The sequence below is a fragment of the Trifolium pratense genome, linkage group LG6 (genome assembly GCF_020283565.1).
Source record: "Trifolium pratense cultivar HEN17-A07 linkage group LG6, ARS_RC_1.1, whole genome shotgun sequence".
In the NCBI taxonomy this organism is placed as follows: Eukaryota; Viridiplantae; Streptophyta; class Magnoliopsida; order Fabales; family Fabaceae; genus Trifolium; species Trifolium pratense.
Window position 1 is genome coordinate 28598585 of NC_060064.1, and position 72089 is coordinate 28670673.

Here is a 72089-nt window from a genome sequence, read left to right on the forward strand (position 1 = left end):
GCGGGATCTGAAACAAATTCAAAGTCTATCTTAATACTGTATGAGAAAAAAAGAAAGTTAAAATTCAAATATAGAAGAAGAAGAAGAGTAAAGCAAGAATATGAGTATAAGCACCTCATGCAGAGCTAATATAAAATTATGCAGAGAAAGAACTGAACTGCTTGAGCCTTGAAGGAATCCTCAGCATTAATGAATAAATAATCATATCAGGAAACTAGTAACTAAGAAACCTACGACCTCGGAAAAATAGTACAAACCAAATATGAATTATTACTCGAAAATATACAGAACCTAAATCAGAGATATAAAGAGATATGGATAGACGATAAAGGGTATCATGTGTAGCTCAAGATCAGATTTTGGAGGGAGATCTTACACTCTAAACATACATCAAGGAACTCATATTTGTTCTTTTTCTTCCCAACTAAGGTTCATCACTAATTCGGGCTAATAGAGATCTAAATTGGTTCAGATGTCTTACCAAGAGATACCATGATAAGAAGTCAACATTTTATGAAATAACTGAACAATTCTATTGTTTGTATTTCTGGGTTCAGTTCACAGTTTCAAATGTCCCAAGGAATGATTAGTGATCCTATAAAACACTGTGCATTTGCTAAAGATGTGAGTCAATAGAGATATTCTGACACATTAACTTTGTTCCTTTCTGCTTGTTCAAAAATAAATAAAAATTGTTCCTTTCCGTGTATGTCTGAGTTTTGTTCACAGTTCCTGACAATGCCATTTGTCATTTTGTTGAAAAATGTATGATTTGCGTTCTGGACACTAGCATAAGAGCAGACCATATCATGGACACGCCCTAGAAGCACACCCAAGCAGGTTCAGTGGTCAAATCAGGACCGTGTGATGAAAAAGAAAGCTGTCCATTTAGGGTTTTGAGGTCCTAAAACCCTAATCCTCTGTTATATAAGCTAACTTATGGTGCAGGTACACTATTTCAAACCCTAAAAACCACACCCACGGCGCTTAATTACTTGATCGTTGGAGTGTTTGCAGGTACGCCAGTAACGCCACCCCCTTTGTGGAGCTGCTGATCAGCATTCATCGTTTCAACCACTCAATCAAATCTCAGGCCTCGGATCATAGGTCCAGTAAGGATGAATTTGTTTCGAAACGCTGCCGTGAATGGGCACAACAAACCACCCTTGTTACTAAGAAAGATAAAAGCAGCCAAGAGAAAAGGAACTGGTCTTGCTTCTACCATTTGAGATACTGTTTGTTCACTTGTCCTTATTCACAATGTTCTTCAATAAGGAGTCACATTGAGATGTCCTAATTTATAACAAAATGAGTCTAAGGCCTTTAATTAATGCTTCAATTTACTGCTTCCAAACTAGGAAGTTCTTCTCTTCAAGTCGAAATGAGACTGCTACATGAAGATGATCACCGAATTCACCGGAGCTGCATGTTATACCAAGGAGTTCAGATGAGATTCTCCAGTTGTGACAAAATTCGCTGGCTACCATAAGAGAATTAGCAAGACAGAGACAGACAGTGAGTGAGATTTGAAACCTGGGAATCTAATTTCACTCTATTGTTTCTATTATGTTGAGGGTTTTATATAATTACCTAATAGGAAAGGTTCTGGAGTGTTCTAATTCTGAAACCTTAAAAAAAAAAACAGTAACATCTAACTATAAGTCTGAAACTGACCAAGACTCACACCGTGTCTGTTAGCAGACTCGGTAAAGCAGAGCTAGCAGTGCCACCTGCTCGACCTAACAGGCTGAACTAGTTATGCTATGACAACAGTACTTCAAATGCATAGTTACAAACACACATATATTAACAGGATACTGCAATAATATTGTGGTGCTAACAAACATGCAGCAAAAGATCAACATAAAACTAGGATATGTTATTTAATTTTAATATTTAGTAAATGAAACTACAAGTTAAGGTCAATAAAATCAGAAACAGAAAATATATACTGTATAAGCTTCTCCAAACAGAGTAAATACACCTTTTTTTTTTTATCAGAAATTTGAAGTGCAAAGGCATCATTATGGATTATGATCCACTTTGCCAAAGGGAATGAAAGAAAAGAAGAAAAAGTAGTTTCCTCATGTAACACGAATATCCACTAGTTCTTTCATTCTCGTGATCTGGTAATTTTACTAACATTAAGCATAGGAAGAAAATCATCATCTATAACAGTGGGAAGAATGACAGAGCCTCCACAAGCAGCATATTCTACTGCATCAATGTCGCAAGCAACAATGCTCTCTTGAAATTTCCTGTATTTTATGAGGATCAGTAAGTATTGTAAGGTTCTGAAAGATGACGTTATAACGGTACACTATAAAGTTGATATATTGATTATTTAATAAGTTACTAGGAGCAAGATACTCAATGAAAGTCATCAGATAAGATTGAGGATTTCCATGAATGTCTCATGTAAGGTAAAGTTTTTTATATGGCCAAATTTCAACAGAAATGCAATAGTGGGAGGATTTTCTCGCATATCATAACAACCACAAAGAACTTGTCCCATAAAAATGAACATATTCACAGTAAACAGACAAATTAAAAGACAAGCTAGTATAACGTTACTACTGTAACATACAAGACAGCATCACAATATAATCTAATTGCAAAATTAGTATTTCTCAAAATATAAATTTTTATGCTCTAAAACACCACCATTCACCAATATAATCAGAAACATTGATTCAGATTTCAGAAGGTAACAAAAAGAATAAAAGCCTTGTATACACTAACTATATAATATGATTTTCGAAAGCGAAAACTGCTATTTCATTTATGTGCCGAACAATGACTCAATTAGGAAGACTATGCATATTATTTTCTTGAACGAGACGAACCTTATTTTGGCATTCAGATCAAGCATGTTGCGGATGAATTGATCACTGCAAAAAGAAATGACAAAAAGTCTTAACAAACATGAAAGACTTGTTGTTTCCAAAATGAATGACGCGGGAAAGTTGCAAGGCATTACCGTAAAGTCGATTCTTCATTCTTTGGACATGAAAGCACAATTTACAGAAGATACATAATTGAATGAGACATTTGAAACTTAAATAGCATAACAATTGAAATTCCAAAAACAAGACAATGTAGTAATTTTCTTTTATGAGTGAATATTCACCTTGAGAGTTTCCAAATCAGATTCCACAACAGCCATATCATTCTGAATTAGAGACACCCTCGCCTGCATTCAATCCCATTTTCATGTTCAACGGATCCATAATTAAAGCAACAAACCGTAACAACTGAATGAGCATATGTTCTAAACGACATATTTGAACTTATCTACTTAAATAAACGCCTGTGGAACAGCTTATAAAAACAGCTTATATAGAAATTTGGCTTTATTTATATAAACTCAATGTATTTCTATAAACTCTTCCTAATAGCTTATAAAAACAGCTTATATAGAAAATTGGTTTTATTTATATTTTGTTATACAAATTAACTTATGAATTAGCAATTATGACACTTAATTAAGTTGTTTATCCAAACAAGACCTAGAAAATTATAACTAACAATTGAATTAACTAACCTCTAGGGTTTGAACCGAAGCTTCACTCAAAAACAAATGAAGTTCAAATCCTTTAAGTTCCTGTTCAACAAGTTCTTTACAGCGTTTGGATTTCTCAAGTTCCGCATTAGCATCGCTTAATTCTGATTTAAGTGTTTCGAATTGCTTTCTCAGAGTAACTACTCTTCGTTCTTCGCAATTTCAAGGAAAGAAATCAGAAACATTGTTTGAAATGCGAGAAAATTGAAGCAATTAGAAATTCACAGTTAATTTTTGTGAGAAACAAATTCTGAAGGAAACCTAACCGTACCTCCTTGAGATTTCTCGGTGGCGAAATTGCGGATTATGCTTAGAAGTTGTTTCTGCGGATCATTTCCAGTTCCCGCCATAGTTGTTCGTTTTCAACTATTATGGCTTTTTCAGCAAACTTAAAGCTTATTTATATACTTGGAGTTGGATTTTATTTATTTATTTATATAGAGCGAAAATCATTTACCATTTTTAATTTTATTTTTTATATATAGTAACGAAATTCATTTTTTATCTGTAATGTTATGTATTTATTACTTACATTACAAAGGCAAATTTAAAGTTTATTTTATTTTTACAATAGAGGGAAGAACACAAGGAACGAAAAATAACAAACAATCATTTTATTTTTTATTTTATTTCTCTTAGATGAAGTGGTAAATCCACTAAAAACTCACATAATTGTGAGATCTCGGATTCGTACCCGGGTTACGACGTTCGGCCTAAAAATTTTGGCATTTTTTGTCGGTTGAACTTAGTCTATGAACAGGTGAGATGTGTTTTGTCGCGATAACTTTTAAATTAAATGTAGGCTAAATTGCATTTGACTCTCTAACTTTCACAAACTTGTGATTTTGACCCGCTATTTTTAAATGTATTCTTAATGTCTCTTTTATGAGAGAGGATTTTCTCATGTTACTTTAGGTAAAAAAATAATTAAGCCATTGATTTAGATAGAGAGAAGAGAAAAAGTAGAAAAAGGTGAATTGAAATGTGAGGATTGAAAAAATGACTATAAATCCACACCTTTTTCATATGTTACCAAAATATTCATGTCTGCTACTTAAGCTGGGGTTTAAAATTTTGAAAGTTTCATGTTAGGTTTTATTTTTAATCAAATTTTTTATTTTCATAATGTTCGTTACTTAAGTTTTGTCCACTACTTAAGTAGTTGACGTTTAAAATCTTGAAATTTTCATGTTAGGGGTTTTTTTCTCTAAAATTTCTTATTTTTTATAACGTTACTTACATCTACTTAAATAGCCGATGTTTAAAATCTTGAATTTTATGGATGAGGTGTTTTTTCTTCAAATTTCTCATATTCATAATGTAAGTAGCGGAATGGTAAATTAGAAAACTAAAATGACACGCGCGATGTTTATAGAGTGCCGAAAAAAGCTTTCCCAAAATGATGGTTTGCCTATAGGAAAATTAAGCAACTACTATTAATTAGACTAGCCCACATTCGTGAACTAGAATAAACCGCTTGTATCAATCTTCTATATTTTTTTTGTTTTTTAATAGATCAGAAACATACCTTATACGATTATTTCTCTTTCCACTCCCAAATTTCTCTTTTTGTGCAGAAAATCGAAAGAAAAAAAAAATTATACTAAAAATAACTTCAAAAAACATTTTCTGAAATTTTCTGTGTGTTTTGCGCGAAAAGAGAAACTTGGGGGTGGGGAGAGAAGCCATCACCTTATACAAACACAAAGTTTTCTACTTAAATATATTTCGTTACATACTTTATAGAATCACTTTTTGAAATTGCTCTTTAAGCCCCCTATATGCTTACGGTCCCCCAAAAACCTGAAAATACCTCTAATTTTGATCCTAGTTACGTTTGTATTGTTCGTAAAAAAGTGATGATGTGGACCGATAGAAGGTAGTGTGTTAAAATGAGTGTCTTAATTGGTGTAACCATAGCATTACTCTTGTAGAGTATCTAAAGTCAAACCTTAAAGGAATACCAACCTTAAAAGTGAGAATTTTTCATTTCTCTCTCATTCTATCAACATCAAGATTGAATGTCATTATCCGTGATGTTGTATTTTTGTTTGGCTTTTTATGTTTAAATAACATTTCTTTTGTTTTTTATGTTGAAGTTGCCATCAAAGCAAAATATTTAAGCGTCACAATTTTTTTTGACACGTTATTGATATTCTTACTCCAAAATATTAATAGTTTTTTATTCAATCTTTATATCTAAAGTGAAAATAACTTTTTTAGTCAAATTACTTTCTTTTTTTTTACTAAAGCCAAAATTCATATATTGGATACATTTAATGAAAATGAAAACATTAATTACATTTTGGACAAAATTATTGTTGTTTATCAATTTTAAACATAATATATCTACTAAAATTGGATTATAAATAGAGTTTAATTGTTATGCACCGTCGGTGTAAATTTTTTTTGCACATACATCCAATGACGCGTTGCCACATCATTTAATGAATGTGACACATCATGTGTTTTTAATTACCATACATGATGTGTCGATATATTATTGGACGCATGTGCAAAATAACTTTAGACTGACGGTGCATATAAATTAAATTCTTATAAATATGTGTGTGTGGGCATTAGCCTCATAATGTACATTTGAATCAATCACTTCAAAATGTTAGTGAAATGCTATGTTGCCCTCTTCCTTTCTCTTGTGTTTGTTCAATTTTATGCCTCAATTGATGCAAAGCATCAAGAAAACCAAACCGTTAGTGATAAATTTGAATTTGAATTAGTTGACATTAATTTCCATAGTAAAATGCCTATAGATGCAAAATCTGTGTACTTTGATTGTGGAGGAGATAATGGAACCTTTGTATTAACATCACACCAAACTCATGTCATTACTGTTTACAACACAAAGGTTTTGTCATGTGATGTTTCTTGGAAACCTTTAAAGAGCACTATCCTTGCATTTAATCCCAAAAAGGACGCTGTATTTAGACAGACTGCTTATTGGGTCGTAAGTCCAGATGAACTTATTCAATATATTGATAATTTTCCTCACAGAAGGGCTAAATGGGAACCAGAAGAACAAAAATGATGTAAATTTCTAATAGTGATTATCTTAATCATATATGATATTTGTATTTTGATATTTGAATAAAATAATTGATTCTTGAGTAAAAAAAATAAAATAATAATTGATTCTCTTCTTAACCTACTATTTTTATCCTTTCTTCCTTTATTTTTTTTATATATAATATTCTCGATTTCATTTTTTTTATATATAATATACTCTTTAAGAGTTTTGTGATGTATGAGATGTTAGCTTATGTTTGGAGTGTAGGATATGAGACAGAATATATAATTCTATCATATTTTTTTGTCTCAATCTAATATTTGGTGAAATAATAAAATATGATAAGTTAATCTTAAAACTTATTATATTATGTCTCTCTAGTTAAAAAACTTATCCTAAATTTAAGTTGAGGTACTAGCAGAATAAAATAAGAAAATCCTGATTTATTCTATTGCTGAACAACTACACTAGCAAGGCTGAGAGTGATGTTCTTGGAGCCCAATTGTGGTCACAACCCTCAAATTACAATGCACACTGTGAGAGGGAATGGAAAAAAAAAAAATGTAATCTCCTCGTAACACAAGTATCGATTAGAAAAACATTTTTTAAAGTATCTTATCATTTCATCACTTAAATTGCTTAAAGAGAGTTTTTTTAAGGAGATTTTTTTTAAGGTAAAATAAGTTTTTTAGTTCCTAATAAAAAAATTAGTAATTTTTGGTCCTCAGATATCTTCTACCACTACTTTTGATCTACTCTTTAATAAACTCTTATGTACTTTCACATTTTAGAACGATTTTTTTTTTATTCATGTTTATAATATTATAAGAACCTCTTCTACAAATTTTTTTGAATTTTTTAACATAAAAGTAATGATTTATGAATTCATATTTGGCACAAGAACTATTGATAACTCCTCTATCTCAATTAACAATATAGATGAAATTAAACATAACCTACTTAGCAATAGCATATCTCAATTATGTGAAAACCTCTTTTTCTTGTTACTGATATTATTACTCCAAAATATTCATTTCACTATGTTAATACTCCAATATAATTTTAGTCAAAATTCATATATTGGATACGTTTAATGAAAATGAAAAAAATTACTTTTTTTAAAAAAATTATTGTTTTTAAGGGTTCGTTTGATCTGCAAAATATAGCTACTGGACAGAACAGTACAAGACATAACAACACAGAACAAAGTTTAAGGTGTTGAACAAATTTTGTCTTTGTACGATGTTTGGTGGACATAAAGTTATTTTTGTATTTTAGACAATTTGTGTAGAGGAAAAAAAGTTGTTTCGTTATTCAGTGGGGGACAAAAATTTAGGTTTTTGTCCAGTCCTTTGACCCTCAGTTTGTCCAGGAACAGTTTTGCTATCAAACATAGGACAACTGAAGTCGTCTCGTCAAATCCCTTATTTTTTAGCGAATCAAACGCACCCTAAGGATCATTTCCCATTCCCATATATAATGCAATGTTCCTACCAACTGAGTTAAACTTACGGAACCTCCATAGTTCGTTTCAAATATGGCTTCTTAGCAAACTTAAAGCTTATTTATATACTTGGAATTGGATTTTTTATTTATTTTTATATATAGCGAAATTCATTTACCTTAATTTTTTTTTTTTTATATAAAATGAAATGCATTTACCTTGTTTACTTTTTTACATGAAATGGATAGAACCATGATTCAGAGTAGAATCTATGTTAGAAATATTCTAAATAAAACACCATATGAGCTCTTCAAAAGAAGAAGACCAAGTATATCTTACTATCATCAATTTGGATGTACATATTATATCTTGAGTAACAAAGTCTATCTAAATAAATTTAATGCCAAACCTCAAAAGGATATTCTTAAGATTCTATGAACTCAAAGGTATACAAAAGTGTATAATTTTAAAATCAACATGATTGAATAATCTATACATGTCAAATTTGTGACAAAGAGCATGACAATACAATGTCAGAGCTAATTGGTAGTTTTTCAAAGTTTCAGATCTTAGAAGGAACTTTAGAATCTACGGAACTTTCAGAAGCTAATAATCCAGAAGTTGATGAGTCAGAAGCTAATGCACTTCCTGAAGCTCAATAAGACGAAGAAGTTTTTGAAGAAGATCATGATGGTTCTCAAGAAGCTCATGATGGTTCACAATAAGCTACACAATCCAAGAGAACATTCAAGTTCAAGTCATCACATCCAAAAGAACTAATCATTGGCAATAAACTGATAAAGATAGTCCTCTGAAGACAAGATCTGCATTTCAGAGAAGAAAATTCAAATGTAGGACTTATCTCAATGATTGAACCTACCTCTGTTGATGAAACACTATCAGAAGATGGATGGATTGTGGCAATGCAGAAGAGCTAAATCAGTTCCAAATAAATTATGTCTAAGATTTAGTACCTAAACTTATCTGAAGAACAATTCAGGGACTTCTTCAAGGAGGGATCTAGACATATAATAATGGTGTGGTCAAATATAGAAATTATACACTAAATTATATTGAAAAATAAGAAATACTATTGTAAAAAATAAAAATAAAAATAAATAATATTCGAATACATGATACTTCAATCATAAGCCACGCCATATTACCACTAAAACACATGAAATGTTGTGATCGAAAGAAACAGTAAGATGTACATATATTAAAAACGGAAATTCCACTGTGGCCAAGGCCACAGTAGGCCTCAACCTAGCTATGTCTTCCTCTGATTGGAACAAAATGTATTTTCAGAAACAAGCCCAATGAACATGGATAAGTGGTAAGGAATAAAGCTAGACTTTTATGTCCCTTATTTATTTTTTTTAATAGTTTAGGCATACATTATACATACAAAGTTTTCTACTTAAATTCATTTTGTTAGAAACATTTTTTGTTTATCAAAGCAAATTATTTAAAAAAGTCACAATTGAAAACCTCTTTTTTTTGTTACGATATTAGAGTAAAAAATGGGTCGGGCTGATGGGTTGGCCCATTAGCTCACTGTCTTGGGTGGGCTAGGCCTAAAAAACATAGCCCAAAATGCAATTGGGCTTTTTCGGGCCAAGCCCGTTTAGCCCATATGGACATTGGGCTGGACTGTGCTAGCCCACCGGGCTTTGGGCTGACCTAATAGCCCATCACTTAATTGATAAAAACACATTTATGTGATTTTTGTAAAAATATTATCAATGAAAAATTATCATTTAATTGATAAATTATTATAAAAAATCTATTTAAATGTGTAAGTTTAATAAAAAAGGGTGTATTTACCCAAAATTAGAGTTTAATTGATATTTAATGTTGATGTTAAAATTATTTACACTTGCATAAAATAATATGTCAATAAAATTAATAATTACGAAGAACTAATACATCAAAATGATATAAAAAATATTGAATAAAAAGAAAAAAAGTAAAATGAAATAGGCCAGGCTGGCCCATTAGCCCATAAGGCCAAGAAGGGCCGGACCGGACTTGATAATTGCTAGCCCAATAATAATCGGGTCGGATCACTCTACCCCATTTATTTTAATTGGCCCAGCGGACCGCGCTAGGCCGGGTCAGCCTATTTGACAGCTCTGAGTGATATTCTTACTCCAAAATATTCATTTCACTATGTTAATATTCCAAAATAATTTTAGTCAAAATTCATATTAATGAATACCTTATTAAAATAATTTTAGTCAAAATTCATAGTATTGGATACATTTAATGAAAATAAAAACGTTACTTTTGTGAAAAAAATATTGGAGAATTAATATGGATTATAAATATGTGTGTGTGGGCATTAGCCTCATAATGTACATTACCTCAAAATGTTAATCAAATGCTATGTTGCCCTCTTCCTTGCTCTTGTATTTGTTATGTTTTATGCCTCAATTGATGCCAAGCATCAAGAAAATTACCAAACCATTAATGATGAAGTTCTAGGAATTAAAATTACCTTCACGAATCAAATATATAGATCAGAAGCAGAAAAATCTGTGAACTTTGATTGTGGAGAAAGAGGAACATTTGTATTAGGATCACAACACCATGTCATTTGGGCTCCCGCCAACAAGGTTTTGATATGTCATGCATCTTGGAATCATTCAAAGGCTACTATCACTGCTCTTGATCCCCACAAGGACTTAGTATTTCGTCAGAATATCTATTGGCACATAGGACCAGATGCACTTATTCAAACTATTGACTTTTTTCCTCACAGAAGGGTTAGTTGGGAACCACAAGGACAAAAATGACGTTAATAGTGAAATTTTTAATCATATATGATATCAATATTTTAATATTCGAATAATAAAATTGATTCTCTTAACCTACATTTTTTTATCATTTCTTCATTTTATTTTTATTTTTTATGATATTCTCCATTTCATCTTTTAAATTGTAACGGACGGACACTTGCCATTGAATTTAATAATCTAATTAATGGCAATCAACATGTTAGTGAGGAGAAACGGCGCATTGTCGATAACTTCAATTTGAGTTTTGTGTGAAACAATTTATAGATCCAACTTTACTTATTTTTTATTGTCACCGTGTAAGAAAAGAAGCCAATGGTTTGAGATTAATATGTATTCATTGTCATGTTAATAAAAATCGACGCAAATTAAAGAGAGAAAAGTCAGCATGAATGAGAAATGGTTCATATATGAAATTGGCAAATTTGGAGTTAATTGAGACAGTTCACGTGAGATTTGGTTATGAGTACCATTCATTTGTTATATGGTATTTCTATTTAGAGAAGATTAAAGCCCCGTTTGTTTCATATTTTTTTATTTTATTTTTCAGATTTTTTTTTAAATTATTTTAATAAAAAAATCATTTTTACTTTCAAAATCTATTTGCAATCAAGATCATCTACGTTAGAGAATAACAAATTTGGAACCTAATAACAACCATTACAAGCGAAAGAGTACGTTGTGACTTTGAAGCAAGGTTTTACGATCACAAAGAATTAAACCATACTCATATTGACCCAATTTATGAGGAGTTCTACTTTTCGCCTCTGATTTTTCACTTTTATCTCCTTTACTGGTTAGGGTTAGGTAGCGAGTATGTAAAAATTGGTAAAAAAAAAAGTGTATGCTTGTTACACTACAAGCAGAATTCACATTTTAGGCATCAAACCTATCGGCAATAAAAAAAGTCTCTCATACAACCAAACTATGTTTGTAACACTCAAATTCATTACTGTCTTTATTTTGGCTATAAAATTTCCTTTTCAAAAATAACGCAGCAGATGAAATAAAATTCTAGACTTAAATCAATTAATTGATAAATTGTTGGTTCGAGATATTACACTCCTCTTTACAAAAATAATAATATAATTAATTAGTAAAACTCGTTTATACAAATTATTGAATCAAATAATGTATTCATTAACTATACAAAACAACCTAGATAAGTACACTCTATATATTGGTTAAAAAAAAAGAGTACACTCTATATACATATAAAATCCCTTTTCTCGTGTCACAATCAGAGCGGAGCTTCACCGATGACTCAACTTCGATAAACACATAATCTGTGAACCTGGACCCCCAAAGGTCCAGCACATAACACAAATTAGTACGAGAGTTAGAAAACATAATCAACATACTTAGTATGAGAAATATACTCACACTTCATCATTATTATCATGCATATTCTAACTCACAAATATAGATCATCACTCTCAACTAATAATAGATTGCAAGATAAGTCTAATCAAAACATCATTTATGATCAATAAAACATAACAAGCATAAGTTCTCATTCTTAGTTTAATCACAAGATTATGAGGCATCAACACATAGAAGTATCATTTAGAGTTAATAAACATCTAACACTTCAATCAAGTCTTAACACATATAGACAATTGATCAAGAAATCCAATTAATGTCACATATCAATTATCACACAATATGCACATCATCCTAATGCATCTAATGCCACAACTCATGCTATGTCACCCTATACATATCTAATGCATGCGGTACAATTCTTCTTTATTAGAGTATTTCACCTCTAATATTCTTCTTTATCGGATAAATATAATATGATATTCTTCTTTATTGGAATATCCAATATCCCTAATATAATTCATGAATGCATGTATGTTTTCATGAATACTCTCACACAATCATTTTAATTAATATTAAGCTCTTCCTTTACTAATGTGGAATACTATCCAACATTCACTAGTGCAAAAATGAGAATATAATTAAAGATATTACACGTGTTTTATTGAAAATGGATGTAAAAGAGTTATGTTGTAATATTAGACATCACGTTTAAAGAAAACAGATGTAATAGTGAAAATTAGTCGCATAAAATTTATAATACACTTGTTATATAAAAAAAGTGAGAAAAACTAGATGTAAAATAGTTATGTTGTAATATTAGACACCGTGTTTAAAGAACAGGTGTAATAGTGAAAGACAATTCACCTAAAATTGATAATACACTTGTTATATAAAAAAGGTGAGATAAACTAGACTTATATTTAATAATAACTTGCTTCAAAAGATTTTTAATTTTTGAATTAGCTTCAAAAGAAATTTAATCCTAGTAAGTTACACATTATTCCTAACAAATAGAAACAAACTTTTTTATATTTGGAATTATATCAAACAAACTTCTTATCTTTATTGAGAGGAAAAAAAAAATCTCTCTACCAACCCCTTCTATCTCACTCAAATTATAAACCCATCTATTCCACCACCATCTCCCTCCACCACACCTCCACCGGCGCCGCCGACTCTCTCCATCTGGTGTCATCCGTCCACATCCCCTCTTATATCTTTGTTTGCTACTCTAATACAAAGGTAAATCTCTTTATCTCTTCATCCTTGTATCTACAATAATCAAGATTCAAACTCAGTTTCTATATATAAAATATGATGTTCTTTTTAACTGAGTTAACCTTGTTTCTAACTCTGACCTTTAGTCATTAGTCAAAAAATAAAAAGTCATTGATCATCGATTAATAAATTTTAATAACTGTTAATTTTATTTTTCTTGTTAATTGTGTTTCTTTTAAACTTATTAATTTGTTAAAAGGATAAGAAGTTCTTTTTTTACGGAAAAAGGATAAGAAGTTAAAACCTTATTTATACGTCATGATAGTTTAACTCACAGAAGTCACCATAACCCTTTGTTCGACCATGAAAACACAGTTAAAAAAAGCTATAAGCAAGCTTATAGCTGATAAGCTAGCTTATAACTGATAGTTGGTAGTTTATAGCTGAAAAGCCAGTAGAATAAAATTAAAGTGTTTGACAAATTTAGCTGTTATAAGTACAAAATGACATAAAAGTACATGGTTAATGTTTTGATAAGTGTTAGTGGGTAGTTATTACATAATTTTTATAAATAAATAAATAAAACTAATAAGGGTAAATATGGAATAAAATGAAAAAGCTATAAGCTTTATATGCTCATACTCTACTTAAAATAACATATCAAACAAGCTTATAAACTAATCCAATAAGCTATAAGCTAGCTTATTGGACTTACCAAAAGAAACCTTATTTCAGTTGTTTGACCATAAAAAGTCATCACCGTTCGTGCTGGTCCTTCTCCCTTGTGCCATTTTCTCGCCGTCACGTCGTCGCGCCGTCGCCTCTTTTCTTGTACCATCGACTGTTGTTCTACTCCCTCTAGGTAAACTGTTCTATATCCCTTAATTATATTCTTGGCAAAAATTTGTTTTGTTTGCTTTGATTCTTTAAAAATTTGTATTTGCTTTGATTCTTTGATTCTTTGATTCATGTTAGGCTTTAATTCTTTACAAAAAAAAAGACAATTAAAAGGTTTAATTCTTTGATAGGAATAGATTAGAAATTGAAAAAGTTGGTATTAATATTTTGGATTTAAAGAAACCTTCAATTCAGGGTCATATGAAATATCCCCCTTATTGCTTCCATTCGAAGCAATAATCTTAAACTTTTGAAGCAATCATCTTAGGGGTTTGTTTAGCTTAAGGGAATTAGTTGTGCTCTAGGTTTATCGGAGAAAAGTTCTTGATTTTCAGTTTGATTCGGAGTATATATATATATACCCACTGACAATTTGACAACACAGTTTCAGAGGGTATTATTTACACAATTTTATAATTTTTGAGGAGGCTAATTGCTTCAATTGAAGAAGTATGCATCGAGGGGTTGGGTTTAAAACCTTTTTCTATTACTTTTATTTTATTGAAATTTAGTGTAATTAATATAAATTTCTCACCCGATATAATTAAAAACTAGTGTAATATAATCTTTTTAACACCTCTTTTATATCCGGTGTAAATTTCACATACATATCTCACCGGCTGGATTCACACCGAATCAAAACCGGTGTAATATCTCCAAAATAATGGGTGTAAAATCACCTTTTTGCACTAGTGATTACTTCTTTATTAAGATAACACTATACCTTAATATCCTTCTTTATTATAATAACATAATTTTGTTTTCAAAAAAAAAAAAAACATAATTCTAACATTCATCTTTATTAGGATTATAATACAATTCATAATATTCTTCTTTATTAAGTTGATTTACACCTTAATATTCTTCTTTGATATTTAAACAAACATCATCGACAATCATCAACAACAATATATATTCCGCAAATACAATCAACAATTCATCAACACATCATTATCACATATAATGCATTTATTCACATTTTAACACAATACTAATAATATAAGTCAATTGTATTAATCATGCATTATCTCACAAAACAAACTCCGGAATCGGAATCTATGCAAAAAAACTGAGTAAAATAGGTTTCCGGGTGCATAAATCGTCAAAAGGTCAAAGTCAACCAAAAATCAACGGTCAATGCAGAAATTTAACTGAGCTGCGCCTGGGCGCAGGAACCAGTAGATTTTCCATAAAATGTTGCGCCAGGCGCAGAAGGTGATGCGCCAGGCGCAGAGGGATCAGTCCAGATGCTGTCAAAACACAATTTTGAACGTAAAAACACTTATTTTGACACCAAAATCACCTATTTCAACTCCAGAAATCATACCACACATAGGTTATGTTTATACATGTTCAAAAACACTTAAAAAACAACTTATTAACATCAATAATCACTTATTTCATGGATTTGACACATTTATACACAAACTCATCAAACACAAAGTTCTTGACAAAACATCTACAAATTCCCATTTTAAACCCCACAAGTTCGTTCATAAATCTTGTTAATAATATATTAAACATGTTATGAACATTAGATTTCACTTTCTATAAGAAAAATCCCTCCAAACCAAAACGAAAATGAGTGTAGAGAGTTCGGGTACGGAGAAATCGACATTCTCCCCTCTCTACGAATCACTCAAGAACTATGTAATCTACTCTCATACCTTAGATCGAGGAACTCACAAACTTTGCTCTTGGATCTCTAGCTTTCTCTCTTGCCCTAGCACCTCCTCAAGCTCTCCATTCTCTCTACTTTCTTTCTTGATCACAAAAAGTGATTCTCTCTCTACTTTGAGCTATTTAAAGCTCTCCCCTTTTGTGTGATCTAGGCCCAATGGGCCAAGAGCCCAAGTCCAAGGCCCAACACTCACAATGCCTCATAACTCGTTCGTTAAGTAATACTCTCGATAAATAACTATTCGCCACTAACTTAATTAAAAGTTATCACAACAATTAATTAAACACTTAAGGAAATAATAAAAATCGGGTCGTTACACTGTTGACACATGGCCCAGTTTAATAGGTCATGTGTGTGGCTAGAGCTGTCAAAACGGGCGAGTTTCTCGCGCACCCTATTTTTAATCATCCGCTACCTACGAGTTTCTCGCGCGCCCTATTTTTACTCATCCGCAATCTAGGAGTTTCTCGCGCGCTCTATTTTTACTCATCCGCTACTTACGAGTTTCTCGCGCGCCCGGAAAATACACTGTCCGCTAGTTAAGTAGCAGATGATATTTGAGAAACTCGTAGGGCTGCAAAAGAAACTCTTATAATACAAACTAAGTTCAAATTGTCCAAACAAGTTACTTATATTTATTTTTTAAATTTTTTTATTAAAATTTATTCGGGCTTGCGGGCCGCTCGTGGCCTATTCGGGCTAGCCCGTATTTTAAACGGACATTTATCAGGCCGGGCTAAAAAGCCTGAAAACAATCCGGCTAGAATTTTCTAGGCCTAAGCCTGGGAAAAAATCGGGCTATACGGGCCAGTCCATTCGGGCTAGCCCATTTCGACAACTCTATGTGTGGCTGTGTCATAGCTTCAGCAAATCAAATTACTCGGTAAATTCTATGAAAACAACAGGCTGCTGTTGTAGTATTCTCGTTCAAGTAAAAACCGGCATCGACGTTACATTTGAGCCATCCTACAATTGGTTTTTCCCAACACAACCGCGGATGAACCGGTGGCTCATTACTTCTCTGTATACATCTGTGAGCCTTGAACCACGACTGCCACCTGATCTGTACAACAGTACAGAGTGTGGTCATTCCATATTTTATCATTTCTATTTTGCTAAAGATACCACAAGTGCATAGAAACTCGGTCAGCCATATGTTCCTGTCCTCCTTCCTGCATACATCTTGCATCGAAAAAGAGATAGAATTGAAATTATGCAGTCGATTATATACTACAGCTCCCAAACCCGCGACGCGACAGCCCGGCCAGCTGTCCCATATCAAGGAACATGTGAAAAAAGAGTGCAAATCATCTTCCTTTTCTGCATTACATAACGGACAAATCGAAGAGCAATCGACTCACCATTAGGGTCTGTTTGGTTCAACATAGGGGGAGGGGAGGGGAGGTATTTTAATGAAGGGGAAGGGAGGTGAGGTGAGGGGAGGTGAAATTTGTACTTACACATATGTTTGGTTCAAAAGAAGGAAGGGGAGGGGAGGTGAGGGATTTTAATTAGATATATGTTTGGTTCAAGAGGGGGAGGGGAGAGATTTTAAAACTAATTTACTTTTTTATCCTTATAATTTTCATGTAGTCCGAAAATTTTATAGCTACTTGGTGCAAATTAACCTATATATCCACAATTTTTTCTCAATTTTTATGATTGATCTAACCCAAAAATAATATTTATAAGTTTAAATTACCTATAAATATATTTAAAAGAATTTTTTGATAATTATTAAAAAAAAACCTTGTACTAATATTAATATTGTACAAAAAAAAGTAATATTTATTTATAAGTATAAAGATCTTCTACTAATACTAATATTGTAAAAAAAAAAAAACTCTTGTATTATAAGTTATAACGTAACAAACTTAATGATATTTTAAAAAATATAATAGTGCATATAAATACTAATATGATGCGGGTACAAAGTAAGTAACAACGTTGATTTTCTATAAAAAAAAATAGCAACGTTGATTCAAAAAATTATATGAACTTTACAAGATAACGATGTAATACAAAAAAAATTAGCACAATAATTTATGAATATAAAAAGACATGCGTAACAATCAAAAAAAGTTTGGAAAAAAAATATTAGAACTAAAAAATGTATAATTTTGGCATTTTAAAATAATTATGAGGACAATTATGTCAAAATAATTAAAATGGTAATGATATTTTTCTCCTTCCCTCCCCTCCCCTCCAAATCCCCCCAATTTGGGGGGAAGCAAAAATTGGGATTTGGAGGTATTTTGCTCACCTCCTCTCACCTCCCCTCCCCTCCTAAAAATTGAACCAAACACAATTAATTTAAAATTTCCCCTCACCTCCCCTCCCCTCCCCTCCAAAACCCCCGAACCAAACAGACCCTTAAAGAGTGCAAATCATCTTCCATTTGCAGCAACTACAAAATTATAGGAAGTGGATTTCGGATATCTAACTTGGATGGATGTGAAGAAGCATGTTGTTAGAAGTCCAATTGTGGTCACAACCCTCAAATTGAAATCCTAGATTTATATATTGTGATGATGTAGGAGATGTTATTATCATACTCTCTCCGTCCCGAAATATAGGCAAAAAAAAACCTCTTTTTGATGTCCCGAAATATAAGCAAAAGACATCCTTTTTGATGATAAAGTTACAATATTACCCTTAGTAATACTACTACTCCAATTCATTACTTGTAGAGTTTCCCAATAAACTCTTGAGTTCCTTAAAAAAAATAATAAAAAAAGAATTGTTGTATCCCAATTCTATGGCTTTTTGGCTTTTTTGGCTTTTTGGCTTCTATCATCATAAAGTAAAAGTAAGCTTTTTTTTCCGTTACCAAGGAAGTGACATTTACTTGGACAGTTGGTTTTATTTTCATTATGATAAGGGTAGTTTAGGCAACTCAATTGCTTATTTTGGTAAAATTTAGAGTTTCTTAATAAGCGTTTTTTTTTTTGCCTATATTTCGGGACGGAGGGAGTATGACTCAAGTGAAAAAAAATGTAATTTAACTAAGGAAGTATTTGATAAATGATATTCATTCTTCACTGACTAAAATTGTTTAGTAAGATTCATTATTATGTTGTTTATATTTAATTTCATTTCTCAACTATCTTTCTTGTTTTATGTTTTGATGGTGCTGAGATATGTAAGGGATGCATTCTAATGCGTGTCTGTTATGTAATGCAGAACTGGAAGATGATTTGCACTCTTTTTTCATGTGTTCCTTGATACGTGACAGCTGGGCAGTCGCGGGTTTAGGAGCTGTAGTATATAATTGACTGCATAATTTCAATTCTATCTCTTGTTTGCTGTTGGATACTTGGATGTATGCAGTAAGGAGGAAAGGAACATGGCTGGCCGAGTTGCTATGCACTTGTGGTATCGTTAGCAAAATAGAAATGGTAAAATATGGAATGACCACTCTCTACTGCTGTACAGATCAGGCAGTAGTCTCTAGGTGCGCCGCAGTTGTGGTTCGAGACTCAACAGATGCGTATACAGAGAAGTAATGAGCCGCCGGTTCAGCTGTGGTTGTGTTTGGAAAGACCAACGGTAGGATGACTCAAATGTAAAGTCAATGCTGGTTTTTACTTGAACTAGAATAATACAACAGCAGCTTGTTGTTTTCGCAACAATGAGGGCCAGTTTATTCTTGCACAAACATCTTGGAAGCTTGCTAAACTCTGTTATTGAAGGAGAGGGTATGGCTCTCCTTGAAGCTATCAAACTAGCATCTAGGGCTAGAAACAAGTCCAGTCGAACCCACTTGAGGTCGACTTGACTCGATAAGAATAGGTTTAGCTCGAAATTCGGCTCAAATTCGTCACGAACATTTTTTTTAGTTCGAGTTCAACTCGTTTAAGGTTCACGAGCAACTCAGTTCAGCTGATTTGGTTAATTGGTTTACAATTCAAACTAGAACTAGAAGTTGTATAGGTGTATTTTACAGTTACTTGGTGTGCAAGTAACATTGTGTAACTAACTAATACTCCCTCCGGACACAAATATAAGAAAACAAAAGATTTTTTTCCCAAAATATACCCCTCTCCCTCTCTTATTTCCCGTAATACCCCCCTCTCAATTTTTTTTCCCGTAATACACCTCTGACAGAAGACAAACTTGGTAGCACCATTTGAAATGGCTACATGGCCATGTGATAGCGCCATTTAGAATGGCTACATTGACTGAAATCTGCTTTTTTGTCTCCTTGACTGCTTTTCTGACATGTAGCCATTTGAAATGGCGCCATTGACCAAGCATAGCACCATTCCAAATGGCGCTATGCTTGGTCAATGGCGCCATTTCAAATGGCTACATGTCAGAAAAGCAGTCAAGGAGACAAAAAAGCAGATTTCAGTCAATGTAGCCATTCTAAATGGCGCTATCACATGGCCATGTAGCCATTTCAAATGGTGCTACCAAGTCAGAGGTGTATTACGGGAAAAAAAATTGAGAGGGGGGTATTACGGAAAATAAGAGAGGGAGAGGGGTATATTTTGCGAAAAAAATCGAAAACAAAACACTTCAAATTTTGGACACAAATATAAGCAAAAGTCAACTACTTTTAAACTAATTAATACTACTATTCCTAGTATATCCTTATTTAATCGCTTTTACACTTAGTTAATATTGTTAACATGTGACAGTCAGGTTAGTTAATATTGTTAGGAGGTTGTTAGGTTGCTTGAGTGATAAGTAACCATTCCTACCTAATATACTTTACACTTTTCCCTATTATTGATTCTCATTTCTCACATTTTTGTTCATAATCAGGTTTTAATTCTCTCATATAATTCCTAAAGCCTTATCTCCAATAAGGTTCACTTAGTATGCTCCATTCAAATCAAATGAACTATCATATGATTCAAACTAAACTCATTAAGAATAGCTCGTAAACCTTTTTTTTTTTTTTTGATAGAATAGCTCGTAAACCTTTTAATTGGCTTCAAAATCACTTAAATTGATAGTAACACAATTAATTTGACTCCAGGGGACATTATAGATAAATTCTTCCCTATCCTTCAAATTTTTTTCAATGTGGGACTCTTGAAATTGTTGGTTTGCAAGCGCTTAGTATGAAAAATTCTCTTCACACCCTCACCCCCTATGAGATAAAAGTGAAAAATCAGGGGGCAAAAAAAAAAAAAAAATTCCTGAAAATTTAAGTCCATATGAGTATAGTTTAATTCTTTAGGATTGTAAAACCTTTACTTCTAAGTCACAACATTCGTTATTACTCATTCACTTGTTATTCTCTAACGTAAATGAACTTGATTGCACATTAATTCTTTCAATTAAATTACTCTTCCCTAACGTAAATGACCTTGATTGTCACGTTTTTATTAACATGACAATGAATGCATATTAATCTCAAACAATTGGCTTCTTTTCTTTCACGGTGACAATATTCCCTCCTCGGTAACATTTTTTTTTTGTTAATCCTCCTGTTTCTAGGGTAAGGAGGTCAACTAATCTGAAGTTCAGCCGTAAGATAAATAAAGTTTGATTCATAAATTGTTTCATTCAAAAATTAAATTTGAGTTATCCCGAATAGTCCATCGCTCCTCTATAACATGTTGATCGCCATATGTCTATCCGCAATACAATTAAAAAGATTAAGTGAAGAATATTACAAAAAATAAAATGAAAAAATGATAAAAAGAAAATTGTAGGTTAAGAGAATCAATTTTATTATTCGAATACTAAAATACAGATATCATAGTATATGATTACAAATATCACAGTTAAAAATTGAAATATGACAAATCATTTATTACTCCATTATATAAAATTAATGTCATTTTTGTCCTTGTGGTTCCCAACTAACCCTTCTGTGAGGAAATAAGTCAATAGTTTGAATAAGTGCATTTGGTCCTATGTGCCAATAGATATCCTGATTAAATATTAAGTCCTTGTTGGGATCCAGGGCAGTGATAGTAGCCTTTGAATGATTCCAAGAAGCATGACATATTAAAACGTTGAAGGCAGGAGCCTCAATTTCATGGTAATGTGATCCTAATACAAATGTTCCGCTTTCTCCACAATCAAAGTTCACAGATTTTGCATCTCTAGGCATATCATTCAAGAAGGTAATTTTAATTCCTTGAACTTCATCATTAATGGCTTGGTTTTCTTGATGCTTGGCATCAATTGAGGCAACAAACACAAGAGAAAGGAAGAGGGCAACATAGCATTTCACTAACATTTTTAAGTAATTGATTCAAATGTACATTATGAGTCTATTGCCCACGCACACATATTTATAATCCAATTTTAATTAGTATATTAGGTTTAAAATTGAAAATAACAACAATTTTTTTTCAAAAAATGTAATGTTTTCATTTTCACTAAATGTATCCAATATATAAATTTTGACTAAAATGATACTACTAATAAGCTATTCATTAATATGAATTTTGACTAAAATTATTTTAATAACTAAGGATTATTTGGGCTCCCTACGGCCCGTACGGACATCAACGAGAATGACTTTTCCCACCCCTAAAATTCCTCAGTGTGCCACTGAAATGATCAAAGTACTCATCTAGCGAGATATGTGTTTGCATTCTAGATAGCGAGTGTACAAAAAAAATGACCGTTATTGTTTAGCAACAACCACCCCTCATTTGAAAAATACACGCTCGTGTTTTAGAAGGCGAACACCGTCTTAACCATTCGCCTTCTAGAAAGCGAACACGCCTTATATATAAGACATGTTCATCTTCTTCCCCTCATTTCTACAAGTTACAAAAAACATAAAAATAACCTCCAAAAAACCTCACAAACCATAAAACGCCAAAAACTCGTCCAAACCGGCTGATTCTTTAATATTGTTTTAAACTCTTTTTTTTGACGCATTTTATTTTAAAATTTTAATGGTAGATAATTCTGCCACCACCAAGAGACACACTCATGCTATGAAACATGGATACTCCATTCAAGAGTATCAGATACTAGTACGCATACAGTACTCCTATGTGCTGAAGCCGTATCAATTGTTTTATTTATTTTTCATATAGGGTACTTGTGGGTACACGCAGGGATGGATTCAAAGGGGGCAGTGGCCGAGGCCCCCTCCCCCTCATATATGTATATAATATATATATTATTATGTCTCAATTATTTATCTATAACACTTTAGTTTAGTATTATGAATTATACTATGGTAAAAATAAATGACTAACATAAAATATATCGGTCCTTAAATATATGAAATATTAATCATCAAATAAAGTGTATTGAAATTACAAAATATTCTCAAATATGCCTATTATTAGTAATTTTTGGACAAACTGACTAACATAAAACATATTTGAGGACCAAACTAACAAAGGAAATATAAATTTGAAAATCAAAATGACTAACAAAAAATATGTTTAAGGCTCAAAATAATTGTTCTTGTTTCCGGCCCCCCGTGGAATAAGTTTCTGGATCCGTCCCTGGGTACACGCGGGGTACGCCAAATACAAAAAATGCATTTTTTTTCTTAGGTTTTTTTTTTTATTGATAAAGAGTATGATTTATAATGAAGGAGCGACAATAATGTATGATATTGGTGGAGATAAATGTGATCTATTTAATGGAGCTAATATTCTTTAAGTTACTAGTCTTTCTCTCAATGAACATGTACCGGAGGCTTTTCTTTTTGAGCAAATTGTTTTTCTAATTTTTTTTTAACAAAAGATGAATTAAATATGAATTTTTTAGTTTTTTGCACATAAAAATTCATAAATTTTTCATTGTATATGTTAAAAAATTCTAAATTTTTATCGGAGATGTTCTTATATAATATTATAAACATAAATACAAAAAATCATTCAAAAATGTGAATGTTGGAAAACTATAGGGACCAAAAACATATTTAACCCTAATTTTAATGTCTAAAAATTAATAAATATTATTTGTAAATATACGAGAATTTTTTACCTTGGCAGTTTACCGATATATATATATATATATATATATATATATATATATATATATATATATATATATCCAAATAAGATTGTACTGAATAATTTATTCGTTTTTTTTTCACCACCAGTATCTGACACACTCGATTGCCTAATCTAGTTCAGGGTTAGTTATGACATCAAGTGATTCCAGTCTCATCTTTATTGTAGTTGCGGAGGATCAAATCGTGTGCTCCCGGATAATTCAGATAAATTAAATTAATAATCCACCTAAATTTAAATGAAAGAATCAATGTGCAAGGGTCATTTACGTGAGTATGAGAATAAATTTGGAAGCTAATAACGACCTTTAATGTGAAAGAGTAATTTTTTATTTTTTTTGCCATGATGTGAAAGAGTAATTTGGCAATAGCAGACAATCAAGGAAATCAATCCCATGGTGAGCAAATATTATGGAAGTGCGTACTATGGTGAGGAAAAAAAATGGTTATTCGTTTCAGCCCCTACCAATAATATTTTTACTCCAAATATTCATTTCACTGTGTTAAAGGTTTTCGATTCAATCTTTATGCCTAAAGTCAAAATAATTTTGGTAAAAAATCATATTAATGAATACCTTTCACAAGCGCCGCAACACCAGCAACATGAGGACATGCCATAGATGTTCCTCTATCCAAATTGAAATCTCTAAAATATTTTTGCGCCACCGTGACATTTGAAGGCCATGCCGCTAAGATCGAAGTCCCGGGTGCAGTAGTTATGACATAAGTTGTGGGGAATCGAACCGTGGTCCTTCCTACCAAGTTCAGCGTCAATCATCACTGAACCAACTAACGATCGATATTAATGAATATAGCTTATTAATATGATTCTAGTCAAAGTTTATATATTGAATACATTTACTGAAAATTAAAACATTACGTTTTTGAAAAAAAATTGTTGTTATTTTCAATTTTAAACCTAATATACTAATTAAAATTGGATTATAAATATGTGTGTGTGTGCAGTTTGTTGGGGATTAACCCAAAACAAAGAGCACTGAAGGATGAAAGATGAATGAAGAATGAATTTAGAATAAGCAGAAATTGAATAAAGGAAAAGTAAAAAATCTTATTCTTCCACAAAGGGCCTTGATTGTTTATATACAATAGGTGGTTACTTCAAAATGCATGTAACTGCATAACTACCTAGGACAAACAAAACGTAACTGAATTACAACTGTACAAACTAACTAACTAACTGCTAATTGAAAGCTAACAAAACAGAACGCGTATCAGAACTTGAAACAGAGCTTCAGAGCCTCCTATGCTTCAGAGCCTGTATCAGCTTCAGAGGCAGAGAGGTTCAGAGGTTATGTTGCTTCAGACTCTGAAGTGCTGGTTCAGAGGTTATACTGCTTCAGAGCTTGAATTACCAATCAAACCAATACTCCTCCTTAAGACAAGCTATCGAAGCATACAATCCCTATTTCCCTCTTGAGCTTGAGGAACTGATCTCTCTTCACAGCCTTAGTCATTATATCAGCTTGTTGATTGTCAGTGGAACAATACTCCAAGCTTAACTTTCCTTTTGTTGACTTGGTCCCTAAGGAAGTGAAATCTTGTCTCAATGTGTTTACTTTTACCATGACTAACAGGATTTTTAGCCAAGTTAATTGCTGATTTGTTGTCAATCTTCAGCATTACCGTGATGTTGTCAATGATCTTCATTTCATTGAGAAGTGATTGTAGCCAATTAGCTTGACAAGCAGCCAAGGATCCTGCAACGTATTCTGCTTCACAGCTAGAGAGAGCAATCACTGACTGCTTCTTAGAACACCACGAGACTGATGCATTTTGGAATTTAAACAAATAACCACTAGTACTCCTCCTGTCTACTTTGTCTCCACACCAATCAGCATCAGAGAACCCATTTAATTCAAGTTTCACACTATCTTTTGAATATGGAAATAACACACCATAGTGTATTGTGCCATTGATGTATCTGAGTATCCTCTTAGCAGCCAATAGATGAGGCTTCAGTGGTTTGCTCATAAACCTGCTTACATAGCCAACTGCATAGCTAATATCAGGTCTAGTTTGACACAAGTACCTTAGTGAACCAATCAATTGTCTGAATATAGTAGGGTCCACAGTATCACTGTTTTCATCTATTTCCAGCTTAAGTCTTGTGTCTGCAGGTGTGACTGATGAATTGCAATCAAGCATTTCAAACTTTCTCAAAATCTCAGTGGCATATTTTGCTTGATGCAGTATCACCCCCTTTGCAGTATATAACAGCTCCATTCCTAAGAAATAGGTGAGCTTTCCCAAGTCGGTCATTTCAAATTCACTCTTCATCTGTGATTTGAAATCTTCAATCTCTGCTAGTGAGCTACCAGTCACTAACAAGTCATCAACATACAAACATATGATTAACATATGCTTGTTCTTACTGTGTTTAACATACACACCATATTCCACACTACATTTCACAAATCCTTGTACAACAAAGAATTGGTCAATTCTCTTGTTCCAAGCTCTTGGAGCTTGTTTCAAACCATACAAGGCTTTGTTCAGTTTCAGCACTTTATCTTCTTTACCTTTCAATTCAAAACCAGGTGGTTGCTTGACATATACATCTTCTTCCAATGGTCCATTTAAGAATGCTGATTTTACATCTAAATGGAATAAAGGCCATCTTCTGCTACAAGCTAGTGCAATAACCAGCCTTATAGTTTCATGCCTTGCCACAGGAGAGAATACTTCATCATAGTCTAGGCCTTGCTTTTGCAGAAAACCTTTGGCCACAAGTCTTGCCTTGTACTTGACTACTTGGCCCTCAGGATTTTGCTTCACTTTGTACACCCACTTCACATCAATTGCTCTTTTCTTTGAAGGTAGCTTGCACAGGTCCCATGTCTTATTCTTTTCAATTGACTTCAGCTCATCAATCATTGCTTCTAACCACACTTTACTCTTTAGTGCACTCTTGACATCTAAAGGTTCAGTGTCTGCAAGCATAGCATAATGCACAATGTCACCCTCATTGTCTACAGCATTATCTGGAACCATTTCACAATCTGCTAACCTTCTTGGAATCTGAGTAACTCTGTGAGGTCTTGGTGTCGGATGAACTCTATCATCATCATCACTTGAGGTGTGCATATCTTCTTCATGATTAGTACCTTGATTTGGATTAACAAAAGTAACTGGTTCATCTATGTTGCTTAATCCATCATCTAAGTCCACTTCACAAGTTTTCTTAGATACAGATTTCTGTTTCCAATCCCAGCTTTCATTCTCAAGTACTTTCACATCTCTGCTGATCTCTATCTTGTCTGATGTGGGATTATACAGTCTATATGCACCAGTTCTATGATATCCAACAAATATCACAGGTTCACTTTTGTCATCTAGCTTCTTTCTCTTTGCATCTGGCACATGCTTGTAACTCAAGGAACCAAACACCTTCAAGTGTTTCACAGATGGAATTGAACCACTCCATATAGCTTCTGGCACTTTGTCTAAGCATTTGGTAGGACATCTGTTTAGGATATATACTGCAGTAGAAACTGCCTCACCCCAAAATCTACGTGGCAAACCCTTATGCTTTACCATGCTTCTAGCCATATCCAGGATAGTTCTATTCCTTCTCTCAGCAAGACCATTGTGTTGAGGAGTGTATGGTGCTGTAATTTCATGAATTATGCCTTGCTCTTTGCAATAATTCTCAAACTCCTTTGATGTATATTCTCCTCCACCATCAGTTCTCAACACTTTTATTGACTTGTCACTTTGTTTTTCAACCAGTGTTTTAAATTTCTTAAACACTTCAAATGCATCACTTTTAGCCTTTATATGATATAGCCATATCATCCTTGAATACTCATCAACAAATGTGATAAAATATTTGTTTCCACCAGTTGATAACACATCAATTGGTCCACAAATATCAGAATGTACAACATTTAGTACTTCACTAGATCTCATAGGCAAGTTACTTTTAAAAGATGATCTAGGATGTTTTCCTAACAAACATACAGTGCATGTATCGACTGGAGGTATAACACTAGGCAGTCCTAACACCATGTTCTTTGAATTAAGCATAGACAAGCTTTTGAAATTCAAATGACCATACCTCTTGTGCCATAAGTCACTGTCTTTACTTTCAGCAGTTGCAACTAAGCATTCAGCTTCAATTGCTTTGATTTGACTCTTGAAGGTTCTATTCCTGCTTTGTGCTGTTTTCAGAATTAATTTGTTCTTTGAATCAAAGAGTTTCAGTGCTTCATCTTCTAGCACTACCCTGAACCCTTTCTCAAGTAACTGACCTACACTCATCAAGTTACATTTCATACCAGGCACATATAGAACTTTCTCAATCACTTCTTTCCTTCCATTATTTCTCTGTATCACTACATTTCCAATGCCTTCAGCTGCAATGGAATTGCTATCTGCTAGCCTGATCTTTGTGTTGAAACACTTGTCAAAATCAGTTAAGATGCTTCTATTCCCTGTCATATGATTTGAGCACCCTGTATCAAAGTACCAAACCATGGAATCTGCTGCTTCATCAGTAATTGTCACCATGAAATTCACATCATCTTCTGATGTTGAATCATCCTGTGCCACATTTGCTTCTTCTCCACTGTTTTGACTTTGGTTCTTCTTAGGAGCCTTACATTCTTTAGCATAGTGACCATATTTGTCACAATTGTAACACTGAATGGTGCTCTTATCCTTCTTTTGATAATTCTTCTTTTTTCCTCCTACTTCTTTTGAGGATTCAGGCTTGTCTTCAACACTTTCTTTCCCTTTCTTGAACTCTTTCTTTTTCTGCCATTTCTTTTTGTCATCTTGGTACTTTTTGAACTTTACAAACAAAGCTTGCTCATCTTCTTTGCCATGGTTTCTTCCACCATGCTTCATCTCATGAGCCTCAAGTGTGCTCTGCAAGTCTTCAATCTTGATTTCACTTAAGTCTTTTGTTTCTTCAATTGTCACCACAATGTGCTCAAATTTTGAAGTTAAAGTTCTAAGTACCTTTTCCACTGTTTCCTGTTCAGCAAGATTACTTCCACAATTCTTCATCTGATTGGTGAGAGTCACCACTCTTGTGAAGTAATCTGCAATTGTCTCATCATTCTTCATCTCCAGCAGCTCATACTGTCTCTTCAGGGCTTGCAATTTCACTTTCTTGACCTTTGCATCACCACCATAGCTCTTCTGCAAAGTGTCCCAAGCCTCTTTGGACGTTGTGAAATCTGCAATCTTCTCAAATACCTTGGCATCAACACATTGATGGATGAGAAATAGAGCTTTGCTATCTTTCTTCAGTGCTTCTCTGAACGTTGTTCTCTGTTCTGCTGTTGCATTTGCTGGTAATGGATCAAGAACTGTCTTCACTTGTTCATCCACTTCTTGAACAATGAATATCACATTCATCTGTTTGACCCATGTATCCCAGTTCTTTCCATCAAGAATTGGCAAATTCGCATGGAAATTACTCTTCCCAGCCATGATTGAATCACTGCAACCTTTGATTCTCTTTCTTGGTGAAAGATCCGAATCAAGATCCCTTGGATCGTGAAAGCTCTAGATACCACTTTGTTGGGGATTAACCCAAAACAAAGAGCACTGAAGGATGAAAGATGAATGAAGAATGAATTTAGAATAAGCAGAAATTGAATAAAGGAAAAGTAAAAAATCTTATTCTTCCACAAAGGGCCTTGATTGTTTATATACAATAGGTGGTTACTTCAAAATGCAAGTAACTGCATAACTACCTAGGACAAACAAAACGTAACTGAATTACAACTGTACAAACTAACTAACTAACTGCTAATTGAAAGCTAACAAAACAGAACGCGTATCAGAACTTGAAACAGAGCTTCAGAGCCTCCTATGCTTCAGAGCCTGTATCAGCTTCAGAGGCAGAGAGGTTCAGAGGTTATGTTGCTTCAGACTCTGAAGTGCTGGTTCAGAGGTTATACTGCTTCAGAGCTTGAATTACCAATCAAACCAATACAGTTGACTCATATTTGTACATTTGAATCAATTACTTAAAAATGTTAGTGAAATGCTATGTTGCCCTCTTCCTTTCTCTTGTGTTTGTTGCCTCAATTGATGCCAAGCATGATGAAGTTCAAGGAATTGAAATTAGCTTCGTTAGTGCAATGCCTTCAGATGTGTACTTTGATTGTGGAATAGAAACATTTGTATTACCATCAGACCAAGAACATGTCACTGTTGTTCCCTTTGGCAAGGTTTTAACATGTAATGCTTCTTGGAAATCTTTAAAGGCTACTATCATTGCACTTGATCCCAAAAAAGACTTATTATTTAATCAGGCAATTACATGGGTCATAAAACCAGAACAACTTGTTCAAATTATTGACGAATTTCCTCACAGATGGGCTAGTTGGAAACCACAAGAACAATAATGATGTTAATTCTATATAATGGTGTAATAAATTATTTGTCATATTTATATTTGTTGATAACTTTAGTCAAATGAAAAATGAATATTATTTATCAAATCTTTCCTTAGTTTATGTATAATTTTTTTTACTATCCAAACATCATAACAATATATAAGGGTTGTATTGAATTAAGATTTCAAAGTATTTTAAGAGATTCTTTTATTATGATAAAACAATTTAGGAGATATCAATTATATAAATATATGAAAAAATCAAGTCAATTTTTGTTATGCATTCTAGGTTCAAACCTCATTGAATCTAATATAACAAAAAAGTACCCCATATCATCAAAGGCTAGCTTTTTTTTAATTGAGCCTAATAGTAGTCTAAAAATTATTTATATTACTTATATAATTTTTATTTCAACAAACGCGTGCACGCACGCACGCATGTTAGCATGCACACAATGGAGAAAATAATTTTGATGCACCCTTTAAATTTGGAGCCCTATGCAATCGCTTCTTCTGCACAACTTTCAAATCTCTCATGTCTTTAAATTTTTCATTCTTGCAATGCAAACTTCAATCATTTATCAAATACTTCTTTAGTTAAATTACATTTTTTTCACTTGAAACCTATGATAATAACATCTCCTACATCATCACAATATATAAATCTAGGATTTCAATTTGAGGGTTGTGACCACAATTGAACTCCTAACAACATGCTTCTTCACATCCATCCAAGTTAGATATCCAAAATCCACTTTCTTTAATGTTGTAGTTGTTGCAACTTCAATCCTCAACTTGTAGCTTAGCTTCTCATTTTTCTCATTGAACACCAACTTGTTTGGGATAACAGTGACACAAAACCCTTTAATTGGAGTAATGCTAGCAACATAAGTTGCTTGTCCAACACCAACATTGGTAACTGCTCTATAAAATTCTTGCATTGTCTTTGAAGTAGAATTTTCACCATTGAAAAAAGCAATAAAATAAAGGTAGTTAAGATCCAATGAAGGTTTAGAGCAATCATTGGAAGACGATCTTGTAATGGCATTGATGTTTTTTTGTGTGAAGTTGATTGCACGCATAGAAGATTAACATAATTTTGTACACCAACATCATAAACAAGACCTAGGTGAAGTGCTCTATTAGGATTAACATGATCAGTTCCCAATGCAAAAGGTGTGGCTTTGCCGCCTGTTCCAATGTCTTTGATGTGTTCTTTTGTATTATCCAAAATAGCTGATGTTGTCATTATTGCCAACCAAGTAGCCGCAGGGCTCCAACTATGATGTGCGCCTTTCACAAGCGTTGTGCGACACCAGCAACATGAGGACATGCCATAGATGTTCCACTGTTTAAATTGTAATCGCAAAATATTTATGCGACTGATCAAATTTCAACACTAGAACATTTGTAGGCCATGCCGCCAAGATCGAAGTACCAGGCGCAGTAATATCAGGTTTCAACACAAATGGACAGCTATAGTATGGACCTCTTGAACTGTAAGAATCAACACTAGATACTGTTTTAAGACCAAAACTTGTTTTCCTAAAAGACATGCTTGCTTTTGAAGAGTTCTTAGAGTTGTAATAACGTTTGATGTATGCTATGATGATTTCCCCATTTATTGGATCAAGAAAGATGGCTGCTAAACTATTCTGGTGAAAGGTTGTGTAAGCATCTGATGAATAGAATGTGTCTGAGACATTTGAAATCAAAATAGCTCCAATAAAAAGTTACTTATTAATATTACTTATAAAAACATTATTTTTGCGCACATACGCACGCACGCACACACTAAGGAGAAAACAATTTTGGTACCCCCTTATTTTAGAGACAACCTATAATTTTACGTTACCATTTTCAAGTGCAAGAGTCCCTTGAAATTCTCTATCCATAGTACCAGCGGCAACCGTTGTCAACCAAGGCATTCCATTCTGAAGAGTTTCAAGGCCAAGACCGTCATTTCCAATGCAAAAGGTGTGGCTATGCTGCCTGTTCCAATGTCTTTGATGTCTTCCTTTGCATTATCCAATATGGTTGATGTTGTCATTATTGCTGACCAAATAGCCGCAGGGCTCCAATTATGGTGTGCGCCTTTCACAAGCGCTGCGACACCAGCAACACGAGGATATGCCATAGATGTTCCACTGTTTAAATTGTAATCGCTAAAATATTTATGTGATTGATCAAATTTCAACATTGGAACATTTGTAGGCCATGCTGCCAAGATCGAAATACCAGACGCAGTAATATCAGGTTTCAACACAAATGGACAACTATAGGATGAACCTCTTGAACTGTACGAATCAATATTAGGTGCTATTTTAAGACAAAAACTTGTTTTCCTAAAAGACATGCTTACTTTTGAAGAGTTCTTAGAGTTGTAATAACTCTTGATGTAGGCTTTGACGATTTCCCTAGTTATTGGATCAAGAAAGATGGTTGTCAAACTATTATGGTTAAAGGTTGTGTAAGAATTCGATAAATAGAATGTGTTTGAGACATTTGAAATCAAAATAGCTCTAATAAAAAATTGCGTATTAATATTACTTATAAAAAAATTATTTTAGCGCACATGCGCACACACGCACACACTAAGGAGAAAATAATTTTGGTACCCTTTATTTTAGAGACAAATCTATGATTTTGTTAGCATTTCCAAGTGCAAGAGTCCCTTGAAAATCTCTATCCATAGTACCAGCGGCAACAGTTATCACCCAAGGCATTCCATTGTGAAGAGTTTCAAGGCTAGGACCATTTCCAGCTGCACACGAGACAAAAACACCTTTTTTTCATTGCTGCAAATGTTGCTATGGCTAGTGGATATTCATACAAAGGTACAAATTCAGTACAACCAAATGATAATGAAAGAACATCAACACCGTCTGATATTGCAGCATCAATTGCAGCTATTACATTACATGAAAAAACAGTTTGTTTCGATAGAGCCTTATACATTGCGACATGAGAATTCGGAGCAACTCCTGAAGTTGTTCCAGCTGCATAACCAAAGTAAGATGCAGAACCAACTCTGCTTCAAAGATAACAAAATGTCTAACATTGGAACATTTGTAGGTCATGCTGCCATGATCGAAATACCAGGCGCAGTAATATCAGGTTTCAACACAAATGGACAGCTATAGGATGGACCTCTTGAACTGTACGAATCAATACTAGGTGCTATTTTAAGACCAAAACTTGTTTTCCTAAAAGACATGCTTACTTTTGAAGAGTTCTTAGAGTTGTAATAACTCTTGATGTAGGCTTTGACGATTTCCCCAGTTATTGGATCAAGAAAGATGGCTGCCAAACTATTATGGTTAAAGGTTGTGTAAGAATTCGATAAATAGAATGTGTTTGAGACATTTGAAATAAAATTGCTCTAATAAAAAATTGCTTATTAATATTACTTATAAAAAAATTATTTTAGCGCACATGCGCACGCACACACTAAGGAGAAAATAATTTTTGTACCACTTATTTTAGAGACAATTCTATGATTTTGTAAGGATTTCCAAGTGCAAGAGTCCCTTGAAAATCTCTATCCATAGTACCAGCGGCAACATTTATCACCCAAGACATTCCATTGTGAAGAGTTTCAAGGCTAGGACCGCCATTTCCGGCTGCACACGAGACAAAAACCCCTTTTTTTCATTGCTACAAATGTTGCTATGGCTAGTGGATATTCATACAAATGTACAAATTCAGTACAACCAAATGATAATGAAAGAACATTAACACCGTCTGATATTGCAGCATCAATTGCAGCTATTACATTAGATGAAAAAACAGTTTGTTTCCATAGAGCCTTATACATTGCGACATGAGAATTCAGAGCAACCCCTGAAGTTGTTCCAGCTGCATAACCAAAGTAAGATGCAGAACCAACTCTACTTCAAAGATAACAAAATGTCTAACATTGGAACATTTGTAGGCCATGCTGCCAAGATCGAAATACCAGGCGCAGTAATATCAGGTTTCAACACAAATGGACAACTATAGGATGGACCTCTTGAACTGTACGAATCAATACTAGGTGCTATTTTAAGACCAAAACTTGTTTTCCTAAAAGACATGCTTACTTTTGAAGAGTTCTTAGAGTTGTAATAACTCTTGATGTAGGCTTGACGATTTCCCCAGTTATTGGATCAAGAAAGATGGCTGCCAAACTATTATGGTTAAAGGTTGTGTAAGAATTCGATAAATAGAATGTGTTTCAGACATTTGAAATCAAAATAGCTCTAATAAAAAATTGCTTATTAATATTAGTTATAAAAAAATTATTTTAGCGCACATGCGCACGCACGCACACACTAAGGAGAAAATAATTTTGGTACCCCTTATTTTAGAGACAATTCTATGATTTTGTTAGCATTTCCAAGTGCAAGAGTCCCTTGAAAATCTCATTCCATAGTACCATCGGCAACAGTTATCACCCAAGGCATTCTATTGTGAAGAGTTTCAAGGCTAGGAGCGCCATTTCCAGATGTACACGAGACAAAAACATCTTTTTTTTCATTGCTGCAAATGTTGCTATGGCTAGTGGATATTCATACAAAGGTACAAATTCAGTACAACCAAATGATAATGAAAGAACATCAACACCGTCTGATATTGCAGCATCAATTATAGCTATTACATTAGATGAAAAAATAGTTTGTTTCCATAGAGCCTTATACATTGCGACATGAGAATTCAGAGCAACTCCTGAAGTTGTTCCAGCTGCATAACCAAAGTAAGATGCAGAACCAACTCTGCTTCCAGCTACTGTTGACGAAGTGGTTACGTGACCTAGTGTGTCACATGTGGAGTACAAACCTAAGGTTGTATTAGGATGCTTTGCTAATAATCCTTTGTTGAAGAATTTAGCTCCAATGAGTTTCTTGTTACAAAGTGATGCATTGAAATGAATACTATATTCACACCGTTCTTTCCATTTTGAAGGAATTTTAGACATTTTGTTATCTTTGAAGTTCCAACTCTCTGGCCAAATTCCCGAGTCAACCAAACCAATAATCATGCGTTCGCCAAATTTTGAATCATGCCATGCACCTATGTTAGGTTTGAGGCCAAGGAATTGAGGTGAATATGTTGTATTTAATTTTATCTGTAAATCTTTTACATATGAAATGTATCCTAATGAAATTTTCGGAGCTTCATGTTTTTTTGGTGAAAGATTAACACTGAAATCATCGATGACATGTTTGTAGGTGTGTAAATTAACATGGAAGAAATGAGATTTTTGGGCGCGGGACGCAGGGTGATAGGCGCGGCGCGCGCACATGAGGAGTCAATCTTGGCTTCGCCTCTGCAAGTGCGGGGCACAATACTATGGGCGCGTGGCACGCGTACAACACATAAAGATTAACGGTATTTAAAAAAATAAATAAATCGTTAATTTTGATGTATCTCAATAACATATCAAATGATTTTGGATTTGTCTGAAGTTTTACACAAATGATCTATATGATATAAACTTTCAATTCAACGGTGGATTTTGTAAAATTTATATCTGTTAAAATGTTATTGAGAAGTGTAACATTTATTGTCAAACTTGTTGGTGTCATTTGATCCTGACCCTTTGTATTTATACAACTTTTTATTTTGACAAACGCACGCACGCACGTGCTCGCGCACACACATACATAAACACATTAAAGAGAAAATAATTGTTTGCCCCTTAAACACACTATACTGTAACACGTTTTGTGTATTTTAAGCATGTGGTCCATTGTTTAATATTAAACTTATGTGTATGTGTATGAAAGTGTATTTACCAAAAAATACCAAATTTTTTATCTATTAATATATTAGTTGAGAGTTTTTTTTTCAAAGACTATTGTACACGTATCAGTCTCTAAGTCATTCTTCTTCCATGTTGATTTGGCCATACATGAATTAAATGCTTTATATGATTTTTCGTTTTTCTTTTTTTGCATTATTCCTCACATTAATACTTACAAACGGAATTGTTTCTTAAGTGTTGTATATATGTATATAGTAAGCAATTATATAGTCATCATTTTTGTTAACTAAAAATCATAAATTTACTCTAAAAATTATTTTTGTAGCAAAGCAATTGTTTCTATATTTTTTATGAAAGGAAGATTGTCAGATGCATATAATAATTAAGTATAATAAGCAATAAGCTACAAATTAGTGTTGCATTTTTTCCAACATTACAAGAAAGTTTTTTTTTCCGGAAGGAAATGTAAAGTTGATAATGATATTAGATTGAAAATGTATTTTAATGTTGTTGATAAAAATATATCGTTTTTAGATGTTATTTATTACGATGACTATTTTTTTATGTTATTTACAATTTAAATAGAAAATGAATTTTTTTTTTTAAAAAAATATATTTTTATTAAAGATTCATTTTTAATTTTCAAACAGGACTCTAAATACTCGGGACCGGCCCTGTATTCACCTCAAAGCCTCTTCTATGTATCCCATAGAGAAATTATTTTCCATCAACTTTATATTTCTTTTAGGGGAGAATAATAGAAACAACAACTATGATACAATTTTAATTTGATAAAAAAAATAAAAATACAAACTATAGGAATTTTTCCTTGGAAAATATATGACACTATACATAATGAACATACGTGTGAAATTGAAGAGTGAGATGAGATATCAGATGAGAGTGAATTCCGAAGAGAGAGGAAATACGACTAAGAGCGACTAAGAGAGAAGTAGTTGTGATTGAGAGAGAGGAAATACGACTGAGAAATTATAAGGAGTTTCAATTTTTATTTAACGCGATTGGCATAGATATAAAATGAGCTAATAGACGAAGGAACATACTACTTTAGTGCACAATAAGTTGGTGATGAATGTCAAAAAATATACTTTGATGATTTGTTATTAACGGCAACAGTCCTCGATAAAAAGCTAACCCAAATATTAGTAATTTAAGTAAAATAATTTTTTAAAATTTAATTTATGCTAACTTAATTATATGTTGAAAAAAAAAATCAATATTGTGAGATGTTTATTTTTCTACAAATTGACTTTAAATTTTACCGTTAGTTTTTATCACATAATGTCATTTTAATTATTAAATTATATAATATTGTAAATATTTATGTTGTTTTTTTGAGTAAATGTAAATATTTATGTTGTTATCATTAATTATCTTCCACTAATAATTAAAATTTTAATTTTTCAATTTAAAGTAAAATATGTTATTTATATGTTAATAAATCTACGAACGCATTTTTATCCGTGCTTGGCACGGGTTCGATAACTAGTTTATATTATTTTCAACACTCTTCCAAGACTATATATTTTGTGCATTGAATGAATCTAAGCAATATGGAAACTTAATTTTTTTTTTTTTTATTTCGATTAGAATTCTTATCAATATCCTTATCAACTTAACATCATCTTGATTTGATTTCAATTTCTCCATTTTTTATAATTTTTAGCATCTTGCTCCTTCTTTTCTCCATCTAAAATCATCTTGAGTAGTATGTTATAGGTTCTGGATTCGATCTCCAGCCTATTGTAAAAAAAAAAATCTCCTTCTAATGCCTAGTGAGTGATGCAAAACCTGTGTACTTTGATTGTGGAGATAGGGGAAAATTTGTACTAGTAGGCTAGCAACACTAAAAGAACATGTCATTCTTGTTCCCGTCAACAATGTTTTGATATGTCATGCTTCTTGGGATCTTAAAAAGGCTAATTTCACTGCATTTGATCCCAAACAGGACTTAGCACAAGATTTTAAGTGGCTAATAGAACAAGTAGGACTTTTTTCAATCTGTTGACTCAATTCCTCGCAGAACTGTTAGTTGGGAACCACAAGGACAACAATTATGCTAATTTTATTTTTTGGTAGAAACAATTATGCTAATTTTATTATTAGTGTAATAAATGATTTGTCATATTTGAATAATATAATTGATTCTGTTAACCTCGATTTCATCTTTTTATTTGTATTGCGGAAGCACACTTGCTGCAACAATAATTTAATTTTTTTTTTTTATAGATAGATGAAATGACAAACTATTGAAGTAGATGGGTAGAGGTTTGAACCTCAGTCACGACATTCAACATTCCAACCTACCAATTTCAATATTTTTGCCAAATGAAATAGAATTCAGTGGTTTAGGATTAATATGCACTCATTATATGTTAATAAAAATTGATGCAAATTGAAGGCAAATTTAAGAAAGAAAAGTCGGCAAGAATGAGAAATTAAATAGCGAACAGAGGAAATATAAGGGCTTGATCTAATGTAACTTTCATTAATGTAACTTTAATTAATCTAAGGAACATATTCATCTAACTTAGTGAATCACCCTTCATATATGGAACAAAAAATATCATTCTGGACCACAACTTTAACAAGTAGTGGATACTGTTACTAGATGAAAGCCAAACTGATCCAAGAGAGAAGTAACAATGCTATCCAAACTCAAAAATATCTTCCACAGTTGTAACAACAATAGAAGCAATCACAACATAACAAAGTAACTTACAATTCCTTATTTGTGAATCTAGAAGTAGGCCAACAGTGCTAATAACAGAAAAAAACAAACTATGACATAAAAATCCAATGGAGTAATAAGGCTATGTCTTATTATGTACCATTCTTCCATCTAAGCAAAGCAAGAATCGTTGAGACCTATCTTCATAGACAACTACTAACAAATATATTGTGAGCATTATATTTCCCCAGCCCCACACTCAGAACATATACGCAAAAAACTGAGAATTGAGTCCGCGGCGATTTCTTCCGGGATCGAAGATGAAAACACGAACAGTAAACTAAATCGAAATGAACTTTGACAAAAATGAGGGTGTAATATTGGAACTGTAAATCACTGACATATAATATTGAAGCCAATTAAAAGGTTTATGAGCTATTCTTAATATGAGTTTAGTTTGAATCATATGAGTTCATTTGATTCGAATCGAGCAAACTAACTGAACCGTATTGATATAGGTGTGAAGGTTACAACAAATGAATGGTATACAATTTCTAGTTTGAATTATAAACCAATAAACTTAACGAGTTGAACTGAGTTGTCCAATAACTTTCAGCGAGTCAAACTCGAGCTAAAGTGATTCTTATCGAGCCGAGTCAAGCTCAAGCGGGTTTGACTCGACTTGTATCCAGCCCTAGCTGCTAGTTTGATATCTTCAAGGTGAGTCATACCTTATCCTTCAATAACAGAAAGTTTAGCAGGCTTCCAAGATGTTTGTGCAAGAATAAACTGGCCCTCATTGTCGCAGATCAACAGGCTGCTGTTGCAGTATTCTCGTTCAAGTAAAAATCGGAATCGACTTTACATTTGAGCCATCATACCATTGGTCTTTCCCAACACAACTGCGGCTGAACCAGCAGCTCATTACTTCTCTGTATATGCATCTGTTGAGCCTCGAACCACGACTGCCACGCACCTAGAGACTGCTACCCGATCTGTACAGCAGTAAGAGTGTGGTCATTCCATATTTTATCATTTCTATTTTGCTAAAGATACCACAAGTGCATAGAAACTCGCGCAACCATGTTCCTTTCCTCCTTACTGCATACATCCGACAGCAAACAAGAGATAGAATTGAAATTATGCAGTTGATTATATACTACAGCTGCCAAACCCGCGACTGCTCAGCTCCCGGAACATGTGAAAAAAGAGTGCAAATTATCTTCCTATTCTGCATTACCTCGGAGAGCAATCAGCTCGCCATTGTAATAACTGGACAGACATTGGAATGCATTCCTTACAAGTGTATCAAAGATCGTGTCTTGCTTTTGGAGTAGCACTAATCTGCCAAACGGCAGACCAATTCACAGTAGGATCCGGTTGAAATACTGGCCTGAATTCCAGCAAAATAAGTTTGTAACCAACTTTCATAGAATATAAGCCATCTTTATCATCTTCCCATAACCAAAGTAAGATGCAGAACCAGCTCTGCTTCCGGTTGTTGTTGATGAAGTGTGGATTTCATGATCTTGTGTGTCACGTGTGGAGTTCAAACCTAAAGTTATATTTGAATTTTTTGCTAGTAATCATTTGTTGAAGAATTTAGTTCCAATGAGTTTCTTGTTACAAAGTGATGAATTGAAATGAATGCTATTTTCACATTGTCCTTTCTATTTTGAAGGAATTTTGGACATTTTATTATTTTTGAAGCTCCGACTCTCTAGCCAAATTCTCGTGTCAGCCAAACCAATAATTATATCATTACCAAACTTTGAATCATGTTAAGCACCTATGTTGGGATTGAGACCAAGGAATTGAGGTGAATATGTTGTGTCTAATTTCATATGTAAATATTTTATGGATGAAATGTATTCTGGTGAATTTTTTAGAGCTTCAAGTTCTTTTGTGGATAGATTAGCACTAAAATCATTGATGAGCTTAATTTTTCTAAGTTAATCTACACCATTGATAACATGTGTGTAGGTGTAAATTAATTTGGGAGAAATTAAACTCATCAATGGTTTTAGTGTTAACCTATCACCAAAAGAACATGAAGCTCTGAAAAATTCACTAGATACATTTCATCCATAAAAGATTTACCTATAAAACTAGACACAACATATTCACCTAAATTCCTTGGTCTCAAACCCAACATAGGTGCTTGGCATGATTCAAAATTTGGTGAAGGTGTGATTATTGATTTGGTTGACTCGGGAATTTGGCCAGAGAGTCGGAGCTTCAAAGATAACAAAATATCTAAAATTCCTTCAAAATGGAAAGGACAGTGTGAAGATAGCATTCATTTCAATGCATCACTTTGCAACAAGAAACTCATTGGAGCTAAATTCTACAACAAAGGATTATTAGCAAAGAATCAAAATATAACCTTAGATTTGAACTCCACACGTGACACACAAGGTCATGGAACCCACACTTCATCAACAACGGTTAGAAGCAGAGTTGATTCTGCATCTCTCTTTGGTTATGTAGCTTGAACAACTTCAGGAATTGCTTCAAATTCGCATGTCACGACGTATAAGGCTCTATGGAAAGATTAGGGATCATTTTCATCTGATGCAATAGCTGCAATTGACGCCGCAATATTGGACGGTGTTGATGTTCTTTCATTATCATTTGGTGTTACAGCTTTTGTACATTTGTATGAAGATCCACTTGCCAGCAACATTTGCAGCTATAGAAAAAGGTGTTTTTGTCTCATGTGCAGCTAGAAATGACGGTCCAGGCCTTAAAACTCTTCACAATGGAATGCCTTGAGTGAAAACTGCTGCTGCTGGTACTCTAGATAGAGATTTTCAAGAGACTCTTACACTTGGAAATGGTAAGGTAAGGTAACAGAACAACATATGAGGAGTCGTCATGTACTCATGGTTGATAGTTTGTTTGAAAATGTGGTTGAGAATCGAGATTGAGAAGAAGGTTATGCTTAGAGGCCCTTTTCTGAGTTTATGTTCGTTTTTTTCTACTGCTCTATGGTTTCCTCAAATGGAAGGTTTCTTCAATTTAAAGGGTTTGGTGAAGAAGTTGATTATCACTACAGAACATTGATATCAACATTTTTAAGGGTTTGGTGAAGAAGTAAACTACAGAATGAACAAAGTTGACTACAGAACATAAATATCAACATTTTTAAGGGTTTGGTGAAGAAGTAAACTACTTACAAGACACCAGTTTTCCTCATTCAAGCACTTAAAGCCTCCAAATTCTCCAGATGACATTTAGGCCACATGGATCTGTTCTGAAGACCGCTGCAATTTTGAAGACACCAAGTGAACTGTATGTTGCTTCTAATTTTGAAGACATCTTCTAATTTAGATGACATCTAGGGCACATGGTGTTTAGTTATATGGTAGCTTTGATGTTAGTTGGCATCATTAATATGAATAGGAATCATATCCTACAAATAATTAATATGGTAGTTGGCATTTGAATTATATTGAAGGTCTTTTATTTTTTATTTTTTAATATTTTGGTCTTTTATTTTATTTTTTTACATTTTGATCTTTATCTTTTATTTATAATATTTTGGTCCTTTATCTTTTTTATTTGTAATACTATAGTCCTTATTTTATTTATTTATAAAAAATAAAAGACCTAAATGTTACAAATAAAAAATAATAAATGACCACAGTGTCACAAAATAAAAATAAAGGATCAAAGTGTTACAAAAAAAATAAAAAATCAAATTGTTACAAAAAAAAAATAACATGTAGTGTAATTTTGCCTTATAGAAATTTTACTAAGTTTAGAATGAGCCTATATATGCACAAATTTCTTCATTATTTTCGTCTCTTGTTCAGTTAATAGAAAAAAAAATTAAAAGTGGTGGCTATTATTTTCATCCCTAGTAGCATAGCCGGAAAATTAAAAGGTTAAGTTGCATGTGAACCCAAGTGGTGGCTATCAACTTCTTCTTACATGCTGGTGGAGCTCTCATCTTGCCTTTGGAAGCAAGTTGGAAGTAAACCAAGTGGCTAATTTGTTCTTATTTGCTAATGAAGCTCATATTACTTATATGATGATATACCGTATGTGATTTGTAGTTGGATTGCAGTAATTTTTTTAATTTATGTTTTTCCATAGGTTTGGAGTAATTATTTGCATTCTTACTATTTCTGATTAATTGTGTAATGTTTTAAGGTTTTGTTTTGTTTGGCAAAATCAAATCACTAACATTTCTTACATTTTTCACCTATATTAAGAAATGTGGTTGGTAAATTTAATGTGTATATTTTGTATGTTAACAATATAAATTAGTAGTAATCAATCGTTAGTTGGTTTAATGGTGATTGGCGCTGAATTTGGTCAGTTCTGGCCCCCCTTCCGATCGCAGTTATCCTCTTTATTTTTAGCGCCGCTAAATTTGTGTTTGTAATCGATGTACTCTCCTAATTTGAATGATTCATTTTTTAGTCAAAAATAAAACTTATATATCCTTTTAGATTTTAAAGAAATAGTATTGAATAAATTATCCCCCTCGTGCATGTATGTAGAAGATTTGTTTGCTTTATGCTCCATAGTGAGATTTTTTGGGAAAGAGCCTTAGGTGGAAGAAAAGAAAGACGAGGCTCTCTACCTTTGATAAGATAAGAGAGACGAATTCTAAATGTATTTCTGTTGGTCAGCATGACATAGTTGTAATTTCGTATTGAAATTGCAATGGTTGTATCCTATTGAAACCTCCAGATAATGGAATACTTTATTTGACAAATTGAACTACTATTGTTTGAATTTGATTTGCTTTTCTGGATTTGAAACTCTTTTATCAATGTTGCTCATTTGCTATTTTGTTATCATTAATTTTTTGAATAAATGTGCATTTTGAATAAAATTGTTGAAGAAAAAATTCACGAGGTGAGGGAGTATAATCTGAGTTTATGAATCCTTACTAAACCGAACTGTGAACACCACAGGTACAATACCTCACAAATAATAAGTATAAGTGTTCAAGGATCGGAAGAGGGTAACGTAGAATTCTCGAATAATGCGAGTATGCATCCCCAAATTGTAGATAACCTGGTTGACTCCAAGCAGATTTGGGTTAGAACCGTAAAACTCCCATGGAATAGCGTGAAGAGCAATAAGGTGGTTCAGAAGGAGGAGCACAAATGTTAGAGATAAGAGATTGACAATTCGACCACCTTACTAATATTTCTAACAAGTAACAACTAATTACTAACATTTTCCTTTCAAAGAAAAGAAGGATAAATACTTGTTGTTCTTTATCGTTAGCCACAGATTTGGCAGAATTATGGTTTGGAAAGTAGAGCAACTTCACAATTTTTGGAGGGAACGCAAGTTTTGTGGTCATTACCCTGTTTCTGAATTACTATTACTTTCATCACAAACTGAGGAATTGTTGCATAGCATTGCACAATATCAACCCAACATCGCTCCTTATCCGTTTGGTACGTATCAGATATGATTCGGATATGTTTCAGATACGATTTCGGAAGCCACTTCGACATATTAGTGCTTCAAAGTCGTTTAATAATTGTTGTGTTAATCCAAGAAACAAAATTATAAAGAAATCCTAATCAGATCGACATTAATGTTGCTGTCAACAAAGAATGTAAAAGGCTACAAAGTGCAGAAAAAATAATTACCATGCACTAAATTAAAATGATGATATGGCATGTCAACTAGAGAAGGATGATAAAAAAATAGGGCATAATTCACTTCCCAAATTTCCAAAATATATTATCATTGTTGAGAATCAATATGCAATTTAGATTGGAAAGTCATATCCAACTCAGAAAATATTACTATATGGAAAAAGCAAATTTTACAGATTATATTGGTCAACAGTGAAAGCAATCTACCGAGAAACAAATACAAGAGATAGCAATCAGTATCTGGTGTTCCCAATCCGTTTTCTATTTGTATACGAGATAGGTATGTATTTGTCTTTAGCATCAAATGTTGGAAGGTTTCTTCAATTTAAACCACACAGCATGAACAAAGTTCAGTATCCCTCACTACAGAACATTGATATCAACATTTTTAAGTGTTTGGTCAAGAAGTAAACTACTTACAAGATATCAGTTTTCCTCATTTGCCTGTAAAGAAGCAGTTAAAGCCTCCAAATTGTCCAGATGACATCTAGGGCATATGGATCTGTTCTGAAGCTCCTCACCAAGTGAACTGTATGTTGCTTCTAATTTAGAAGACAGCTTGTTTCCAGTTAAGGAAATAGTTGCTCTGATGATGCTAATAAATTAAATATTTTATCTACTTTGGCAAATAATAGGATCTTAAAAAACAAATGTAAGTTGTACTGAAATATGTTTGAGTTGGGTTATAGAGCAGAAACATACTTTCTCTATTGCAATTAAACTTAAAAAATTAATTTTATTTCTTCTTTTTGTGTTTGTTTTAAGACTTAAAAGGATATATGGTGAGATCTTGCAATTCTTTTGTTTCTATGACTATCATATTCATTAGAGACACCTTTCTTTCACAATCACTCAATTCACGCTGGACCTGCGGCAGGTTCTCCCCACCAAGAGAAAGAGTTTATATAGAAATTAATATATGATAAATAAAGAACCTTGACTTTATAGCATTTCCAATTTGAACTTACATTCTTATAAATTTCCTGTTGAGCTTGGAATTCATCATCCTCTTTAGTTGTTTGAGATAGTATCTCCGAAAGCCTACTTTCAAGAGCCCCTAGAGCAGCATCAGCATCATTTTCTCCATAGTTACTGGTGCTGGATCTGCAATTAATACTGTATGAGAACTGAACAGCTTGAAGGAACCTCAGCATTAATGAATAAATAATCATGATTTACAATATCTAATATCAGGAATCTAGAAATCAAGAAAATTACGACCTTAGGAAAATAGTAAAAATCCAATATGAGTTATTAATAGAAAATATACAGATATGAAGTAGATAATAGAACTAGTGATTATTGATTAGAACTTAACAGAATATTATATAGATAGACTATAAAGAGGGTTATGGATAAAAGATAAAGGATGTCATGTGTAGCTCAAGATTAGATTTTGGAGGGAGATCTTACACTCTAAACATACATCTAGGAGCTCATATATGTTCTTTTTCTTTCCAACTAGGGTTCATCGCTAATTCGGGCTAATAGAGATCTACATGGGTTCAGATGTCATACCAAGGGATACCAATACCATGATAAAAGGTCAAGATTTTACGAAACAACTGTACAATTCTATTGTTTGTATTTGAGTTCAGTTGACAGTTTCAAATGTCACAAGGAATGATTAACAATCCTATAAAACACTGCAATTGCTAAAGATCAGATGTGAGTCAAAAGAGATATTCTGACACATTAACTTGGTTCCTTTCTGTGTACTTCTGAGTTTGGTTCATAGTATTGTGGTGCTAACAAACATGCATCAAAAGATCGACATAAAACTTGGATGTTATTTAATTTTTAATATTTGTTAAGGTCAATAAAATCAGAATCAGAAAATATATACTGCATAATCTTGGCCAACCAAAGTAAATGCAGCATTTTTTAATCCGAAACTGGAAGTGCAAAGGCATCACTATGGATTACAATGCACTTTGTCAGAAGGATTGAAAAAAAGAAGTAAAAAGTAATCTCCTCATGTAACACAAGTTTCCTCTAGTTCTTTTCTTCTCAAGACCTCTTAATTTTATTAACATTAAGCATAGGAAGAAAATCATCATCTATAACAGTGGAAAGAATGACAGAACCTCCATAAGCTGCATATTCTACTGCATCAATGTCACAACTAACAATACTCTCCTGAAATTTCCTGTATTAAATGAGGATCAGTAAATTTTGTAAGGTTCTGAAAGCTGATGTTATAATGGTACAGTTTAAAGCCGATGTATTGAATATTAAATAAGAGACTAGGTGCAAGATAATGAATGAGAGTCATCAGATAAGATTGCGGATTTTCAAGAATGCCTCACGTATGGCAAAGTTTTTCATATAGCCAAATTTTAACAGATATGCAATAGTCGGAGGATTTTTACACGTCATAACAACCTCAAACAACTTGTCCCATAAAAGTGAACATATACGGCCTAATCAAAAGAAAAGCTAGTAGAATGTTACTAACATAAACACAGAATCACAATACAATCTAATTTGAAAATTAGTAGTTCTGAAAATTTAAATAAATATGCTCAAACCCCACCAAAAATCAGCAACATGGATTCAGATTTCAGAATGTAATAAAAAGAACAGTGACAAACATGAAGCACAAATAAAAGCCTTGTATACACTATAGCTATAATATAGTTTGACTTTCAATAAAGCAATAACTGCTATTTCATTTATGTGCTGAACAATGATTAGGAAGAGTATGCATATTTTTTTCATCAACGAGACGAACCTTATTTTGGCATTCAGGTCAAGCATGTTGCGGATGAATAGATCACTGTAAAAACGGAAAAAAGTCTTAACAAACATGCTAGACTTGTTTCCAAAATGAATGGCACAGGAGACACGCAAGTCATTACCGTAAAGTCGCTTCTTCATTCTTTGAACATGAAAGCACAATAACAGAAGATACATGATTGAATAAGACATTTGTAACTTAAATAGCATAGGAATTGAAATTTCAAAGGAAAAGAGGAATTTTGTGTCTGTGAATGAATATTCACCTTGAGAGTTTCCAGATCAGATTCCACAACAGACATATCATTCTGAATTAGAGATACCCTTGCCTGCAATTGATCACCTTTTCAAGTTCAACAGATTGATACTTAAAGCAACAAACCATTACGACAAAATGAAAATAGGAACTTGTAAAGTTGTAATGCACTACAACAAAATGTAGATTTAGCCTCAAAAAATTAGCATCGGCCTCAAATCTAACGCTATTAATAATTAACTTGTAAGGCTCTACAACATAATGTAGATTTAGCATCAGAAAAGTTAGCGTCAACCTCAATAATTAACTTATGATTCACCACAACAAAATGTAGATTTAGTTTCGAAAAATTAGGCTCGACCTCAACTCGGAAGCTAATAATAATTAACCTAAAATAGACTAAAACAAAATATAGATTTAGCTTACAAAAATTAGCATCTGATTCAACTTAGATACTACTAATAATTAACTCATAATGCACTACAACATATGTAATTGTTAAGATTTCCATGGTTTGGAGAAAATGGAGAAAACTTTAGAAAGTCTTCAAGATAGTAAAAATCATAAGGATTCATATTTGATAAAAGATGATGAAAATAGTACAATGGTGGCTCTTATATAGAGCAATTTAGGTGTTAACTAACTAACCACCTAATAACAAACTCTAACAAACTAATATAAACTCTAACTAACTAATGGAAGATACTAGCTAATCACCATTATTCTTAACATCCTCCCTCAAACTCAACATTGGAAAATTTTCCAATTTGAGTTTGAATTACAATGAAAATACAAATGATTAACTATATACTATAGTAACTAATGGAGAAAATGGGGGTAAAGTAGCAACCAAAAACATAAAAGCTGATAAGGAAAGATGAGATAGGCCCAGGCCCAATGAGGCAAAACAATGCACTTCACATTCAGAACTTCAACGCAACTTCCTTGTGTCGTTTCAAGCTCTTTCACATTCTGAGCTTCTTCTTCACCCATCCACAAAACGCAACTCTGTGATATCGTTTCAAGATCTTCCTTCAAACGCGATTCTTTTCTTCAAAATATGCAAACGTGCTTCTGAACCAAAAGAGCTTATTCAAAACGCACTTTTGCAAAACCAGCTTTTCCAAAAGTAAGATCCCAAATCCAATGAAAAAAAGCTTCCAGAAATTGAAATAAGCTTCCAGAAATTGATTCATCGTGAAAACGGTTGATTCTCACCATGAGAGAAGTAGAGCTTAATCCGTCTTCATACGCGTGAACATTGAATGTGAAGCTTAAATTGCTGGATTTTAAGCAATTTTTTTTTTTTTTATTTATTCTGTTTCTATGTGATTATTGACAGAAGATTTCTGCCGATATCGAACGGTTTCTTCCCTCTGTCCCAAGGTATCCACCACAATCGAACGTCACCACAAATTTTGAAAGCGGCGAACGGCGAAATCGAATTACCTCTTCCGTCGGGATCAAAAACAGTTTGGACGGCGAGAACAGCGTTGTTGATGCAGTGAATGAAGTAACACATTTGTATCGAAACGAAGTCCAAATTTGTGATGAAATCATTCGATTTATTGACTGATTCAAAAGCTACGAATTCAGATTCAAGATTAATAGTTACAGATGAGTTACTCACATTTGGAAAATTCGTTAATTCGTCTTTGAGCTCTGAAGTTGGAAACGAAAACGATGATGCGTAATCATGATGTTCTTCCATTGTGAATTTGTTCCAGAAACAAGATATCTCCCCGATCTTGATTATGCATCCTTCGATCCTTGGTTTAACTGATTTAAGAGGTTTGATCGGAATAATTTCAGAATGAAAATTACCAAAAGTGATATTGAAATTTCCGTCTACTGTAGCTGATCCAAGAACAGAGGAAGCTGCAGTTGAAATGCAGTGATTGTTTGTTGTAACTGATTCAAGAACAGAGGTAGATGATGATGAATTCTCTCCCTCTGCCTCTATAATTGAATCACTCAAAAGTTCTTGAACATGAATAGAAGATTCTTGCGGTGATTTTCGAAGTGGTGGAAGTGGCAAGAATTTCTTCTCCATCTTCGATTTCTTCCACAAGTGACAAAAAATGGAGTGAACCATTAGAAATGAAGGTGGATCAAAAAGTACAGTGTAAATTTCTTTGTGATAAGCAATGGAGGAATTCTCCGGTACCGGTACAATGGCGGAAGCGGGACGGATTCTCGGTGATCGAAACCGAGGCGATGATACCATGTTAAGATTTCCATGGTTTGGAGAAAATGGAGAAAACTTTAGAAAGTCTTCAAGATAGTAAAAATCATAAGGATTCATATTTGATAAAAGATGATGAAAATAGTACAATGGTGGCTCTTATATAGAGCAATTTAGGTGTTAACTAACTAACCACCTAATAACAAACTCTAACAAACTAATATAAACTCTAACTAACTAATGGAAGATACTAGCTAATCACCATTATTCTTAACTTAGATACTACTAATAATTAACTCATAATGCACTACAACATATGTAATCAACATATAAATAAGCAATTAGAACACTTAATTAAGTTATTTATCCAAACAAGACCTAGAAAATTGTAACTAACAATTGAATTAACTAACCTCTAGGGTTTGAACTGAAGCTTCACTCAAAAACAAATGAAGTTCAAAGCCTTTAAGTTCCTGTTCAACAAGTTCTTTGCAGCGTTTGGATTTTTCAAGTTCCTCATTAGCATCACTTAATTCTGATTTAAGTGTTTCGAATTGCTTTCTCAGAGTAACTACTCTTCGTTCTTCGCAATTCAAAGGAAAGGAATCAGAAACATTGTTTGAAATGAAAATTGAATCTATGAAAAAATGTGAGAAATAAATTCTGAAGGATCAAACCATAACCGTACCTCCTTGAGATTTCTCGGTGGCGAAATTGCGAATGATGCTTAGAAGTTGTTTCTGTGGATCGTTTCCCGTTCCCGCCATAACTGGTCGTTTCTACCGCTTCTTGAGCAAACTTCAGCTTATTTATACGATAAAAAATACTCATTTGATAAAACTTTTTCTCTCTCATAAGTTTTTAGCTTATTTTTACTGGCTTATAATTTATTTTGATAAGTTAATTTAATTAGTTTAAAGCTTATTGCTTATTATTTTTTATTTCAATTTTATCGCTGCTATCTCGGTTAAAAAATTAAATATTAATTAAATATATTTTTTTTATGTCCTTTCATATTTATAAAATAGTTCAGCAGTTAATTTTACTAAAAACTATAAATTCTCTCGCTATAAACTATTTTATTAGTTATCCACAATTTTTTACTAGAGGCATCCTAAAAATGAAAACAACCATTAATTTATATTTACAAATAACATATTTTATTAAAATAACATATTTTATTCCAAATAGCACTAATTTGATTAAAATAATATAATTTGATGTAAGATTAAAATAAACTATTTGTTCTTACATTAAAATAATATTTAGATAAAGAAAAATAGACACGTTAATTTTTAAACTATATATATTGTTCCCGGATTGCTCCATACGCCACCATTATTATTAAATTAAATAAAGTACGCATTGGCAAAAAAAATAGTTTTTTTGTACAAAGGCCAAAGCCAAAAAAAAATAGTTTATTGGTAAAAATAGACCGATTGTTGTACCAAAACAATAAATAAAAAAATTAAGTATCCGATGGCAAAAAGGAAAATTCATTGATAAGCACATATAATAAATATGAGTTGTTACTCACACTCACAAAAATAAAATTATGTTGATCGATGTTATTATATTATTTTTGTTTTAAATTATTGGATTAGCGTATGTGCACCTAAATAAAATATTACTGTATTTGGGTTTGTGCCTATGTAAGTCGTAAAAAATCATCTCCAAACATCTGGTCTATTGGTAAATAGACAGATTTAAAATTTGAGAGTCATTGTTAGGCATATGCAAAGAATTCAATCAAAAAGTCTCATCTAATAGATGAAAGAGACTCATGGTTTAAGTATTGCATCGAGTACTTTGATATACTCAATGTGAGACTCCTAACATTAACGCGCTCTTTAAGAACCAACGTTCATCACGACGACTTTCACTCTATCGGCACTAACCCAATGGTAACTCTTTCCTTTTCGATGGCCTCACTCACCTATCAGTATTCGGTGGAACACCTTAATTCAGCCTATAGGTAGCCTTTTTCGTGGCACAACTCTCAATGAAAATACTAATTGTTAGGACTTACATAAAGCGAGCTCAACCCAAAAAACTAATCCAATAAATAGGAGAGTCTCATGACTTATGTATCAGATTGAACACTTTAATATACTTCGATATATTTATAAATACTATTTGTTCTTAAAAAAATTTCCATTAGATTTAGATTGGGACATAAACCTATCACACTAGATTTTTCTCAATAAAAAAAAGTACCCAATGACGAAAGCAAAGTTTCTTTTATTGAAAAGAATGACAACATAAATATCAACATTTTGAAGGGTTTGGTGAAGAAGTAAACTACTTACAAACAAGACATCAGTTTTCCTCATTCGCATGTAGAGAAGTAGTCAAAACCTCCAACTTGTCCAGATGACATCTAGGGCACATGGATGATGGATCTGTTCTCAATGAGCTTCTAATTTTGAAGATAGCTTTGTTTCCAATTAAGGAAATACTTGCTCTGTTGTACTGAAATATATATAGCAGAAGCATACTTTCTCTATTGTTGCAATTAAACTTTAAATTTTTATTTAATTTCTTCTTTTTGGACTTTATTCAAATAATTTTGACAACTTTACTCGCAGAACATAGAGCAAGTTGGCAACCACAAGGACAAGAATGATGTTTATTTATTTATTTTTTTTCTTTTTCAAGTAACTATAAATTCATCATTTAAATGAATAAATGAAAAATTCCGAGTTTAAAACTCACGATCTCTTCAAAAAATACGAAAATTATTAAAATAGTCTTGGTATTTTTAGCCATGACCACCCTTCAAAAAATAGGAAATTATTAATTTATCATATGTCTTGGCATCATGTGGTTTCAGCCCCCTCCCGACCGCAGTTGCGAGGGATTGAATTGTGATTCTTGTTACAAAACTCAACATCAATTACCACTGAACCAACTAGCGATTGATAATCATTTTAGTTTTGAACGGGTAAGACGTGTTTTGTTGCTATAACTTTCAAATTAAATGTATTCTTAATATCTCTTTTATTACCTAAAAACATATTCGAGGATACAAATGGCTATAACGAAGATATCGGTGAATGTTTTGGTAATTTTGATAGATTCAGATATATCAATGCAACAATCAGTTATACTTCTGAGGATCGAAATGATGGTTTACCTAAAGAAAAATAAGCAACTATTAACTGGACTTTGGTCCGACCCAACCATAAAGCCAATAAAGTTCGGGCTTTAGGCCTCTAATTTTTTAAAATTGCTCTTATGACCCCTTATATTGCTTTCAGCCACCAAACTTACGAAATTACCTCTTATGTCATTTCGGAACGTAGGTTCCGAATACATGTAATTTTTTAACGTAAGTTCAGAAATTAAGACCTCATGTAAATTGAACTTTCATTAAACATCAATCTTTTAAAGACATGAAGTGATTGAACCTAATCTTCAAAATCATCGTAACACGCCTAGTCCACATCGTATGGAAGAAACCGATCATCAAACTTACGAACTGCATTGGCGTTTGTCCGTCCTCTGGTGAGACCAAATTTACATGCACGTGGCAAGTGCTCCTCATAAATCCAAGAATGTATAAAAATATAAGTAAATAAGATTTAATAGTTCATAAGTTATTATTTTGAAATTAAGTTCTCCCTAATTTTATTACATGAACCCTAGTGTTCTAGACTGGCCAATCCTCAGGGAAAGGAAGAAAGTTATAAAATAAATTAAGAATTGAAAATGATTACCATGAAACCTACAAGGAAGTAAAGGATTGAAGTTACCCTACAAGTTGAGGATTGAAATTGCAGCTACTACAAAATAAAGGAAGTGGATTTCGGATATCTATCTTGGATGGATGTGAAGAAGCATGTTGTTAGAAGTCCAATTGTGGTCACAACCCTCAAATTGAAATCCTAGATTTATATATTGTGATGATGTAGGAGATGTTATTATCATATGACTCAAGTGAAAAATGTAATTTAACTAAGGAAAAGTATTTGATAAATGATATTCATTCTTCACTGACTAAAATTGTTTGGTAGGATTCATTTCTCAACTATCTTTCTTGTTTTATGTTTTGATGGTGCTGAGATATGTAGCTATATATTTTTTTCGTTTATGGTGTGATCCAAACTCAGTAGCGTGACATGATCTTTGGCGCATTTGTATGGGATGCATTCCAGTGCGTGTCTGGTTATTACAAACATACAATGGCGAGTCGATTTCTCTCCGATTTGTCCGTTATGTAATGCAGAACAGGAAGATGATTTGCACTCTTTTTTCATGTGTTCCTTGATACGTAACAGCTGGGCAGTCGCGGGTTTAGGAGCTGTAGTATATAATCGACTGCATAATTTCAATTCTATCTCTTGTTTGCTGTTGGATACTTGGATGTATGCAGTAAGGAGGAAAGGAACATGGCTGGCCGAGTTGCTATGCACTTGTGGTATCGTAGCAAAATAGAAATGATAAAATATGGAATGACCATTCTCTACTGCTGTACAGATCGGGCAGTAGTCGCTAGGTGCGCGGCAGTTGTGGTTCGAGACTCAACAGATGTGTATACAGAGAAGTAATGAGCCGCTGGTTCAGCTGTGGTTGTGTTTGGAAAGACCAACGGTAGGATGACTCAAATGTAACGTCAATGCCGGTTTTTACTTGAACGAGAATAATACAACAGCAGCCTGTTGTTTTCGCAACAATGAGGGCCAGTTTATTCTTGCACAAACATCTTGGAAGCTTGCTAAACTCTCTGTTATTGAAGGAGAAGGTATGGCTCTCCTTGAAGCTATCAAACTAGCATCTAGGGCTAGAAACAAGTTGAGTCGAACCCACTTGAGCTCGACTTGACTCGATAAGAATCGGTTTAGCTCGAAATTCGGCTCAAATTCCTTACGAACATTTTTTTAGCTCGAGTTCAACTCGTTTGAGGTTCATGAGCAATTCAGTTCAGCTCATTTGGTTAATTGGTTTATAATTCAAACTAGAACTAGAAGTTGTATAGGTGTATTTTACAGTTACTCCAGGGGACATTATAGATAAATTCTTCCCTATCCTTCAAATTTTTTTCAATGTGGGACTCTTGAAATTGTTGGTTTGCAAGCGCTTAGTATGAAAAATTCTCTTCACACCCTCACCCCCTATGAGATAAAAGTGAAAAATCAGGGGGCAAAAAAAAAAAAAAGAATTCCTGAAAATTTAAGTCCATATGAGTATAGTTTAATTCTTTAGGATTGTAAAACCTTTACTTCTAAGTCACAACATTCGTTATTACTCATTCACTTGTTATTCTCTAACGTAAATGACCTTGATTGCACATTAATTCTTTCAATTAAATTACTCTTCCCTAACGTAAATGACCTTGATTGTCACGTTTTTATTAACATGACAATGAATGCATATTAATCTCAAACAATTGGCTTCTTTTCTTTCACGGTGACAATATTTAACTTTTCTTTTTTTTTTTTGTTAATCCTCCTGTTTCTAGAGTAAGGAGATCAACTAATCTGAAGTTCAGCCGTAAGATAAATAAAGTCTGATCGATAAATTGTTTCATTCAAAAATTAAATTTTAGTTATCCCGAACAGTCTATCGCTCCTCTGTAACATGTTGATCGCCATATGTCTATCCGCAATACAATTAAAAAGATTCAGTGAAGAATATTACAAAAAATAAAATGAAAAAATGATAAAAAGAAAATTGTAGGTTAAGAGAATCAATTTTATTATTCGAATACTAAAATACAGATATCATAGTATATGATTACAAATATCACAGTTAAGAATTGAAATATGACAAATCATTTATTACTCCATTATATAAAATTAATGTCATTTTTGTCCTTGTGGTTCCCAACTAACCCTTCTGTGAGGAAATAAGTCAATAGTTTGAATAAGTGCATTTGGTCCTATGTGCCAATAGATATCCTGATTAAATATTAAGTCCTTTTTGGGATCAAGGGCAGTGATAGTAGCCTTTGAATGATTCCAAGAAGCATGACATATTAAAACGTTGAAGGCAGGAGCCTCAATTTCATGGTAACGTGATCCTAATACAAATGTTCCGCTTTCTCCACAATCAAAGTTCACAGATTTTGCATCTCTAGGCATATCATTCAAGAAGGTAATTTTAATTCCTTGAACTTCATCATTAATGGCTTGGTTTTCTTGATGCTTGGCATCAATTGAGGCAACAAACACAAGAGAAAGGAAGAGGGCAACATAGCATTTCACTAACATTTTTAAGTAATTGATTCAAATGTACATTATGAGTCTAATGCCCACACACACATATTTATAATCCAATTTTAATTAGTATATTAGGTTTAAAATTGAAAATAACAACAAATTTTTTTCAAAAAAGTAATGTTTTCATTTTCATTAAATGTATCCAATATATAAATTTTGACTAAAATGATACTACTAATAAGCTATTCATTAATATGAATTTTGACTAAAATTATTTTAATAACTAAGGATTATTTGGGCTCCCTACGGCCCGTACGGACATCAACGAGAATGACTTTTCGCACCCCTAAAATTGCTCAGTGTCCCACTGAAATGATCAAAGTACTCGTCTAGCGAGATATTTGTTTGCATTCTAGAAAGCGAGTGTACAAAAAAAATGACCGTTATTGTTTAGCAACAACCACACCTCATTTGAAAAATACACGCTCGTGTTTTAGAAAGCGAACACCGTCTTAACCATTCGCCTTCTAGAAAGCAAACACGCCTTATATATAAGACATGTTCATCTTCTTCCCCTCATTTCTACAAGTTACAAAAAACATAAAAATAACCTCCAAAAAACCTCACAAACCATAAAACGCCAAAAACTCGTCCAAACCGGCTGATTCTTTAATATTGTTTTAAACTCTTTTTTTTGACGCATTTTATTTTAAAATTTTAATGGTAGATAATTCTGCCACCACCAAGAGACACACTCATGCTATGAAACATGGATACTCCATTCAAGAGTATCAGATACTAGTACGCATACAGTACTCCTATGTGCTGAAGCCGTATCAATTGTTTTATTTATTTTTCATATAGGGTACTTGTGGGGTACACGCAGGGATGGATTCAAAGGGGGCAGTGCCCGAGGCCCCCTCCCCCTCATATATGTATATAATATATATATTATTATGTCTCAATTATTTATCTATAACACTTTAGTTTAGTATTATGAATTATACTATGGTAAAAATAAATGACTAACATAAAATATATCGGTCCTTAAATATATGAAATATTAATCATCAAATAAAGTGTATTGAAATTACAAAATATTCTCAAATATGCCTATTATTAATAATTTTTGGACAAACTGACTAACATAAAACATATTTGAGGACCAAACTAACAAAGGAAATATAAATTTGAAAATCAAAATGACTAACAAAAAATATGTTTAAGGCTCAAAATAATTGTTCTTGTTTCCGGCCCCCCGTGGAATAAGTTTCTGGATCCGTCCCTGGGTACACGCGGGGTACGCCAAATACAAAAAATGCATTTTTTTTCTTAGGTTTTTTTTTATTGATAAAGAGTATGATTTATAATGAAGGAGCGACAATAATGTATGATATTGGTGGAGATAAATGTGATCTATTTAATGGAGCTAATATTCTTTAAGTTACTAGTCTTTCTCTCAATGAACATGTACTGGAGGCTTTTCTTTTTGAGCAAATTGTTTTTCTAATTTTTTTTTAACAAAAGATGAATTAAATATGAATTTTTTAGTTTTTTGCACATAAAAATTCATAAATTTTTCATCGTATATGTTAAAAAATTCTAAATTTTTATCGGAGATGTTCTTATATAATATTATAAACATAAATACAAAAAATCATTCAAAAATGTGAAAATATACGCGAGTTGAATGAAAAGTAAGGACTAAAAAACATTGACGGAAAAAATTTTATGGACTAAAAAGTGTGAAAAAATTCTTCATGGGCTAAAATGTAAATGTTAGAAAACTATAGGGACCAAAAACATATTTAACCCTAATTTTAATGTCTAAAAATTAATAAATATTATTTGTAAATATACGAGAATTTTTTACCTTGGCAGTTTACCGATATATATATATATATATATATATATATATATATATATATATATATATATCCAAATAAGATTGTACTGAATAATTTATTCGTTTTTTTTTTCACCACCAGTATCTGACACACTCGATTGCCTAATCTAGTTCAGGGTTAGTTATGACATCAAGTGATTCCAGTCTCATCTTTATTGTAGTTGCAGAGGATCAAATCGTGTCCTCCCGGATAATTCAGATAAATTAAATTAATAATCCACCTAAATTTAAATGAAAGAATCAATGTGCAAGGGACATTTACGTGAGTATGAGAATAAATTTGGAAGCTAATAACGACCTTTAAAGTGAAAGAGTAATTTTTTATTTTTTTTGCCATGATGTGAAAGAGTAATTTGGCAATAGCAGACAATCAAGGAAATCAATCCCATGGTGAGCAAATATTATGGAAGTGTGTACTATGGTGAGGAAAAAAAATGGTTATTCGTTTCAGCCCCTACCAATAATATTTTTACTCCAAATATTCATTTCACTGTGTTAAAGGTTTTCGATTCAATCTTTATGCCTAAAGTCAAAATAATTTTGGTAAAAAATCATATTAATGAATACCTTTCACAAGCGCCGCAACACCAGCAACATGAGGACATGCCATAGATGTTCCTCTATCCAAATTGAAATCTCTAAAATATTTTTGCGCCACCGTGACATTTGAAGGCCATGCCGCTAAGATCGAAGTCCCGGGTGCAGTAGTTATGACATAAGTTGTGGGGAATCGAACCGTGGTCCTTCCTACCAAGTTCAGCGTCAATCACCACTGAACTAACTAACGATCGATATTAATGAATATAGCTTATCTTAATCTTAATACTATACATTTGAGGCTTATTTTCTAAGCTCTCATTTATTGTTCATTTTCAAATGCTTTGCTCACATTCATCCTCACACAACCATATTAAAAGCATACTTTAAAAAGGAAATATTTCAAATTCAAATAATAAAATTCCAAACATACAATTATAATTATAATTAGTATAATATAAATGAAATATAATAAATAAATCACAAATATATAACACATAAATAAATAAATTATATTATAAAATATTATATATTAAATTTCGTGAATAATCGATATTCAAAGTCAATTTATTTTTTTAATAAATTTAAGTAATAATTAACCAAATTTGTTTAAATATTATAAAAATATAACCAAGTTTAAATTAATAATATATATTTATATTTCAAATAAAGTACATATTTATGAAAGATTATGGAAGAAAAAAATTTATTCACAAATTTTTTTTTCATGATTTTTTTTTCTAATAAAAAACGAATTTAAATACTAATTTTCATATTTAAATTATTATTTTATTATTATTTCAAAAGAAAATAATTTTTAAATCGAAATTATTATTTGAAAATAATTTGTACATTAATAGCATTAAATTGACTTCAATATTTCGAGATTTTTGGCTTTTTTTGGCTTGCTTAGAAAGTTGTTATAATTTTACTACCTAAATTAAAATTTTCATTGTTGTCAAATTTTGCTTATAATAAAGTCATTGTTTGTGTCTTGATTCAAATTCAAATTTCGTATCACAGATTTATTCAATATATAAAAGGTAGTATAAATCATGTGCATAGAACATTCCTAAAATATAATATTATATGTTGATTTATTTTTATTAGGGTAATTTAAAAGGAAACATTTAATTTCAAGTGATTGATATTGAAAAAATAAAGAAAAAAATTAAAAACATATTCTAAAAATTGTAGTCGGTTTATATATTTTATATAAATAAATTATTTGTTAAATTATTTTTATAATTAAAAGTAATAATCACGAAATTATTTAAAAATTATAATAATTTTTTCAAAGTTAATTTTAGTATTGCATTATAAGCATTTAATTTTCATGAGATTTTTTGCTTCTTTCTAATGTTTGTGTGTTAAATATTAAATTTTCTACAAAAAATCATAAGATGACATTCACCAAAAAAGGAATCAATATATTTGTTATTAATCGGTTTAATTACATATTATGGATAAAGTTACTTATATACCCATGTTTTTCCCTATATAAATGGTCTTTGGTTGAACATTCAAATCACACATTTTCCATCTCTTTTCTCTTTAGCTATTTTCTTTGTATTATTTTCAATTTTTCTATTTTCAATTTTTCTATTATCGATATTCTTCTTAATCTATATATTCATCATTCTTTTCACTTTTTGCAGATGTGGAACCCAAAAGAAGAATATAAGTGATATGTGAACTAGGGTTAAGTGATTGTTAATCATAATATATGAGTTTTAAGTGATTGTTAATCTTTCTCACAAGTATGAATGTAAATTAATTTTAAAGGTGTATTGTGTATTTTTTTTATATATAGAAAAGATGTAATATTTCTACCGTAAATATTATTTTACAGCTTAAGCAATGTGTTGCTTTGGTTTGAAAGATTATGTTATTGCTTTAGTATAATTAACTTTCATCTTTTTATTTATTATGATTTTTCTTTAAGAGTCTCATACATATATATCATAAGAAAAATTATAAAACGATGTTGTCATGAAAATGTGTTGTGTATATATAATAAACTATAAAATATTTTATATGAATTTTCATGTTATAAAATGAATTTGTTTTTTTTTTTAATGAATTGAAATAAATAAGCGAAATAAAATTTAAAATATTTTATAGGAATTCTCATACAGGATGTAACAAAGTAAAAAAAATATATTGAATTGAAACAAATTATATTTTATATGAATTCAAACTAATTTATAAAAATAAATAAATTTTAAATATTTTATATGAATTTTCGTGCAATATATGTAACAAAGTAATGTTAAATAAAATTAAATAAATAAACGAATTTAATTATAAAAATATATAATATTAAATGTTTTCTTTGTTAATTTTTTTATAATTGAATGAATTTTTATTTTTCTCATACATAAATAACATTAAATTGATTCCATGAAATTATTGAATTCCATTTTTTGATCCGAAATTATTGGCTTCCTTTAATAGATTGAATATTGAATTTAATGAATAGATCCATCCCGCAGCAAAATATAACACAGAGGAAAGGCAGTAGAAGACAACAATGTTCACAACACGTTAAAAACAAAATATTTTCTGTCAACCTGTGCAATCGGTTACCCGGTAAAGAAAGAAAAGAATTTTAAGTTTCAATGCTCCATACGTATGACTTTCACTAAAAAAAGTCAAACATAACATTGCGTTTAATTTGCATACTTAAAAAAGAAATAATTCAAATTGTTATTATCACAAATTTGTTTTCCAATAATTTGAAAACTTGAATAAATTAATTATTTTTGGTTGCAGGAATTTTTTTAACAAAATACAAGTTTAATTTTTTGTGCTTTTTTTTAAAATATGTTTTTATTTTAAACAAAAATTATTATAGTAAGGAAATAAAATGAATGAATTTATTTGTTGTTGTTGTATATATATATATATACATATATATAATCCTTTATGGTAAAATAAAATATGATTGTACCATATTAATTTTTTTTCCTATTTTGAAAATGTAGTATCCCGTCCAATGATCAACTATTTAAGGGGATCAATTCTACCGTTCACTTGTGGGGGTCAATTTAAAATTAGAGTTTTTTTTTTTTTCTCCGAGGGGAATCAAACCTGAGCCCTTTGAGATGGGCACACTTCAAAGTCTCTAGCCAACATCATTATGTGAGTTTGTACTATATTAATTAATATTACTAAAGAAATACCGGAAACATTTATAATTTATGTGCAATTTTTTTATAATTTAGATATGATTTATATTTACTACCGGAAACCATCAACTACACACGCTTAAGATACCGTGCAAAGTTATTTTCTTAAATAAATTATTTTTTTTGTATAAAAGAAATTTCATTAATACCGGTAAAAAAATCTTTTATATAGAAAATAGAAATTTTAACATCATCACAAACTAAATGCATACTCACCATCATCTCTTTTGATATTTACTAGACCAATAAGAAAAAAATTCTAAATAAAAAATCAACAATGAATTAGTAGCAATCATTTGTGTATAATTTAATTTTTACAACGTCTATAATCAACAATGAATTATCTGTACTTTTCGTTTAAAACTTGAGGTTGACACAAAATCATTTGTTGGAGTTTTGAATTAGCACAAAAGAATAGTATGATATATGTCTATATACAACTATACTACCAAAAATTATACAACCACACTTTTTAGTACAATATACAAACTCGAAATAATTCATTCATGTTACTAACTCGACTCATCTTAAATTTTGAATTATTATAATCTTAATCTTAATCTTAATACTATACATTTGAGGCTTATTTTCTAAGCCTCATTTAATGCAAATTTTCAAATGCTTTGCTCACATTCATCCTCACATATTTGTATTTATTGCTCAATTTCAAATGTTTTGCTCACAATCATCCTACAATATTTGTATTGAATATAGATATTTTAAAAAGGAAATATGTTAACTAATTTTTTTTCCGAGATTTGTCACAGCATCTGTATTATGACCGAGATTTGTCACTAATTGTAGGATATACTATAAAACAGGAATATATGAGATTGCTCACTAATAATATGTAGTTTTTTTTTTTCCGGAAATTGTTATTAATTATTTATATAATTTTTTTTTACACAAAAAATTCAAATAATCAAATATATAATAATATAATAATATATAAAAAGGAATTGATTATTTACATTCAATACAAATTGATATTGATAGGCATAATTTTTTTTTTCGGCAATTGATTATTCTATATATTGACATTCATATATTTGTCCATTTAATTTAATTTAATTTTTTTTTTCCGGAAATTTGTCACAACATCTGTATTATATTGATAGACATAATATATAGTTTTTTTTTCGGAAATTGTTATTAATTATTTATATAATTTTTTTTTACACAAAAAATTCAAATAATCAAATATATAATAATAATAATATATAAAAAGGGAATTGATTATTTACATTCAATACAAATTGATATTGATCGGCAAATATGTAATTATGTTTATAAAAAGTAATATTAATGTGGTGATCCTATTTCATAGCAATCAAAGCTGTCAAATTGTGGCACAATAGTATTAAAAAGGAAATATGTGGGGAAGATTGTTGCTTATAGTTTTTATGCTTTTTTTTTTTGGATCGCAAATATGTGGGGATGGTATGGATAAAGTCATTGTTTGTGTCTTGATTCAAATCATGTGCATAAAACATTCCTAAATTTTTATTAGGGTAATTTAAAAGGAAACATTTAATTTGACCAAATTACTCATATGTCCTTTTTTCACTATATATAGGACCTTAATCTCAACCCTAAAACTCATCATTTCTCAATTCTCTTCTCTTTAGTTATAGTTATATCTCTTTGTTTATTTTCATTGTTTTTTATTTACTTGAATTTTTAAGAAAATGCCTCCAAAATATAATTATATTTCTGAAATTTCTCCATCCAAAGAAACATGGAATGTATTGGTTAGAATTGTTCGCATGTGGTTTGTTAAAGACATGAATAGAGATGTGCTGCCATATTCTTTAGAAATGGTTTTGATGGATAAGAAGGTTTATTCACATCTTGATTTTCAATTTATTTTTTAAATTTTTTAAGCAATCATATCTAATTTTTTTTTTTTGTGTGTATTCTAGGGTGAAAAGATCCATGCAACAGTTCGAAGAACATTAATTTACAAATATGAAAAGGAACTCACTGAGGGCCATGTGTATTCCATAAGCAACTTTAGTGTTGCCACTAATGTGGGATCATATAGAACCACCAATCATGCCTATAAAATTAATTTTCAATTTGGAACTAAAATCAAAAAATTTGATGACAAGTTGATACCTGCTAATATATACATGATCAGTGAACCTCATAAGATTTTTAATGATAACTATGATACCGATTATTTGATAGGTTTGTCTATAATATATACTTAGCATAAAATTAAATAAACTTTCGTTTGTCTATAAAACTAAGACTTTCGTTTGTCAATTATTTATTTATTTTTTTAATAAATAAATAATGTAAAGTACTCCAAATTTTTAACCCAATACATCAAGTTTTTTTCTTTTATTTTTATTTATATTTTGGGATGGAGAGAGTAACTTATTAATCTTTATGTTTTGTTTAGTTATCGATTTAAGTGTATTCTACGTGGCCATTATGTGGACAAGCTGATTAATTTTTTAAAGTCTGATGCATCCGACAGTACATGTGTTGTATTGCTTTTTGGAAGGATGAATTTTTGGAAAGGTATCACATAACCCTCACCGTGTAATTTTAATAAGGCTTCGATGCTTAAACAAAATTCAACATAACTAAATTATAATTCAGGTATACCTACTGTTCAGAATTTCGGACAATATACAAGGGTGTTATTCAATCCAAATATTGATGCCGCTGCAGAATTGAAGCAAAGGTTTATAGTTTTCTCCTATTTACAGTATATACACGGAGTAGTTTGGAATGCATTTTATGTTCACTTAATAAAATATGTCTTTTATATCTATAGAATGCTGGACAGAACAATTTCTAAGCCTCATTCGATATATGCAATAAATGAAACTACAAAAGCACATGTATTGGATCAGTGGGTGTACAAAACAATTAGACATACTCTATCAACCCTTGGTTTATGTGCAATGGTAACCATTACTGATATTGATTTGTTTGTCTATTTTCATTTTAGATTTATGAAGTTGTACCTAAGTTGTCACAATTAAATATTGCAGGGGTCGGTGTACGCTATATTGGGCAAAGTAGAACATTTGGAACATAACTGCGATTGGTGGTATTTATCCTGTGTATGCAATACCAAAGTGATTCCTTATGATAATATGTATTATTGGAGAACATGCAGTAGACGTGTTTTAATTGTTAGTCAAGGGTAAACATTTATTTTTTAAAATTTATATCAAAAGAAAATGTGTTTATTTATGGGTCATTCTAATATATCTAATGAAAGCATATATTAAGTTTAATTTAATAGTACTTTATGCTCATAAAATACAAAAATTTTAATATGAGATGTGTGAGCTCATGTAGCACAAATCCGTTATTACTTTAAATGAGATTCACCGTTTGATGATATATTTTTGTTAATGGTGTCAATAAATCGTAAGTTTGATTTCCTAAAATTTGACCATTAGTTTAGATATCACGAAAAGAAATTATATGAGTTATTTGATTTTCTAAAAATCGACCATTATTTTTTATCATGCGTTTTTTGTTACTCTATTCATCATAATTTTTATTTATGTTGTAAACAAAAATAAGTAAATTTTTAAAGGTTTGCCCCCGTGCTTGGCACGGGTATCATACTAGTTAATATAATTCTAGTCAATGTTTATATATTGAATACATTTACTGAAAATTAAAACATTACGTTTTTGAAAAAAAATTGTTGTTATTTTCAATTTTAAACCTAATATACTAATTAAAATTGGATTATAAATATGTGTGTGTGTGCAGTTGACTCATATTGTACATTTGAATCAATTACTTCAAAATGTTAGTGAAATGCTATGTTGCCCTCTTCCTTTCTCTTGTGTTTGTTGCCTCAATTGATGCCAAGCATGATGAAGTTAGAGGATTTGAAATTAGCTTCGAAAGTGAAATGCCTTCAGATGTGTACTTTGATTGTGGAATAGAAACATTTGTATTACCATCAGACCAAGAACATGTCACTGTTGTTCCCTTTGGCAAGGTTTTAACATGTAATGCTTCTTGGAAATCTTTAAAGGCTACTATCATTGCACTTGATCCCAAAAAAGACTTATTATTAAATCAGGCAATTACATGGGTCATAAAACCAGAACAACTTGTTCAAATTATTGACGAATTTCCTCACAGATGGGCCACTTGGAAACCACAAGAACAAAAATGATGTTAAATATTTATTCTATTGGTGTAATAAATCATTTGTCATATTTCAATTCCTAATGGTGATATTTGTAATCATATATGAATATCTATATTTTTATATTCGAATAACATAATAACATAATTAATTCTCTTAACGGACTATTTTTGTTACCATTTCTTCATATATTAATATCTATATTGGTTGTCTTCCCTAATTCAACCTTTCTTGAGGCTAACTTTGGTCACAATCCGAGCTATGCATGGAGGAGTTTATGGAATGCTCGACAGGTTATGTTGAGAGGATGTCGATGGGTGGTTGGTGATGGGAGCACAATTAGAGTTATGACGAGACCTTGGATCCGTGGGAGGGAAGTGAAGTGGATTTAATCACCTCAACAACAAACGGTGTACAATATGTATGTGAGGAACTTAATGGTGGATGGAAAAAGGAAATGGGATGCTACAAAGATTGATGAGTTTTTTTCTTCTGATATGGCTGAACCTATAATGTCTGTACCCTTATTTCCCATGATAGAACATGATAAATTAATGTGGGATGGTGATAAAAATGGTGTGTATACTGTGCGATCGGGATATAAACTAATTATGTCGAATTTGTTGAGGAGTGAAAGCAATTATGTGGAAGGTGTAAATGGTCAGAGCTGTGGCGTATTCAAGCACCACCAAAGGCTCGTCATTTGGCATGGTGAGTGTGCAGGGACTGCATTCCGACGCGTGAGAGGTTGTTGCAGCGTCACGTTGATTGTTCACCATACTGTCCTCGGTGTGATGAGAATGTTGAAGATACAGGACAAGCGCGCCAAAAAACATGTCTCACTTTTGGAGGAGCACTAATCCGCCAAATGGCAAACAAATTCACAGTAGCATCTGGTTGAAATACTGGCCTGAATTCCCGCATAATAACTTTGTACCCTGCTGTCACAGAATATAAGACATCTTTATCATCTTCCCATATCAATTTGTCCTCCACCGCATATTGAAAAATCGGAACTTCAAAGTTTTTTAGTTAATACAACTCATGAATATTCCGATATTCCGCTAAGCACTTGTGTCTCGTCAAAACACGATTTTGTTCAGAATCATAATGGAAAAATATCTAATAATAAATAAAAAAATCATAGCATGAAGGGTTTAAGAAATGCACCTGCAGAAATGCGAAATCATTGTTGTTGTATTGTCAATTGTTGTTGTGCCGCAATTTAACAACAATGTGGGAAATACGACACAGAAGCACTCTTAGCATAATATAAATAGAGTTCACCAAGATTTAGGAATCACTTTCAAAACATCACATGAGTATAACATTTATGCGTTGCTAGTTTGATAGCTTCAAGAAGAGCCACACTTTCTCCTTCCATGACAGAGAGTTTAGCAAGCTTCCAACTTCCAAGATGTTTGTGCAAGAATAAACTGGCCCTCATTGTCTCAACAACAGGCTGCTGTTGAAGTATTCTCGTTCAAGTAAAAGCCGGCATCGACGTTACATTTGAGCCATCCTACCATTGATCTTTCCCAACACAACCGTGGCTGAACCGGCGGCTCATTACTTCTCTGTATACGCATCTGTTAATCCTCGAACCACAACTGCCACACACCTAGAGATGCTGCCCAATCTGTACAGCAGTAACTCGCCCAGCCATGTTCCTTTCCTCCTTACTGCATATATACCACAGCTCCCAAACCCGCGACTGCCCTGCTGTCGCGTATCAAGGAACATGTGAAAAAAGAGTGCAAACCATCTTCCAGTTCTGCATTACATAACGGACAAATTGGAGAGCAACCGACTCGCCATTCTAATAACCGGACACGCATTGGAATTCATCCCTTACAAATGTGCCAAATACCATGTCTCGCTTTCGGAGGAGAACTAATCTGCCAAATGGAGGACCAATTCACAGTAGCATCCGGTTGAAATACTGGCCTGAATTCCTGCATAATCGTATGCAACCAAAAGAGACCACACTAGATTCAACCTTACCATAACACTAGATTCAATCTTACAATATTCTCATCTTTTAACACTTATTTATTTCCCCATATTACTTCACAATGCTGTGAAAAAGGATCGACCCAGCAGACTGATAAACACATTCAGTGCCTATATATGTAGCTACTGAGTTTGGATCACACCATAAAAGAAAAGATATATAGCTACATATCTCAGCACCATCAAAACATAAAACAAGAAAGATAGTTGAGAAATGAAATTACATATAAACAACATAATAACATCTCCTACTAAACAATTTTAGTCAGTGAAGAATGAATATCATTTATCAAATACTTCCTTAGTTAAATTACATTTTAAATCACTTGAGTCATATGATAATAACATCTCCTACATCATCACAATATATAAATCTAGGATTTCAATTTGAGGGTTGTGACCACAATTGGACTCCTAACAACATGCTGCTTCGTATCCATCCAAGTTAGATATCCAAAATCCAATTCCTTTAATTTTGTAGTTGCTGCAACTTCAATCCTCAACTTGTAGCTTAGCTTCTCATTCTTCTCATTGAACACCAAGTTGTTTGGGATCACAGTGGCGCGAAACCCTTCAATTGGAGTAATGCTAGCAACATAAGTTGCTTGTCCCTCGCCAACATTGGTAACTGTTCTATAAAATTCTTGTATTGTCTTTGACGAAGAATTTTCACCATTGAAAAATGCAATAAAAGAAGGGTAGTTAAGATCCAATGAAGGTTTAGAGCAATCATTGGAAGAGGATCTTGTAATGGCTGTGATGTTTTTCTGTGTGATGTTTAGTGCACAAAGAAGATTCACATAATCTTGTACACCAACATCATAAACAAGTCCTGGGTTAAGTGCTCTCTTTGGATTAACATGCCCAGCTCCCAATGCAAAAGGGGTTGCCCTGCTTCCAGTTCCAATGTCTTTGATGTGTTCCTGATTATTATCCAATATGTCCGATGTTGTCATTATTGCTGACCGAATAGCCGCAGGGCTCCAATTACGGTGTGTGCCTTTCACAAGCGCTGCGACACCAGCAACATGAGGACATGCCATAGATGTTCCACTATCCAAATTGAAATCTCTAAAATATTTTTGTGCCACCGTGACATTTGAAGGCCATGCCGCTAAGATCGAAGTACCGGGTGCAGTAATATCTGGTTTCAACACAAATGGACAGCTATACGATGGCCCTCTTGAGCTGTAAGAATCAACACTAGGTGCTGTTTTCAGACCAAAACCTGTTTTCCTAAAAGACATGCTTGCTATCGAAGAGTGATTAGAGTTGTAATAACTCTTGATGTAGGCTTTGATGATTTCCCCATGTATTGGATCAACAAAGATGGCTGCCAAACTATTCTGGAAACCGATAGTGTAATCATCCGATGAATAGTATGTGTCGGCGGTATTTGAAATCAAAACAGCTCCATAAACGTTTACTTCACCCAAATTACCAGGTTGATAAGAAAGGCTAGTTCCATTCTTGTCTTCACAAACCACAATCATTCTCTTCACTTTTTTCAGTTCGTTAACATTGTCACATAAACCCATGAAAACAATCGGAACATTATGTGAAGAAAATGTTCCTACATAAACAGAAAATCCCATGACTTTGTTACCATTTCCAAGTGTAAGAATCCCTTGAAAATCTCTATCCATAGTACCAGCGGCAGAAGTTATCACCCAAGGCATTCCATTGTGAAGAGTTTCAAGGTCAGGACCGCCATTTCCAGCTGCACACGAGACAAAAACACCTTTTTTCATAGCTGCAAATGTTGCTATGGCTAGTGGATCTTCATACAAAGGTACAAATTCTGTAGACCCAAATGATAATGAAAGAATATCAACATCGTCTGATATTGCAGCATCAATTGCAGCTATTACATCAGATGAAACTAATTCATCTTTCCATACAACCTTATACATTGCGACATGCGAATTCGGAGCAACTCCTGAAGCTGTTCCAGCTGCATAACCAAAGAAAGATGCATTATCAACTCTGCTTCCGGCTGCTGTTGACGAAGTGTGGGTTCCGTGACCTACTGTGTCACGTGTGGAGTTTAAACCTAAGGTTGCATTGGGATCCTGTGCTAATAATCCTCTGTTGAAGAATTTAGCTCCGATGAGTTTTTTGTTACAGAGGGATGAATTGAAGTGAATGCTATCTTCACAGTGTCCTTTCCATTTTGAAGGAATATTGGACATTTTGTTATCTCTGAAGCTTTTACTCTCTGGCCAAATTCCGGTGTCAACCAAACCAATAACTATACCTTTACCAAATTCTGAATCAGGCCAAGCACCTACTTTGGGATTGAGACCAAGGAATTGAGGGGAATATGTAGTGTCTAGTTTCATCTGTAAATCTTTTACGGATGAAATGTATCCGGGTGAATTTGTCAAAGCTTGATGTTCTTTTGGAGAAAGGTTAACACTGAAACCATTGATGACATGTGTGTAGGTGTAAATTAACTTGGAAGAAATGAGTTGAGGGTTCTCTAAAGCAGAGGAAAGAGTGGAAATGTACCATGTGTGTTGTGTTAAGAATGGTTTAGGCATGACTGATATGTTCATGAAAATGATATAGTTATCAGTTTGAGCTAATGTGATGAAAATCAAGTGAAACAATGTTGTAAGGTAACATAACAACATATGAGGAGTCATGATGGTTGAAAATGTGTTTGAGAATAAGGTTTCCTAATATGGAAGGTTTTTAAGGGTTTGGTGAAGAAGTAAACAACAGAATGAACAAAGTTAAGTATCACTACAGAACATAAATATCAACATATGAGGAGTCAACATGGTTGATGGTTCTGAGTTTTTGTTCGTTTTTTCTACTACTCTATGGTTTCCTCAAATGGAAGGTTTCTTAAATTAAACACACAACATGAACAAAGTTGAAGGGTTTGGTGAAGAAGTAAACTACTTACAAGACATCAGTTTTCCTCCAAATTGTCGAGATGACTTCTAGGACACATGGATCTGTTCTCAGCGAGCTTCTAATTTTGAAGATAGCTTTGTTTCCAATTAAGGTAATACTTGCTCTGATGATATATCTTAAAAACAAATGTAAGTTGTACTGAAATATATATTTGAATGGCGTTATAGAGCAGAAGCATATTTTCTCTATATTGTTGCAATTAAGCTTAAAAAGTTAATTTGTTCTATTACTAGTAATATATTAAAATCGATTACCACCAAAATTACTTATTTATGTTTATTGTTCTTAATCACGTTGCAAGTTTTATATCCTTGTAATTTTACTAAAAAAAAATGAAAAAAAAATATAGAAAGAAAGAATATAAGATAAATACAAAAAAAAAATGATATGCTTAAAAATAGAAACAAAACAAATTATAGATTAAATCAAAACAAAACAATCTATACTCATAAAAATAGCAACAAAAGAGATGAATACGATGAACTCAACAATTTCACCAAAAAAATTTAAAATAAAAATAAAAGATAAATACAATAAAAAGATTGTATACTTAATAAAAATAAAATAGAATATAAAAATTGAAACATAAACAATATTTTTCATAAAAAAACATAAACAATATACTATTAACTATTAATAATAATAATAATAATAATAATAATACAAAAAAGTTAATTACTATAAAATTTATGCTTCATAAAAAATTACTATCAAATTTACTAAATTATCAAAAATATTCCTAATCAAATTTTTAATTTTTTTTATTAAAAAATATTCACGGGACCATTATTTGTGACAGATACATAAAAAATTGGATAATTTATCATTGATAATTATAATCAAATTTATTTATTTAATAAGTTTTACAAAAAATAGCACAATAATTTCACTTATATTTTAACAATATTATATAAAAAAAATTAAATATTTTATTCTAAATAAATTTTCTACCATAATATAATGAAAAACTTTAAATATCGAATAAAAGTCGATGACTGTGTTCTTATAAAACAAAAAATCAATGACCCGTGCATTCACAGGTCTTTAAACTAGTTCAAATAGTATCCTTAAAAAAAAAAAAAAAAACTAGTTCAAATAGTAATATTGACAACTTTCTCGCAGAACATAAGCCAAAACACTAGGACAAAAATAATGTTAATTTTTTTTTCTTTTTTTCAAGTAACTATAAATTCATCATTTTAAATGAATAAATGAAAAAAACTCTCGTAAAAAAATTGAAAAAAACCGAGTTTAATACTTTAAAAACAATAACTTGTTTGGTACATGTGATTTGTAGTTGGATTGTAGTAATTTTATGTTTTTCCATAGGATCGGAGTAATTGTTTGCATTCTTACTTCTTTTTAGTTGATAGACGAAATGGCAAATTTATTAAAAACTCACACAGACAGAGTGGAGTAACCGTGTGGTTCCACTATTTCCTCCGCTACTTCCACCTTTTCCTCAACCACCCCCCAAATAATTTGCGTATAAATAGAGGGTGGCTAACCATATTGAAGATATGTTTTTCCTTTACCAAATTACTGATAAAATCTGATAACAGTGTCTAGCACCCAAGTAGTCTGATACTCATCGAATACACTCACACTTAGATGACGAAATCACAAAACAAAACCCTATAGAAAACTTAATTTATCTGAAAATCACTTATTTAGATTAAAGAAGAGCGAAAAGAT

The 72089-nt window shown here is 32.2% G+C and overlaps 3 protein-coding genes and 1 pseudogene across 5 annotated transcripts in view; all 4 read right to left on the minus strand.

Annotated features, from left to right (window-relative positions):
- Nucleotides 1-3981, minus strand: part of LOC123889937 — a 5227-nt gene extending 1246 nt beyond the window's left edge. Inside the window, exons 1-7 of the mRNA XM_045939461.1 lie at nucleotides 3834-3981; nucleotides 3545-3714; nucleotides 3131-3193; nucleotides 2981-3000; nucleotides 2847-2891; nucleotides 2197-2258; nucleotides 1-7 (exon numbers count right to left, since the gene is read on the minus strand). The exon at nucleotides 1-7 is cut by the window's left edge and continues 130 nt beyond it. Of these exons, the coding sequence (XP_045795417.1) occupies nucleotides 1-7; nucleotides 2197-2258; nucleotides 2847-2891; nucleotides 2981-3000; nucleotides 3131-3193; nucleotides 3545-3714; nucleotides 3834-3912 (446 nt within the window). The 5' untranslated portion in view covers nucleotides 3913-3981. The remainder of the gene's footprint in view (nucleotides 8-2196; nucleotides 2259-2846; nucleotides 2892-2980; nucleotides 3001-3130; nucleotides 3194-3544; nucleotides 3715-3833) is intronic.
- A 26959-nt stretch (nucleotides 3982-30940) lies between these two features.
- On the minus strand, nucleotides 30941-41012 carry LOC123892057 (annotated as a pseudogene).
- Nucleotides 41013-44387: 3375 nt separating this feature from the next.
- On the minus strand, nucleotides 44388-52142 carry LOC123889936. 3 transcript variants are annotated; one of them, XM_045939460.1, is made up of 11 exons: nucleotides 51836-52142; nucleotides 50215-50330; nucleotides 49940-50109; nucleotides 47352-47414; nucleotides 47208-47227; nucleotides 47081-47125; nucleotides 46459-46495; nucleotides 45315-45473; nucleotides 45126-45214; nucleotides 44767-44905; nucleotides 44388-44664 (listed from the first exon to the last, which is right to left on the minus strand). In XM_045939460.1, exons 2-10 carry the CDS (start codon nucleotides 50291-50293, stop codon nucleotides 44773-44775), a joined length of 795 nt encoding a protein of 264 aa, XP_045795416.1. In that variant the 5' UTR covers nucleotides 50294-50330; nucleotides 51836-52142; the 3' UTR covers nucleotides 44388-44664; nucleotides 44767-44772. The 3 variants fall into 3 exon arrangements, with proteins under 3 accessions (XP_045795416.1, XP_045795415.1, XP_045795414.1); XM_045939459.1 differs by lacking the exon at nucleotides 46459-46495 and having other exon boundaries at nucleotides 45315-45450; XM_045939458.1 differs by lacking the exons at nucleotides 46459-46495; nucleotides 51836-52142 and having other exon boundaries at nucleotides 45315-45450; nucleotides 50215-50395.
- Nucleotides 52143-67499: 15357 nt separating this feature from the next.
- LOC123893198 (subtilisin-like protease SBT1.9) lies at nucleotides 67500-70585 on the minus strand. The gene has a single exon (XM_045943130.1). The coding sequence runs from the start codon at nucleotides 70115-70117 to the stop codon at nucleotides 67844-67846; it is 2274 nt and encodes a 757-aa protein (XP_045799086.1). The 5' UTR covers nucleotides 70118-70585; the 3' UTR covers nucleotides 67500-67843.
- Between the last annotated feature and the right edge of the window lie 1504 nt (nucleotides 70586-72089).

What these genes read in the sequence shown, in the direction of transcription:
- LOC123889936 (XM_045939460.1), bottom strand. Translation starts at nt 50,293, where the DNA reads ATGGCGGGAACGGGAAACGATCCACAGAAACAACTTCTAAGCATCATT. An exon ending in CACCGAGAAATCTCAAGGAG is followed by an intron (nt 50,110 to 50,214) that starts GTACGGTTATGG and finishes TGAATTGCGAAG; the next exon opens with AACGAAGAGTAGTTACTCTG. An exon ending in AACAGGAAATTTATAAGAAT is followed by an intron (nt 45,215 to 45,314) that starts GTAAGTTCAAAT and finishes AACCTGCCGCAG; the next exon opens with GTCCAGCGTGAATTGAGTGA.
- LOC123893198 (XM_045943130.1), bottom strand. Translation starts at nt 70,117, where the DNA reads ATGACTCCTCATATGTTGTTATGTTACCTTACAACATTGTTTCACTTG.